The following is a 72,089-nucleotide window of genomic DNA, read 5'->3' as shown; positions in this document are numbered from 1 at the left end:
ATTTTAAATTATTACAACATTTTAACTTATTAATATTGTATTTTATTTATTATGTATTAATTGTTTGACTTATTCAATATTTATAAATTTTATCTATATGTACTTTTCTTTTTAGCAGCATTTTAATTACAATATATTTTTCTCTTTATGCAAATTTATTAAGATAATGCATTACATTTTAGAAATTATAAATCTTAATTTTATTAAAATAAATTATTTTTAATATATACATTTGGTATTTTTATTTATTTTTTTATATTTTATTTGTTGTTTTTTTTTATGATGTAAAAATATATGATTATCAATTTCAAGTATTGATTTATGTATAACTCGAATTTATTATGTAACATAAACAAAATAATTATTTTCTCTTTGGTTCTTAATTTTGTAATATTAAAAAAAAAATTATTAGTTGATTTTTTATATCGATCTCGTGACTATTGTTCTTTCCGACACTTATAAAAATAAAGTTTAATATTCACATTCAGACAAAAGTAATATTTCTCCTTTATCCTACCGGTTAGATAAATATTAGTTTTAATATTCATATTTATATTTGTACAGATATTTGTCAAGCGAGTATCCATATATTTTTTTTATACCCAGTAACAACACGAAGTTAACATCGGTACCACATTAATGAACAAGGTCAAACTGAAACACATTTTCAAAAATGATAACTTAATTGGAACGACTTAGAATTTGAATATCTATTTGAGATTTTAAAATAAGATCAATGATGTAACGAGGGTTTATACCTAAAAAACAATAAATGATGTAACTATTGTGAATTTTTAATTATGGGTAATTACTTACTCTTTCTATAATCACTTGCATTATTTTATGAAATTGTTATTTGATATTTTTTTTAAATTTATGCAATTATAATAATTTTTTTAATATTTGACATTAAAAAAATAAAATGTGTATTTTCTTTACATTGAATTATTGATAATATAATTTTTTATTTTGTAATTATTTTTTAAAAGAAAATTATTTTGTTGATGTTTAAAATAATGCAAGTGTAAGCTCGTGCATATATAAACTCGTTACTCAATGAATATGAAGATATAACATACATTTTATAGGGAGACCGTGATAGATATAAATGTTTGTTTTGGAAATGAATATATAGATAGTCAGAGTTGCATTCGGGCTATTATATCCCTACGTGATCAACTAAAAAATATACATTAATAGTTTTAAAAAAATATAGAGTGTTTTATATTAAAAAATAAACATAATTCCAGGTCCAATTGAAATTTATAATTTAAATAAAAAATCATTATAAAATTAAAAAAAAATTATAATAGCAAATCAAAGTTATTTCGCAAGATAAAATATTTAACATAATTTAAAATAAATAAATAAATTATCCTATTTTGGATTAAATGTTTTAATTTTATTATAAAATACTATTTTATTTAGTCAGATTTATTATAATTTATTCTTATTTTACTCATTTTTATTTATAAATACTAATTATTTGTACGTAAAAAAATATACGATGAGAGACTTTTATGTTCTATATTGTTTGAAGTGTTTATAACGTTTGAAGATCATTCACAATAGTTGATCAATCTGATATGTTAAAGTGAGTCGAACCCGTGAGTCAATCTAACTCACCATGAATTCTAATCGGGTTGGGTTAGAAAACAAAATTTACCGATTATGGATGAAAAGGGGTTCAACTCACTTTACCTACATGTTATGCAAGTTTGACCCGAATTAAAAGTTAACCTACAAAACCCCCTAAATTTTAAAAACCTCTAATTTGAATTTAAATAACTAATAACTTTAATTGAATTTGAAAAGTTATGTATCCAGACAAAGGAATTATTTATCCTCTTTGTATGATAAGAGCAAAATTAACATTAAAAGTGTCAAAAAGAAAGCTAAGAAAAACTAAATATTCAAAAATGACAAAAAAAATTATTTTTCAATTTTTATACGGATTGGCGAGTCAACTCATTTAATCCACCAACCTGTATTGAGTTGAGTCAGGTTGTAAAAATTTTAGCTTACCATAAAGTGAGTTGGGTTTGACTCATTCATTTTAAATCCACCCTATAAAATATATAATATTTTGTGTTGCCGTGTGCAATAATAATGTTTTCTATCTAATAATAATGTCATTCGTGTGTCAATTTATATTCTTTCTAATAATTTATTTATTTATAATTTTATCTTATATTAATATTATTTTAAAAATTATTGGGCTTTATCAATGTTGATATCTGTATTATTATTATTATTATTATTATATTTGATTATTTTATTCTAACAATACCAAATTTAAATGATTTTATTTATTAGTTTAATATTTTTTTAAGTATTTATTTTATTATAATAAAAACATATATCACTTAAATATTAACTATTATTAAAAAATTATACTTAACATACTCAATTATATTATATGAATTTACCCTGAAATGTATAATTCCGGTAGACAATATAATAATAACATGATAAGAGTAAAAGTGAAATTACATGTGACAAATGTCTTTTCTCCCAAAAATATACTGTTATGAAGATAATGTGAGCTCCATAAATCATTTAATTTATTTTCTCCTTATTAATAGTAAATCATCTTAAACAAACACGTGCATCACTTTCATATAAACATGAGTAATTTTTTCAGCACCAATAGAACGATTTTTAAGAAACTCTATACTAACAAATAAAAATTCCAACCACTTAGGTTGTTTCTCTATTCGTTGTAATTAATTTGATGAAAAATAAATCATCAACCTCTCTGTCTGATCTGATTTGCTGTGTTTATTTTGAAAATCATCTTCACTGTAATATGACTCAGTAACCTAATTAGTTTTACCAAAACAAAATAGAAATTAGTTTACTTATAGTTAGCTTAACCACCATTGCTCAACTAGCTGATAAATCAATTTAGGCCTTGAATCTTCATCTTTTTAATTAAACTAAATATAAACCAAGAAAATGGTAATTTTTTTTTTAAAATATTTCAATTTGAAATAAATCAGTTCGAGTGTTTTTGAAGGCTTAATATGACACAATTAGGTTTTGACAAAAGAGAATTATATCAACTTCTAACTAAATTTAATGATTCATTTTTTTTGTTTTACTTAAAAGTAACACAATTCAGCCAATGATAACTCGTACTTTTTCTTCTTCTCTGGACCACTTTAACTTTACAATAAAGTGTGTCATGAGTTACTTTTTTCCTTTTTATAAAAAATTATTTACTTTTACCTCGAGTCCTTTATTATTTAAATAAAATATAAAACTAATTACTTTTTATCTTTTTTTTTAATCTAAAAAAAATGAATACGACAAAGTCACCTGAAAAGACCACATAGTAAATATTCCAGTTAAGATTAGGAATTAGAAGGCCTTCCCATTAATGCAAGTGATTTAATTTTCTTTTCCAATGTTTTAACTTTAAGATAAGATTAAATTACGATATTGGTTTCAGTTTTTGGAAACAGGGGATACTAAACAGACCAACTCCAAGAATAAAATATTACAATGCTTGTATAATATATTTCGTTTAAATGATTTATAATAAAATATCACTTTTAAAATTTGATATATTTAAAATAATTGTAATCAGTAATAGAATATAAACTAAAATGGTTAATATAACATTTAATTGTTAACTATGAAAATTGTTTATTTAAACCAATTTTAATTAATTAATAATTTCATATCAAATACAAATAGTTCAATTCTTACAAGTTTATCTTAAAACCATGTTTTATTTTATAAAATTAAGTTAAATATAAATTTATTTACTAAAATGATATAAACGTATATTTTAATGAAATTCATTCATACTATTTGTTATCAGACTTCTTTTTAACTAGAGACAAAGCTAAATTATGAAATACATATTCTACTTTATAAATAATTTTTATGAAATTAAATTAAAACATATTTATTAAAAGCGAATAAGATTTTTGTTAAAAGTTTCACTTCAACTAAAAATAAAGATCTATTCATAATATATAAGTGAGTATAAATATCTGACAAATAGAGAGATCAAAATAAATTTCAACCCATGAGCCAACTCGGTTCATCATGGGTTTAAGCTGGGTTGAGTTGAGAAAAATTAAGTTTTTTCTAAAAGTAGGTTGAACTCAATCCGGCTAACTTAACCCACGGGTTAAACGGGTTCGAGTCGAGTTGAGGGTAGGTTGATCCATTTAACCCACCAACATTTTTATATAACGTTTTTAATTTTTCTTTAAAATAATTATTTATTACCCCTAATTATATAGGTTCACAATTTCATATTTTTAAATGCTAAAATGTTGTTAAATAATATTTGAATATTTTGAATGTTTAATTAATTTGATTGTCAAGTTATATACGTTGATACTTTAATATTTAACTATAATTTTTATAGTAAATTACTCAATCAACTCTCTTATAATTTTTTTTTTCTAAATTAGCATGACAAAAATGTGTAATTTTTTATTTATATTTTGTTGAATAACATGATAGAAAATGTGTAGTATTAGCCATATTTTCTTGGATTTTATGAACACTTTTTTAAAAATAATTCATTATATATTGGTGGTGAGCATGATGAAGACATTGGTTATTGATTCTACTGTGATTGTCATCTCATGAATTGCTTAAGAAATTATTTAAATAATACTTAAAAATAAATACATAAATAATTTTTTTGTGGGTTGATGAGCCAACCCACTTAATCCACCAACCCGTGATGGGTTGAGTCGGGTTATAAAATTTTTGACTCATAATAAAGTGAGTCGGGTTGAGTTCACTCATTTTTAACCTGATTCGTGGTGAACCAACCCGTGTGAATTGGGTTGACTCACTTTGACAAGTATGAGAATTATGAGTTAAAATATTTCTTAATAAAATTTGATGATCGTTAAATCTATTATTCTATCTTTTCTGGCACCGATTTGAAATATAAAGTCCAATACTTAACTATTTTAAAATTGATTTTTTATGATTAATTGGTAAGGAAAATCCTAACCTAGTTTCTGAAGACAGGGCAGGCCAAGCATATAGTGGTTAGTTATCTCAACAAACTTGCCTGTCCGTTAAAAGCTAAATTACAGTCCACAAATTGCAGAACTGTGTTTTGGAAGCAAATGGATGAGTGTTGTCTAACTACAAGGTAAAGAACAGTGGGAAAAAAGACTTTAATGCAGAGCATTGAAAAACAAGAGAGAGAATATTGTGGCTGAACTAAAAGTTGAAGACGTTATATAATATAAAGGGCCAAAGGAAAAAGATTGATGTGCCTCCTTAGACACGTTAGCTCCATGTATTTTTCACCCATTTTTTTCTTCAATTAAAGAGTTGAACAGGGGTTTAAAATATTAAATTAATTCGCACGTGGGTGAGACACGTGTCGGATGCATTGGCACGTATGGATCACTTTCCATGCATCTGGTTTGGGTTTACTTTTATGGATGAGAAACGCGTGTCGCTCTAAGTGGTGAATTTAAATATATTAAGAGAAAGTAGTTGTAGTGGTAGTACACGTAATTAAGGAGCACAAGAATTAAAGAAATATAATCAACAATAATTAATACTTTTGATAATGCAAGGGGCTGCGTGGTCGGTTCAGGATTAGGCTCATTTGAAGCCACTTTAAGTATACATAAACTGCCAAAAACTTTCATTATACAAAACACAACATTTAATATACATATATAACTTCATTATTTAACTTCATACTAAATATCTTTGCTGTTGACTCATTCTTTCTTTGTCTCTTATAATAACATAACAAAAGCCGAAAAGGTCTTTTGTAAAGATTGCATGTATGAATTATCCGTAACACCCTTCCTTCCAATTTCCGAACAAAACAAAATGATATGTTAATCGTTAGCAAGGGCTTGTCAAAAGTTGAAACTTGTGATTCATATATTGCTGGCCTTTTCTTTTGCTTTGTTCATGTGAGGAGTAACTAGAGTGCGTTTATATTGGATTATATTTTAAGATAATGTTTATATTAATATAAAAGTTTTAGAAATGACACCAATATTCATCTCCAAAACTTCAAAAAGGAGTTGAAGATTTGTAGCTTGTTTGTTACGAATAATTTCAAAAGTTTCAAAATCTCATATTCGATAGTTTAACCCATCTTTAATTAATTAATTAATATATATATATATATATATATATATATATATATAAGTGAATTAGACTAATCACATTTAAAATTGTTAAGTTGTTACGGTTTTTCTCCTTAATCATATAAGATGGGTTACTCACAAAGCTATTTATAATAATATAATCAAAGTGTAGTTGATTATGTTAAAATGAGTGTTTATTACTAAGTCAAAAACTATAAATATTAGTCAGGACATAACTACTTGTATTTAAGAATGTTACACAAGTCTAAACATCATGATTTGATTGTAATCCGGCTCACTTGATCTCTACCATGAGACAATTGATGTTTGGTATGAGAGCGTTTATCACTAGACCAAAAGTTATAATCATTAATCAGGCGTAACTCTTTCTACTTAAGAGTGTAACATAAGCCGCCCAAACGCTACGATTCGATAGTGACCTGACCCACTTGACCTCTGTCACAGGACAATTGATGTTACCTGTAATATATTCTTCCTCCACTACCAAAACGCTTTAAGATATATAATTCAAAATTTAAAATACAAATTTCATATTTTAAATTGTGCACTTTGAAATATAAAATAATTAAAAAAAATGTATATATGGGCTACACGTTTTGGAACACAATAATATTTACGTGGTCCGAAAGGTCTTCCAGATTGTTTAATCTAAAATATATGTTTACAAAGATGTTCCGTAATGTTTAATCCAAAACATGATTTTATATCTGGTAATACATTATGGATTATACAATCTGTAATCTACTTAAAAAGTTCAAACATTATCAAGGATGACAACAGATTGAGTCGAGTAAAAATAGACTCTATTTGCTACTCGACGCGCAATAGAAAATCTAACCCGTTATCCGTCGAATACTCGTTTAAAAAATACCCGCTATTTATAAAAAACTCATAGATATCCATAAATACTTGCAGATATTAAAAAATATATAACTTTTTGAAATAAAATCTAAATAAAGTTACAAAGAGATATAAAATCGATTGTAAATTAAGTTAAATTTAAACTAATAAAATATATTTTTTTTTTATTTTTGATTAATATATATATATATATATATATATATATATATATATATATATATATATATATAAATAGTATAATACCTGCATTCCACTTAATTATAAACAAATAATAAATTATCCGATATTTGTTAATTGCGATACTTGTTTGAAATATCATTTTTTAATTATAATGAATTTCTCCTGAGAAAACCCGTATACACGAATATTTTCGCATCCTAAACGTCACACACCCCACCGATCGGAAGGAGGTAATGAAGGTTTGAGAACAGCGATTCAACATTGAAGGTGACAAGGTAGACTTCTCATATTTTATTATAAATTTATAAGAGAAAAGTTAGAATATATGAATTTAGGAGGGTGTAAAAAGAAAAAATGCTGCAGGAATAAACAGCCGTATTATGTAAAGCAATCTTAACCAATTGTCCAAAAACCTATTAGGCCTTTCCCTATTTTTAAAAAAAAAAAAAGATCTTTCAATTCTAAATACTGTACATTAGATTAACCACATTTTCCGTTCGTCCAAAGAACCATAACTCCTTTACCCATTTTGAAGTGTAATTACAATAATAATATTGCTTCCTGCAACCCAATTTTGCTTAACACATCTTCCTGTCCCAATCTAGTCACATATTTTCAAATTGTTGTACTTTTAAAAAATAAATTAAAATGCTTTTCAATTTTTGAAATAAGGATTCCGGATAACATAAAAAATTTATATAATATAAAATTAATTTATAATAATTTCTTTTATCAAGAAATATGTGAGAATAAACATACTAAAATATAAATAGAAATTTTATAAACGAATTTTATTATTTGTAAACCTTTTATTTCCTTAAAAATCTCTCCTCTACAACCATTTTTGCTCTTTTCTCGTAAGTAGTTTAGATTTTTATGCATGTGAAAGAATTTCAACTTGCATGTGTCATCTGTATTTCTTTCATATTTTTTTCACTGATCAGTGGTTCTGATGATGTTCCATGATCATTTACTTGTTCCTAGGTTGAGTTGTGGACTCTGTTAGGTTTGAAAGAGGATTAGTACTCTCTTTGGGTGTTGGTGTTGTTTCACAGGTAAGGGAAACTAATTTCACTGTTTTAATTCATGAACATGTTAAGAATTGTAAACTTAATTGTACTGTGATTGATTTTTGGTATCGGAGATGAAAAATAGTACTTGATGTGTGAAAATTAATGAATCTAAATTCTAAATGATGCTGTGTGAAAATGTTGGTGTTTATTATTGTAATTGAAGTCAATTGGTATAAATGTTTGATATAAACTTGAGTGTGAGTTGTGTTTGGTATCCTGGAGGTCTTGAGGAAAGTTTTGAAATGTTCTTGGAGTGTAGAGTTATGCAGAATTTCTATTTTGTAGAATTATGATATTTACTAGGCGAGTTTCAAGTCAGGGGCTCATTGATTTGAAAGTTGTTGGGCAAGCCTTTACTCAATGGGCGATTAAATTAAAATATTTTTCTTTGGAGCCCCAGTGAAATACTCATTGGACGAGCAGTTTGTTGTTGGTCGAGAAGGTACTTTTCACCCAACGTGATGACTTGTTCGATGAGCGAGTGTATCAGTATCTGTTTTGGATATTGGCTGATTTTGGATTTGGAAGGTTTGAAATTTTGTATGAATTATTGATATATGATATGAGATTGAAAATGTGTTAATACTAATTCAAGGAGAATTAATTTTAAATTGTGGTAGTGTATGCATTGAAGTGGAGATTGTCTTGATAGTTATCACAATGCTCTGATAACCATTTAAATACTCAAATAGAGAGAAATGATTAATGTTTAGAGTTATGTTTTCTTTTGAAAACTCTTAGATAGTTTTATATATAAATTATATTTTAGTTTATCTTACTTTTTGGGATGATTGTGATATTATATTTATATGTTTGAGTTCTATGTTGTGAGTTATCAAATATAAAATGTTTTAATTTGATGGTTTAGATCGTTAAATGAGATGTTATAAAATATATGTTTTAAAATAATTTAAATTATTTTTCAGAATATTTCTTTTGAAAACATAAAATTTAGAATCACTCGAAATAATTTACCAATTATGTCTTTTATAACCTTCCGAAAATATTTTCCCAGAAATATGCTTTCTTCATACTATGTCTAGAATAGTGAAGAAATATCCGCATTATGAAATGCTTTGAGTTTATTTTGAAGGGTCATTGCACAACTCAAGTTTCTTTGTTTTTTTTTTCATGATTTTGGATATATTTATTTATCCATCCTTGCTTTATTCTTTATAGGGAAAACAACATTTAAACGCATGAGTGGTTTATCCGTGATAATGAAAGCAATAGTGTAGATATTCATGAACTAAATATAAAATAATCTAAACTTTAAGATAAAAATATGTAACTAAAAGTATACAAGCTGGATATTGATAATTAGGATGTGAAATAATTTTGAATTTGAGAAGAAGGAAGCAATTGCCCAATAAACAAGCCCACAACCCCATTATTAAAAGATTAAAACTATTGATTCCTGCACTTGACGAAGGGAGAGAGAACGCCACAAAGCAAGAAAAAAAAAAGTGAAAACTCGTTTCAAAATACTTTTTTCGAAATATATTTCATATGTTTCAAAAACAAGTATAAATGTTTTGGAAAACTATTTTTTGGAAAGTTTGTTTCATAATGTATTTTATGCGTTTTAAAAAATATTGTTTCAAGAATCTCATTTCCGAAGTCAGAAGTTTGTTTCGGAAAGTTTCTAGAATATATAATCTGAAAGTCACATTCTCGAAAGACAAAATGGTCATTTTGAAAATATGAAGGAGTGTACAAAGAAATTGTGGGAGTGCATGAAGTAAAAGCTGAAGCTTAAGTTCTTCATTGGGCCAAGGCCCATACCACTATTCTTTTTGTGAAGATGGAAGGAAAGTAATAGGAAAATAAAAATAAAAGAAGGAATGTTTCTTTTCTACTCCTTTTATCTCTCTTTAATATTATTTATGGCTGGTGATAGATTAATTTATTAAAAAATTATTTGGCTACTCACTAAAAGAAGAGCTTAGAAATCAACATTATAGTGTAAAACATTTATTTTGCTATTATTCCATGTAAAGTGTCAAGACATAATTTTCCCCCCCGAATATAACTCTAGGTACTCTTGATATTTTATTCATATTTGAAAACAAAGAACTAAGGTTGACATTTTTTTGGAAATTGTCGGAGAAAGCTAGCCAGAGAGGACAAAAGAAAAATCTAGCCAATAAACATTGTTTTAATTGATATAGTGTAAAGATTGAGTTTCTGATTTGTTTAAAGTTGACTAAAATTAATTTTACCTAAATTAATTAAAAAAGTTAATATGACTGCGATGTGTATATAGACTATTATCATGAACCATATATTATTTTTGGAATGTTTATTTTTAATTAAAATGTCAGAATTGATTTGTTCTTAGTTACAAATAAACTATAAGGTAAAGAATAGCTTGAAGTGTTTGTGAAGATCCTCCTAGAGCATGGAGACTAAATTCTTGATTATAACTGAATCACTCAACATAATCAAAGTTCCTTTATTCTATTTAAGCATATGTTAAGTTGTGTGAAGATGTACAATTCTCTCACAGTATGTTAGAATCTTTAGAGAAGAAAACTCACCCATGAAGTTATCGACAACATCAAGAAATGAAATGAATAAGTTGATAAAAATAGAATTTTTATAGCTTCAGTTTTTCTGTGTAGCAACAGAGGTTCTGTGGTCTACAGGTAGCAAAGTTGCTTGCCACTTCAGAGATTAGTGGAGAAAATTGTTCCCACTACCCTAGCAATAACACATGACTACCTTCTTCATTATGATGACTTCCACTCCCGGCAACACCAACCAATGTGCAACCACTGCTTTTTTACTCTTATGTTACACTTTGTCCACACAAAAACAATAGGGGTAATAAACCTCAAATTAACTCTAGAAGACACACAAATTGTTTATAATTCAGAAAACTTGCACCTGATACAGGGTCAACCTTTCTAAGAATTCATGTCATTCTTATCTATGTCTTTGTTTAAGGCCCTGCTTTATCTGAGTTTCAAACATCACATGTCACTTGTCTTTTACTTAATACATAAGGCTCAAATGTTTAAGTGGTGTTTTCCGTTGGGAGTTTATAGGGTGTACCTACCTGTTCTGTCTCTGTACAGTTCAATTAATCTGCCCTTTGCATTTCCCACTAGCCTTTGACTTCGATTAATCTACAGGTTTTACTTCTCCAACGTTTCTGTGTCATCTTTCCACTTCCATAGTGTGCTCCATTTTCACTTAAAATATAACTTTCATCTCCACCTAACAATTCTCTGCGCCTCAATACTAATTATAACATGATTCAGGATCATTATGCTTTATATTAATATCTGCTTAACACACATTATTCTTTTACTGTAAATTGAAAATTTTAAATATGTAGAAATTCATCAGAATCAGATACATGATGATTCTGGACCATTCAACAATTTCTCAAACGCCACAAGCTGATAAAAGCTCTACAAAGAGTGGAACGTGATTGCTCCTCCATAATGGGTTGCTGTCACCTTTTTGACTTTGGTAACATGATTGCTCCTCCATAATGGATTTTCCATGTTAAAATAACATCCAGAAAAAATATCGTGCACTAGTATATATTGAGAACTGGCAAATGGGAAGCCACACCAGAGTTTGCTGTTGACAAATGCAATACAAGATGGCAGGCACTTTCTTTCGTTTATTCGTGATTCTTCTCGGGCTTTCTCATCTTATGTGCTTGAAAGCAATACCCGTTACAAGTAAATTCTACTACATGACTTCTAATTTTGTTCTAGTAGAGTTGTAGTTCTCTCTCATCTTCTGACAAAGGGCTTGTTTATATAAGCAGGAATCGAAAACATTATGCAAAGCCCCAAAGTTCGTCTTACACCGGAGAACAGCCACAAGGTGGTGTGCACTTTGATATCTTATGCTTATTCCCATGTTGTTTAAGACACGTAAAGCATTTTTTTTAACCAGACATCATGCCAATGAGCTTATATTGTTCCTTTTATTCAAAAACAGGTTATGAATGAGAAATACTGGCACTTGGAGGAACCAACCATTACTGAGAGGATGGAGTTGGAACTCCTTGACTATTCCCCATCAGGGCCTAATGGTCGTCACACTCCAAAAGCACCATAGCGTGTTAAATGGTGTAGGTAGCTTTCTGTGTAGTACAATCTTATATAAGTAGCCATAATTGGTAAACTCTGGAGGCAATTATGTTATGTATGATGAGAGAATTAATGGATTAAAAAGACTTGCATCCCCACTCTTTGGTATGATTACAGCCAAGAATAAAGAATACACGCACTCACAATGCAGAAGTCGTGTATATTGTTACGTAATCACAAATTATCATATGTAGTAATTTCTATGTTGTTGAGTCATGACAAAGATTATTTCTGATTAACCGAGAATATGAACACTTTTATACTCGCGTGTCTGTTAAACTCGTTAAATTCTGCTTTTTTACCCATGTATACGAATTTCAGATTTATGTTATTCAACTGATAAGAGCATTAAGCTCATTTGTGCATTACAGTTACAAAATTTGTATTTCACCGGTTTTGTCTTCAAAATAGTGGCAAGTATTCTAAAGGGTTCTCACCCAAAGAATTCGTGTGGAAACAAAAACCAACCACTGATAAATCTATGCAGAAAGAAAACGTACATAGATTTTATTTTCTTATTTTGGTAATACCACACTACATGCATGCAATTAAAGTAATTCTCGGAAGCATAGCAACGGATCGTTCATGGTGCCAAAACCCTCCACCCCAATATTAAGTCGCCAAATAAACAATGGTTTATGTGAATAGTTGCTCACGAGTTAGCGATGCATTAAGCATTAAACAGACGTATAAGCTTTCTTTTTGGCCCTTCTTTTGTCCACAATAGAAATATGGAGATTTAAAAGTGAATAACCATTTGTCCACCGAGAGCAAGTTGATTGGGATTGCATAACCATGTTCTTGGAAAGTGAAATCGGAACTAATCCAAATTGTTTATTTAATTTTAGTAATGAAGTTAGTTGGCCACTAAGTACATTTGAACAGCGTAGAAAGCGATGAATAATGTTGATGGGGACATAGTTTTGTCTACCACTCCCCTATACGCCTTTTCTCGAGCATATCCTATAAAAGTTTAAGGCCAATTAATAATATTCATTGTGACATATGAAGTTAGTGGAAGAATTAAGTAGAAGCACATAAGATCAGAGACTCGTATCTGTACATTGCACGTAAGTATGGAGATTTGATTTTAATATACTTGATGTGCATAAAGTAATGCTACCAAAAAATTACAAGTCTTGGAGGTGTAAGCCTATAACAGGATGTTTCACAGAGACCATATTCTAATGAAGATACACAATCTCTCTGCAATAAAATATCACAGACATTAGTATGTGAAACAGGTCCACGTTAATGTTGTGTATTGATTCCTAGAATTATAAACTGAGTGCTGTATTTTTTATAATCCAGATAGGTTTTTCTTCTAAAGCAAAAGCTACAAGATTAATTTCCACACTAAAAGTTTCCAAATCTACAGAATCTTCTGTCATCCAAAGTGGTGCTCTTAATTTGCATGCTTTCAAAAGTAGGAGTTTTATGACGTTGTTCAGTTGTGTGCCGTGCCATGTGAGGAACGAGAAATGGAATAGGAGGCAATGAAAAATTATCTCGGTCTCAGAATACGTTTGGCACTTTGGTTGATCTGAGTTAATATATGGATTCTATCGTCTGCTTAAACGTCAGAGATGCACCCAAAGATACTAAACTAATGACATAGTCAACAAATTAACTGTGAAAGTTTCCTTGTTACTGACCAAATCAATTGGTAGCAATAGCTCATTATGCTAAGCATTAGCAGTCTGAATGGAAAGTAAATGAAGTCAACAGAACAGACACAATCTTTGCAAGCTAAAGCTTAATTTGGAGGATGCAATTAGCTAATCGTGATTAGTACTTAAATTTTGAGTAATATAAACTCGATTAGAGTGAAAGAGATTAATATACCTGAAGGTGCTAGTAAGTTTTCACTCGTAAATGCACACCTTAGTGCTAATGCTTTTCAGTCATTTGGGGTCTTTCACTCATAACAGTCGTTGAGAATTATCTGAGAACCCTCTTGATGTCAGGTCCGTGACAAAATTATTTCAATCTTCAACTGCCTCAGTATATTGTACTTTATCTCTCTATGTATGTTTCTTAAGATTGAAAGATATGAAACCTTTTACGATAGTAAAATAGAAAGCTTAAATGGCTGCAACAGAAGATACTAAAAACCTCAACTTAAAGAAGAGAATACAGAATTAAACACTTAACTAGTGGGTTACATGTGTGATGCAAAATGAAAGGACAAATTCAAAGTTTCGTTCTTATTTTCTAACAAGAAATTATGTGTGATTATTAAGACGCACTATTATGTTGGGACACTGGTATTCATTGGTCTTCTGGAGATGGAGCAACATCAGGAGCTGGTGAAGGTGCATCCCCTTGATCAGAATTCGTAAGTCCAAATTTCTTGATGAGTTCATCTGCAATAAGCTCATTAGCACTGTCTGTGGGGTGGTACTCATCCCAGAAGACATACTTGCTTCTATCTTTGCACAGACTTGATGCAGGTACACATGTAAGGGCGGGTCGAATATTCCAAAAGGAACAACATGGTGAGTCTGAGTTTTGAAATCCTACAAAGCAAACGTAGCTATGATGTAAATTACTCTCAGCAGTCATCACACAAGCTATGGCTCAATTTTCAATAATTTGATCATTGTGAAAGCTTTAGATGTTCGAAATCCCAATGATTTATGCACTGTGCTTTGATGTATGAATCCTGTTTGTCAGAAAAGTAACATATTTACTTACCATACTTGTTTGGATTGCTAATCACATCGTTGACAACATCATATGCATCTCCAAATCTATAGGTTGAATCAGGAAAATGCTTCCCCAAGTCATCTACTAACTCGCTTACACCTTTGTTGAAGCTAAGAGCCAGTTTGTTCGCTTTTTCTCGACAATTCCCAGTTGTACTGAGCACCCTTTGAAGGGGAATGCAGCCCATTGGACCCAACCCGAAAACCACCAGCTGTCGTGCTCCTAAACTATGAAGTAACTAAACACAAACATACCATAATTGAAAACATTTTAATCATTAGATGCAAAAAGACACAGAAAAAAGTTGTGTTAGGATATATATATAAACTAAGTAAACCTTTAGTTGTCTTTCCAATGTTCCTATTAAGTAGTCCAGGAATGTGTCATCATTGTATGTCCATGAATCTCTGTAAACTGGCATCAAGTAGTTGTTGATAAAGTCATTGCTCCCTAAAGCAACAACATAACGACCTTCCTTGAAAAACTTGTCAGCGGCGCTTTTTCCAATTTTACCTCTGATTAACTTTTGTGTCCCCTGAAATAGCTCAATTTGTTTGTCCAGGGAAAACTTTTGGATCTGCAAAAGAAGCACAATTTTCATCCGAATGTACTTGCATAAAGCCTGTAAGATACATAGTGTATGAATCATGACACTCACAAAATAGGCACCGGTTTCATTTAAAATGCCGCCACCACCAGAAGCATAGTTCACACCATTTTCTAGTATAACTTCTTCACTCACAGATGGATCCAGGAATGCAGGAGGCCTAGGGAGGCCAGTACGGTCACCTGAAATGTACAACATTAGTATTATTAGTATGGAAAATAATTTTTTCACTCCTAAATTTTGACAACTCTCTCTTGAAAGTTGTCAAAACTTAGTAGTCAAAAATCATTTTCTTTCTGAGAATTCAACAACCCAAATGCTGATACCAATTGGGTTAGGTTCTCGTATATTCAGTGATTGCAAAGTGCATGCATGCTAAAACTAAAAGGGTTACCTATTATGTCAGCTACTGTGCGACCATTAGTGAACCTTCCATTAGGTAACCCATTTCCCATGTCTATGCCATACCAAGGCAAGCTTGCTTGAGCAAGGCTTCTGGAGAGATGCATGTTATTACCAACATCAGAGAGTGAGTCTCCAAAAATGAACTGCACAACCTTGCTATGGCATCCATCAAGACCAATTCCAAAAAAGGTGATTAGCACAATAACTAATGCAAGATTGAAGTCCATGTTTGTGTAGCAAGTTATGCTTCTTTACGCTTTCTATGGCCATTAAGCATTTGGGTTGGTTTTTTATATCTGCTGGGAATTTTGAAATTTTAATTTGGAGCGATGAGATTGTTCAAAAGTTTGGCAGCAACATAGAGAAAATGTCATGAGCATGCAAAAACCCGGAGTAGATGGTTTGATACACCAACTTTTTTATTGATTCAAAGCAACTACAACTACCCATATGATTTTAGAGTAAAATCAGAAACGAATGGTGAAGTCAAGAGTTTGTTAATGTTGCAACCTGAAATCTGGGGTGAGATTTCACATTGAATTCTCAACAAACAAGGTGTTGTAAGTAACTTGTAATGGTAAGTTCACCGAACCGGAAAACAAATGTTGTCCCATAACGCAAGCAGGAACTCTAATTCCTACACCAATGTAAAAAGAATGATTCAAGGTTTCACCAAACATACTCACATAATTCGCAATTCACTTATGTACATGTACGGGTACAAGTACGCGCAGTATGCGAACTTACAAATATATACATAATTATTTTAAATTCATGACAAGACATGTATTCAAGAGGTAAAGCAACGATAAAAAAATTAAATTTAAGAACTTATTTTGTATTCCATGATTTTTTTAAATTTTAGAGACTAATACAATAATGTTTTCCACTTTAAAAACTAAAAGATTATTTTATCCTAAAAATTAAGGCCAGTTGAGTCATAATATTAGTTTTTAGGTTCTAAACTTAAATTGTTTTTAAAAACATTGTTTGTGTTAGGAGTAAAAAAGATATTTTAGCGAATTTAAAAATGATTTTCACATGATTTTAGAAATATAAAAAAATATTTTGTATCTTATTTTATTTGGAGATTGTTTTAGTGCTTTTGATATTATTTTTTCTCCATCTAATTTCTATTAAAATTTAAGTCCTACTGTATTGATTTCATTACGATTACCACTGCATACATGTCAATCATTCATTATAAATAAAATAAAAAAACATTTTTCATGCTTAAAATTAAAACGGCTCATCTTCCATTCCCCAAACTTCACCACCTTCACAATTTTTAGAGGAACTTGATAATTAATAACTCATACTCTCATATAATTACCCCATCCACCTGAGTTTATTTTTAATCACAATCAACAAGTTAATCAATACAATTTCCAAAAAATAAGCATTGATTGTAGGGCCATTTCTTCCTACACTTCTACAATTTTAGTATGTACCTTCTTGGCGGTGAAATGACCATTTTACCCTATATATAATATGAACATAAACTCCTCCTTTTCCCCGTTTCATCTTATTCTTCTTCCATAGCAGTAGTCATGCATCCCCTCTTCTTGACTCCTCTTTAATTTTTTATTTGATAGCTACTACTACCGGAACACTTTGTTTGTAGCAGGAACCGTCTTGGATTTTTGTAATTTTTTTCCGTTTTCACATGTTGTGTTATTTATTTAGGATTGGGTATTATAAGAAGATTTTAGATAGTAAAATCCAAAATACTTTTTCAAAACTTATATACATTATAGATTATATCATGTACTCCAAAACAAATTTTTGGATGATGAATTTTAAATTGTGCAATTTGAAAATATATTTTCAATAAACTAGAATGTAATTTCAATTTGAAAATAGGTTTTGGATTGTATACAATCCAAAATGCATTATCTTATTCAAAAGTATATTTTGAATTAATTTAAAATATAATTTTTTTTATTTTGAAAAAAAGTGTATTTAGTGGTATTTTTTATTAATATGTAATATGTAGAGTTATGACTACAACAAGTGGTGATACATTTTAAGGCAATGATAGACAAATAGCTATGATGTTAGTCCATACAAGATATCGTAAACAAGTTATTCATGATTAGGGGTGACAATGTGGACTTGGCTTAGCGGGCCGATCCATAGACCAGCTAAAAAAATGCAGGGCAGACCGAGATCTTGAGTCCACTAGCTCACAAAAGTCTAGCCTACAAGCCTACAACTTGCGTAGGCTGGCCCACATAAAAATTGTACTTGTGTACATCGGTTACTTCTCCTCTAGGCTTTTGCATGAACATTCCAACTTTTTGTACAACTAGAAAAGACAAGTATTATATATTTTTAAATGAGCTAAAATCTGAAAAATACATAGTATATGTCAAATAACGAATATGAATATGATGAAATGTTGAATTATCAATTTATTATCTAATTCTCCAAAGTCTTTGCTTAATTTTGTGAACTTGTTAAAGTTTTTCAATTTGTTGAACATTGAAAGTTTGTGCGATAACATTTCCCCCATGTTGTTTCAAAAGTTTTTGCGAGAACAAGACATAGATTTCGCCACAATAGAAGCGAGGAGGTTGTTTGGTGATGCCATGGTTGCAAAGCTCAATGGCAGAGCATTGTGGTAACTAGGGGGCATGGCCCCCCAAAAAATTTGAATTTTTTTGTTACATTATAGGTATTTTAATTTTTTTATATTATAGATATTAGGTAATATATTACAAATTAATGATGATTAAATCAAATATTTTATTTCTTTATTAAATATAATAATTAATTTTAATAATAAAATATAAAATCAAACATAATAAAAAATAAAAAATTTATCAAGAAATTTTTTTCCATTATGGCTTGACTTTCATTCTCACATATTTTCTTGGGTTGGGTTTTTGAAGAGAAAAAAAATCTATTATTTTTGTTTCTCATTAGTTTTATAATTCTTTTATATCTCAATTGATAGTTAAATATTAGTTTAATAATTTATTTAACGAACCTCTTGTATATTAATTCTTTATTTTATGAACATAGAAGAAAAAATATTATACTGTGTATTTTTTTTATAATTGGATTTATTTGTAGTTTTATTATCATTGAATTTTCTTCTAATATTTAAATCTCTTAATTTTTCATTAGATTATGATAAATTATTTTTTAGTCTTATTTGTTTGATAGGTATATTGATGAAGAATAAAAGAATAAATTTATTTTTTAAAATTGATAAAAGGGAAGCTATCCCGTGAAGATGGAAACATGACAGACAAATCTAACTCTTCCAGATATTGTGAAACATGATACTAATGATCCAATTGTTCAATCAGATGAGTCCTTCTTAAGGTTCAAAGAATTATAGGTGAATGGTTTTATATTAATTATTTGGAACGTGATCCAGAAAAACGTCTTCAAATACGAAAATATCTAATTAACCGCCAAAGAGATGAAATTCAAAAAAACTTATTTAAAATGGGTCCGTATCAAATATAACTTAAAATATATTCTTTTTCTAAAAATAAAACATCCAACAAAATAACAATTAAATATATAAATTTTAGATATATTATTTTGATTCCCGCATCAGTACCGGTCATGATCGTCCCTCACGGAATTTGTATAAGTTGTTCAATGATAAAACACAAAGAGGTCCTGTTTTGAGAGATAATGTGTTTGCCTGGAGAAAAGTACTAAAGATTTAGAGCAAAATTGAAAAGAAAAAAAACGTGTAATTTTGTAATTGGAGAGAAGAGAACAAGGGATTTAGAGCAAGAAGGGAAAAAATGATATAGGGAAATGAAACGGTTCTTTCAAATGAAACGTTTATTAAATATTTAATTTAAATACAAGATTAATGTACTCTTTGAGTTTGAGTGCGCGTTTAATTGTTTCTTATTTTAACAAACGTTTCTGTGGTTAAACATTTATATTTTTTAAAAAGGTATTGATAATAGTGTTGAGCCCATGATTTTAATCTAATATAATTTACTTTATTTTAAATTGTTGTAGAGTGGGTTGGGCCGACTTTAATGAAGTCCGTTGATGGACGCAAATTTAAATATGCTAAAAACACGCAATTCTTGTAGTGATCAGATGTGATTAGATTTCACTCTAACTTTAATAATGTTGGTTAAGCTACTATGGATAAATTTAGGTGATGTCAAGACAAAACAATAGAGATGGCAAATAAACTTGTCCTTGTGGGTATTGTCCAAACTTGTTCCTGTTTTGACTGGGTATGAGTATGGGTATAGGAAATCTCCGACTTTTTTCAGTTGGGTATGAGGATGTACATATTCCCGCCATAATACTCGTCCTCGCCATATCTGTATTTTCGTTTAAATTATTAAAATATTTACAATTAATTAAGTAACCATATATATATATATATATATATATATATATGTATATATATATATTCTATTTCTTTTAATTATTTGGTTTGTCATGAAGCTCATTCACATCTCCAATATATTTTTTATCTTATCATAACATTTATGTAATTATGTTAAAATGATGCATGTTAATTAAAAAAAAATTATGCCTCACATTTTAATATTTATATTATTTTTTAATATTTTTATTTATTATATATTTTTCTTTCACATGAAAATGTTTATACTCTCAATTTAAGGTAATATAACAAAAATTATTTACTTATTATTATTATTATTATTTGTTTAATTTGAAAAACTTTTGTTTCATTAAAATAATTTTCGTTATTTTTCAACCATTGAGTATATATGTTGATATTTTAAAAATTTTCTTAGTTTTCTAAGATATTTTTCATCTTATCATACCTTAATTATACATTTGATTTCCTTTGTGCGATTTCTTTCGATAGTCTCTCAAATTATTTCTAAAACACACATTTGTTAGTTTTTTAATATTTTTATTTATTGTTTATTTTCATCATGTAAAAAAATATTTCAATATATTCTATCTAATTATTTTTTATTTTATAATTCATTATTAATCATACTGTAATCTTTTTCACTTTAAATTATGTTTGATGTGGTTAAAGTTATATATATATATATATATATATATATATATATATATATATATATATATATATATGTATGTATATGTATGTATACATATATATACATACATACATATGTATACATACATATACATACATATACATACATACATATATATATATATGTATGTATGTATATATATACATATATATATATATATATATATATTATATATATATAATGATATTTATGAATAGTATATGATAATTCACTACAAGAAAAACATGAAATAGTGACTGATTTAGTCATTAAGTCATATCAGTCACTATTTTTTGTCATTGGTGGTAGTAATTGATTTATTGTCTGAATCAGTGATTAAATTAGTGATCGATTCAATGATCGAATCGGTACTTGATTTAGTGACCAATTTAATTACTAATTTATTTGTAATTTAATGACAAATTTTTTTGTCACTAATGATATTTCTATTTTATTTTAACCACTTCAAACATAATTTAATAATTAGTTCTTTAAGGTATTTTTCATCTTATCATACCTTAATTATACATTTGATTTTCTTTGTGCAATTTCTTTCAATAGTCTCTTAAATTATTTCTAAAACACATATTTGTTAGTTTTTTAATATTTTTATTTATTGTTTATTTTCATCATGTAGAATAATATTTCGATATATTCTATCTAATTATTTTTTATTTTATAACTCATTATTAATCATACTGTAATTTTTTTACTTTAATTGTATAAATAACTTTTACTTACTACAATATAAAAATTTAATGTAATTTCTATGAATATTTATTTGTCACTATCCAACATATATTGAAGTTCAAAATATACAAAATCTATGTCAAAATTTTATTATTATGTTTATTATTTGTTTTTTGTGTCATTTTGATCAAGTGATATATTATAACTTTTATTAGTGTATAAAAAAAGAGATTCATTAGAATTTAAAAAATTGAAGTAAACAAACATTTAAAATATATTTTAATTTGAATATTTGTTTTCCTTTTATATTTTTTTGAAATATTTTTTAATTTTATCAACTAAGTTTCATCAATGTTATAATTTGCAAATTTAATAAATGTTTTGGTTCTCATGAAATTTTATTTGGTTTTCTAATCTAATATGTAACAATTATAATTTATTTCAAAGTATTTGATATGGAAGAAACAACGAGCCTCATAATATTGAATATTTGATAATATTATGTTTTCTTTACCGTAATTTTTTTTCTTATAAAAATTAATATTAAAATAGTTAGAACACGGGTACGGGTATGGGTACGAGATTATACCCGTTACTCGGTGGAGATGGGGATGAGACAAAAATTTGATACCCGTTGGATTTGGATATTGGAATGATGATGAATTTTTTATGCGGAGATGAGTATGGGATAGCGAAACCCATCCCCACTCCGCCCGTTGCCATCCCTACAAGACAGAGATGAGACACTAATTAAGCACTGCTACCACACTAATCCACATGCATGACTAGTTAAGGATGTTTGTTTTGCTCATAAAAAAATTAAATTGTTGAACTATTTCATCTGGATAAATTTATATTTCGAATTAGATATTTTAGAACTAAAAAATTTCTGATTGACATTTATATTGTATAATAAAAAATATATTTAAATTGTACAACCCAAAATTAAAACTGAAAATCCTATACTATGAATTCATACATATACGCGAACGCCCAACGCCACCAACCACCACAACCCGCCTCCACCAAGCTACCACAAGAACCTTCACAAATATATAAAAAAAACTCCAACACCATTATACTAATTACCCAACATAATGAATTTATTTTCATGAGGATAAACTTGAAATTTTGAAATTTGTAGAGGTGCAAATTAGAATTATGGGGGTGTTGGAAGAAATGGCCTGATTATAAGTGTCATCATTCCAAGGAACGTGATCAGTATGAACTCTTCTTGACACCAAAAGGTGGTTTCGAAACTTCAGAGAACACCGTTGAATATACCTTCATTTTATAATAAAAACCTATTATCCTTCATTTTATTAAGTTAATTCTGAAAAATAGAGTTAATTTAAATTTTACAAATATATTTTTATTACAGCAATGTTTATATACTTGTCTGTAGGAAATCTTACGAACAGAGACCGATTAACATTTGCAACCGCCTCCGCGTCAGCTTCCACGTGTGTAATCATGATTATGTTAAAACGAGAGAGACCTGAACCTTCTCACGTGGAAACATCACAAAATTAGAATGAAATAGCAATGAGGCATATTTGTTTGTTACATAGCTATGCAGATGTGAGACTCAATAATTTACCTCTCATCCCAAAATTCTAATAACTACATCACAACTTTTACTACTACCATCATCATCACTTCCAATTCCAAAAAACCATGCTCACCAAATATTTCCTAAACCACCTGCTTCTTTTAATAAATCATATTCCTTTCCAATACAAATATATTCACTAATTTATGTAATTTGTCTCATATAGACAACTGATTTATATCCGAGTAGGGATAATTTTATTAAGTATTAATAATATCTTTCATAATCGGAGATTTCATCAACAAAAAATTCAAACTTGTAATTTGATCTAATTTTGATGTTAAACCATTATATTTGATTTAATTCAAATAAATATATACTACTTAGTAGAGAAAAAAAAAACTACAATAACGCTAATTTAACTTTGCAACAACATTTTATGCAACTTAGTAGAGGGAACAAAATTGAATATCTATTTATGCAAAAAGAATTTGCACCTGAATTTAGTATAACAATAATCAAATTTAATTAATAATAAAAATATTAAGTAAATGAAATTACGGAAAGAAAAAAAAAAATAACACACATACATATATAGTGTATGATTATTCCAAGTTATTCGTAAGTTCTTATATCATATCTTCAAATGCATCAATTTTTCTATGAGCAATTATTTTTAGACCTTCAAGAAGGTTTTAATATACGATATTCAAACTTAATTGAAGTCTTTTTACTGTTTAGTCCTGGGATATCATCTTATATTTGGTTTTAAGATATTACGATCAAGGTTATTAAATTCGTGTTCATATAATCATAAAAAATTGTGTTCATATAATTATAAATCGTAGGATTATAATAAGAATTGTAGACTTTAGCTTTTATTTAAACATAATATATATCACCAAACACAAACAATAAAATTAATCTTTGTCGATCCTTAATCAAAATTAAGCATGTAGGAGACAACAAGTACTTTTCGCATGTGGATGTATGTTTTCCGGTATATTGAGAGGATGAAAAAAAATGTTAGAGTTTTTCTTTACTCTACTAGTGGAAAAATAAGGAATGTTTACTAATAAAGTAGTGATTGATTTTTAGTAGAGGTAGAAATTAATCCAATTTTAATATTTAAAATATAAATAATAAAATACAGAGATATAAAGATGATTGAAATGAAATTATAAAGACAAAATAAAAATTTCTTGTGTATTTGTGTATTCAAAATTTGTGGTTAGAAAAGATTAATTATTTTAATTTTTAATTAGGTTGCACCTTTATATTAATTTTTAATTGAAAAATAAATTTTAATTACATTAATTATTCTACTTTTTAATTTGATGAAGTAGGATTATGGATGTCAAAAAAATTTGTATCTGTGGATATCCGTGGATAAAACCCGCAACGGATAAGAAACGAATATTAAAAATGGATACCCGTTATCCATAGGTACGAGTATTTTTGATACCCGCATGTTAATGGGGCGGGTACGGGTATCATAGTATTCGTACCTGTGGCTACCCGTACCCGTGAAACTTTTGTCTTCATCCTTCCAGCTTCAAGTATTGGTATGTTGTCTTCTTCCAAGTACATCCATTGACATTCTTTTCTCTCCTTTCTTTGAAATTTGGCATATACATCAAACCCTATATAAACAATGACGTTTATGATATGCTTGTTTTCAAATGATGGAATCAAAGTAAGAATATTTGGCACGTGACAGTTGAGGGTTATTATTTGTTTATTTTGTTTATTTTTCATGAATCAATCGGAGAAAGTGAGTTTGTTGATCAAATCACTAATTAAAGAATTTCCATTGTATTGAACATCATCTTATATTTACTTTTATAATTATTTGGACTTGTATGAACTTGAGTTTATTTGAACGAACTTTATTTAAAATTTATGACAATGATGTATTTTATTTTATTTTTGTCGCAACTGAAATCGCGACGGGACAATAAACCAAAAATTAAAATTTGTAAAAATAGAGTTTGGAGTTGCCACCATAGTTATTATAGGAAACTATGGAAAACCATACAAAAAAAGCTAAGATCTACGAAAAACCAGAATTTAAGTCCGGGAGTCAGTTACGCGTAGGGAAGGTATTAAACGTATCTCCATGTCAATGGAGAATGAATCAGGGTTACGTAGTTTTTTATGAAAAACTATTTGGAAAAATATTTGAAAAATGATTTAATTTTTTTAACAATTTTGAAAACCTTTTTATTTAAATTTTTAGTATTATGTTAATATTGGTGTCACACAACGCCAAAGGCCAAACAGACATTAAAAATAATTTTTTTTTAATCTTTGATTCTTTTAATCTTTTATAATTTTTCATATTTTTTTCAAAATTATTTAAAAGTGAACGTGAATGTCACTGCGACGTGAGCACCCAGATAAATATTAAAGAGTAAACAAAGAAAACTATCTTTGATTCTTAGTTTGATATATATTTAAAAAAAAAATAAGGAACGAAAGTCTAGAATGGGTATCATGCGACGCGAGCAGTCGAACATACATCAAAGAAATGAGAAAAAATATTTTTAATGATTCAAAAGTATTAATAAAAATTGATAAAAATAAATCAAAAGAAAAAAAAAAGCAACTAGCAGTGACCTACCTCAAAAAATGTTCAATATTTCCTCACCTTTTCTCTATTTTTATTCTTTGTCTCATTTGCTAATATTTTTGTGTTTTCTGTTTTTCAGAGAGATAAAAATGAGATGGATATGTATAGGTGGTAATGAGAGAGAAAGAGAGAGTGTACAAATTATTTTTTTTTTCTACCTCCTTCGATATGTTTTTTTTTTAAAGAGAGATAAAAAATGAGGTGTGTATGTGAGAGTGATGATGGGAAAGAATTAGAGAAGTGTAGAGAATATTTTTCTTCGGTCATGACAAAGAGTGCGTACCTTGCAATATCAACACAATCTCAGCCTTAACTGTAACGGACAATATAAGGAAGAAATTTTGGTCATGATAGTAGCAAATTATGAGTATCAACTCGCAGCAAATCAGAGCACAAAATCCATCATCATCAATAACATATCAGAGTACAAAATTAATCCTAATTAATAATATTGATTCTTACTATTTGAAGAGATATTGCTTCTAATTATTATTATATTATTATTATTATATTATTATTAATTAGAACAAAGGTAGACAATATTTGAGTTATTGGGCTCATAAAAATTAATAACAAATTAGGCTCTTCCTCCTTTTTTTTTTCTCTTTTTTTTCTTTCTTTTTTTCTAAAATTAAAGTTTGAAAATATTTAAAGAAAATTTTGTTTCACCTTATTTTTTACTTTTATTTTTATTTTTTGAAAATAAATTTATTCACTCATACGAAATTGGGTATTGACAATTTTATTTTAATTTATGAAAAAAATAGGCGGATACCCCTATAACGGATACCCGATGAATATAGATATGAATATGGGACGAATATTTATTCAACTGATAAAACATGGAAGAGTTACTATCCGTCCCTTACCCGCCCTGTTAACTTCCATGAGTAGACGATAACATACATATCAATAACAATGAAATTTTAATTACAATAACGTAACCCAATGCATCAAAAAATAAATATAAATAATAGAGTGAAATATAGATAGTAAAATATAAAACCGAGTTTAGATTGCGAGACAATTATCAAGCACAAACATAACTTTATACAAACACGTTTGCCTGTGCATAAAAGAGTATGAAATTGAATATACAACTAAGCAAATTCATTATGATTTGACAGGAGCGGACATGAACCAAATTTGAATGTGCAATTAAAGACCATAAAATAAATTCTCAAAACATATGAATAAAAAAGGTTAAAATAAAAGAATAAAAATAGAAAATTTTGTCGTGATGAAAAAAAGAAAGAAAAGATGAAAGTAAAGAAGTACAAAAACCAAAAACGCAACCTTTCTGGGCACTTCATAAAACTCCAAGTAGTTGGCCACACCTAGTATAAATTCCCCACAAAAACTAATGGCTGAGTTATGATAAATAAATAACATAATTTGTAAATAAAATATATGAAGAGAAAAAGACCAACAGTAAATAAACAAATAATAGAAAATAAAACTCGACGGTGAAATTCCTGTTATACTCGCAATTCATATAAACTCCAGAAAGAATTGTCAAAACCAAAGAAATTCCCTAAAATTTTGGGGAAATAGAAAAATTAGCTCAAAAGAACATCAAAGAGTAAAGCAAGACAAACCAAAACCACTCACCACAAGATATTGTGAGTTATAAATAGAAAATGAAAATCACAAAAAAAAAAAAGAAAAAGGAAACGGTACCCAAACTAGGGTGTTGTGTTGCTTAACCAGGCGAAAATGGGGTAGGAGAGAAGAAGAGTCAAAAAGTTCCTTTCCATTTTATAGATCACAGCACATTTGTGAAATGAGGAAAAGAATGGTAAGAGAAAAAAAAATGGGAAAAGAAGTTTCTTTTATTATAAAGCGTATTATAAAATGTTTTTTTTTTTTTTTTTTTAATTTCCATACTTGTAAGTAACCGGAGCAAAATTAAGTGGGAACACAGATACTCACACAAACTCTGCTTCTCGCACGTGACACGTTTAGCTAGCTTTGAAGGACGAATAGTGAGGTGAGGATGACGTGTCAAAACAGGAGCAAGTTAATGAAGTGCGAAGCACAGTACGAAATGTTTTAAGAGAGCATTAAAGATCAACCACTCTCCCCTATAACGTGGCACCATGACAGCCACTCAAAATAAAAACCAATACCCAACACCAAGACAAGAACACTTCCCACAAACCATCATCTTAAAATCTATCCACATCAAATCGCCACCGTCAATTCCATCCATCCAACGCTCACAAATCACCTCAAATCCCAAACGTATCCCCTCAAACAAACACACATACATAAAAAAAAAAAATCAAACCCCTCTCACTGTCTCACTCTCACTCACCACTCTTTCACCATGAATTCTATTGCTCTCAAAACCTTCGTCGGGCTCCGGCAAACCTCGCCGGATGCACCGCATTTCGCCGCCCAGCCAAGACTCCCGCCATCTCACCGAAAGTTAAGGATTGTGGCCGGGAAATTCAGCCCGAAGCTGCAGGGGCGGAACCTACGAGTAGCGGTGGTGGGTGGTGGTCCCGCTGGCGGCGCGGCGGCGGAGACCCTGGCGAAGGGCGGCGTGGAGACTTTCCTTTTCGAGCGGAAGCTGGACAACTGCAAGCCGTGCGGGGGAGCCATTCCGCTGTGCATGGTGGGGGAGTTCGACCTGCCGCTGGACATCATTGACCGGCGCGTGACGAAGATGAAGATGATATCGCCGTCGAACGTGGCGGTGGACATCGGGAGAACGCTTAAGCCGCACGAGTACATAGGCATGGTCCGGCGCGAGGTGCTGGACGCTTACCTGAGAGAGCGGGCGAAGGAGAATGGGGCAAATATCATCAACGGGCTGTTCATGAAAATGGATATTCCGAAGGATAACAGCAGCCCTTACGTTCTTCATTACTCTTCCTACGATAACAAAACCGGCGGGGCTGGTGAGAAGCGTACCTTGGAAGTTGACGCCGTCATTGGTGCTGATGGCGCTAATTCTAAAGTCGCCAAGTCTATTGATGCTGGTGAATACGAGTACGCCATCGCCTTTCAGGTACTGCTATATTTTTTCTTCATCTTTTACACATTTTTTTACCATCATTGCATAGAGTTGTAGAATTATAAGGGACTTTATAACTTCTTGTGATGAATTTATAACTTCTTGGTTCTTGTCATTACCAAAATGAATCTCATGTTGTAAACTGTCAATTGGTTTCTAAAATTGGCACCATTATAGTCAATTTGGTCTTGACATTGTCAAGTTAATCAATTTTGTCCAGAAGCATAGTAAATCTGCTCTCCAGTGCTAATGATCTTATTGAACCACGCCAAAGCTACTCATCGAGTTGTCTAGTAGATGCCAAAGTAATGGATTCAGTTGTTGTGAAAGAAAAACTCAAGAAACTAAATAGATGTTTACTTGTTGTGAAAGAACAGAACAAATAACAATAAAGAAACTACATTAAAGTTTTTTCCTTACATATGAATGCTGTTTTTCTTTTCTGGGATGTAGGGAATTTTCTTCAGAGTTGGTAATTTCCTTTTTTTTAATAAAAAAAAAAGAATGTAGTTGCTTCTGATTTATGCATTACGATGGCGGAAGATGCACTGTATATGTGTTGCAACCTTGTAATTAATGTTATGTGTGGTTTTGATTGCATGATTTATCAGGAGAGGGTGAAAATTCCGGATGATAAGATGGCGTATTACGAGGACCTGGCGGAGATGTACGTGGGCGATGATGTTTCTCCGGATTTCTACGGGTGGGTATTTCCAAAATGTGACCATGTGGCCGTTGGCACCGGTACTGTGACACACAAGGCAGACATCAAGAAGTTCCAGCTAGCAACAAGGAAGAGAGCAGAAGACAAGATTTTGGGAGGCAAGATCATCAGAGTGGAGGCCCACCCTATCCCGGAACATCCGCGGCCGCGAAGGTTGTTGGGGAGAGTGGCTCTGGTTGGCGATGCTGCTGGGTACGTAACGAAATGCTCCGGAGAGGGAATCTATTTTGCGGCGAAGAGTGGTAGAATGTGTGCAGAGGCAATTGTTGAAGGTTCAGAGAATGGGAAGAGGATGGTGGAAGAAGGGGACTTGAGGAAGTACTTGGAGAAGTGGGATAAGACTTATTGGCCCACTTACAAGGTGTTGGATGTGCTTCAGAAGGTGTTTTACAGGTCCAACCCTGCGAGGGAAGCGTTTGTGGAGATGTGTGCTGATGAGTATGTGCAGAAGATGACCTTTGATAGCTATTTGTACAAGACAGTGGTGCCTGGGAATCCTCTGGAAGATCTCAAATTGGCCATTAACACCATTGGGAGCTTAGTTAGGGCCAGTGCCATAAGGAGGGAGATGAACAAACTTAATGCATGAGTCATCATCTCTCTCTCTCTCTCTATCTCTCTATCTCCGATACATTTATAATTCTTTTTTTGCATTATGTATTTCCTAGCGAACATCGTCTCCTTATGATTAAGTCATATCATAACTATATATGTACGTTTAAGCAAAAAGGGTTGAATTTTCACGCAACTCCGATAACAGAACGTTTGCACCTAATTAATAATCCAAAATCGGAGAGATCCAAAGAGGCAAAGGAGCGTTGTGATTATCAAGCTTTGATTCCTAGGAAAATGATTTGAGGCTAAATTTAATGATATGTCCATGCCAGTGATGTAACCATAAGCGCAACATGTCTCAAATTTTTCTTATTTTGATTATATATACTTTTAACCATGTGTGGCCTTTACCTCTTGGTTGTATTCAAGCGTCGAAGTTTGTACTCTAATACATGAGATTTCGTGTATTTGATACCAATCACCAAGCAATGCATTTTTGAAACTTTTACCAATAATGTGATTAAATAAAACAAAACAAATAAACATAGTATAAATATATAATTGAGCCTTAATTTTTTCTTATCAACTTTGGATTTAGTTATATAATTAATATACTCTCGGAAGAGTTTATACCCACAACTTATACGTAATTTCTATTTAGGAATTTAATTAATTACATGACCTTTTAAAACAATTTCACAAATAAATTCAGAAATTTAGTACCTTGAAACATCTTTAATAGAAATTAATTTCAAAAGTATTTATTAATTAAGACATTATCTTAATATAAATTTTGAGTATTAATTTTTTAAAGTTAAGGATAGTTATGAATTTACCCATTATGTTATGCATACGATAATATCTATTAGCTCTTAAATGGAAACTACCATTTCCTAGCACGAAATCAAACATTGTTGAGTGGGATTTATTAATGCTTTGTTTGAATAATAGGTAAAAAACAATTTTATCTTAGGTGATACCGTGAAAAAATATAAGCAATTATTTATCAAAACGAATCCATTGTTGATTTCTTAAGCTTTAAATCTTTTTTCTTCTTCAAAAATTCAATTGAACCAAATAAAAATTAAGACTGTAATTCAATTTCCGAAAAGAATTAGAAATAGACAAAAAAAAAAAGATTTTAGCCGTTTCTTAAATAATGAAATATTTTTGTGTTTTAGAATTAAAAATACAATTTGAATGTCAGTTAAACTAAAAAGAGTTTTAAAAATACATTTTAATTTTTGAATCTATAAACTGAACTGATAAGATTAAAATAATAATTAATACATAAATAATTGATATAAAAGAAATAAAAAAATTGGTAAAATAAGAAGAGTGATGCAAGGACGTGGCAGCAGAGTGAAGAAGCGTTTTGTGAGTAGAGTAATTTTCTCTTTAGCGTTTGGTGAGGTAAAGGGTAGAGTGTGTATATATATTCGGCATTCGGCTGGTGTTTGCATTCCTCCACCATCCATACCAATCCAATCCCTCAGGCGGAGATTTCAAACCCAACTTTGCTTCTTAAATCTCTTCGTCTTTCTCATCACCGTTCATTCCCAGGTACGTTTTTCTCTTTTTCTCCGCCAGATCTCAATCCTTCACCCCCATCCCAGATCTGTTCATGCGTGATTCTCTTCTATTTCCCCTTTTCTGCTTTTCATTTCTCGCTTCTGTTATCAATGTGGAATTTCTTTCCAAATTATGCTCTCATTAACTAATCTCGACCATGCATGCTACTTTTCAGCTCTTTCCTTGCTGCATGTCGTTTCATTGAGCTTTTAGGTTCCAACCTGCTTTCTTTTTGCTTATATTGAATAATTTGTTGGGCTAGGGTTTAGCTTACAGAAATCTGTTGGAAAATAAATCTTGTGCTTTATTATTTCTTTGGGTGTTTTTTAGTTTTCAAACAGGTTTCTGTGGGTTAATGGAACGGACCTCGTGCCGTTTTTTTGTATCGCAGGTTGAGATGGCAGCGGCACCTGCAGCTACTTTCACTGTTGGATCCACCGGTTCCCTTGGCCAAAGAGGAAGCTCTCTTCCTCAATCAAGGTCTTTTGGGATGAAATTCAACTCGCAAAATCCTTTGAAGAGTTTCTGTGGCCTCAAGGCTATGTCCTCTGTGAGATGTGAGTCAGAATTTTCTTTCTTAGGTAACAAAAGTGGTTCTGCTCTGCGGGCATCTTTTACATCCAAGGCTCAGAAGGAAAACAACCAGAATTTCAACTACAAGTTGCAGCCTCAAGCTTCGTACAAAGTTGCAGTTCTTGGGGCTGCCGGAGGGATTGGGCAGCCGCTCTCGCTTCTTATCAAGATGTCCCCTTTAGTTTCCGACCTGCATCTCTATGATATTGCGAATGTCAAGGGAGTGGCTGCTGATATCAGTCACTGCAACACACCCTCACAAGTCAGGGATTTCACTGGAGCTTCTGACTTGGCAAATTGTTTGAATGGTGTGGATGTTGTTGTCATTCCTGCCGGTGTTCCCAGGAAGCCCGGCATGACTCGTGATGACCTATTCAACATCAATGCTGGAATAGTCAGGGACTTGGTTTCGGCTGTTGCGGATAATTGCCCAGATGCTTTTATTCAAATTATCAGTAACCCTGTGAACTCTACTGTGCCTATTGCTGCAGAAGTTTTGAAACAGAAGGGTGTCTATGACCCTAAAAAGCTCTTTGGTGTTACCACACTGGATGTTGTGAGGGCAAACACATTTGTGGCTCAGAGGAAAAACCTGAAGCTGATTGATGTTGATGTCCCTGTTGTTGGGGGCCATGCCGGGATTACCATTCTTCCACTCTTGTCAAAGACAAGACCCTCAGCGAGTTTCACTGATGAAGAGGTTGAGGAGCTGACGGTGAGGATTCAAAACGCTGGTACTGAAGTTGTGGAAGCAAAGGCAGGTGCTGGGTCTGCTACCTTGTCAATGGCATATGCAGCTGCTAGATTTGTCGAATCGTCTTTGCGTGCACTTGATGGAGATGGGGATGTGTACGAGTGCTCATTTGTGCAATCAGATTTGACTGACCTTCCATTCTTTGCTTCCAGGGTGAAGCTTGGTAGGAAAGGTATCGAGGCTTTAATTCCATCTGACCTCCAAGGGTTGTCTGACTATGAGCAGAAGGCTTTGGAAGCACTTAAGCCAGAACTCCAGGCCAGCATAGAGAAGGGGATTGCTTTCGCTCAGAAGCAAGCTGTTACTGCTTAACTTCATTTTGTCAACGGTGATTTCTTGGGTTATGAATTTATTTGAGCATAAATATAACGAGAAATTAGGTTGCGGATTTGTTGTAGCATCTTTTCTGCTTCCAGAACTTAGGATTCAAATTTTCCGTAGTGTCAATTCTACTTCCAGTTTTGTTAGTAGAACGGGAGGGAGCTTCCATCTCTGTTCTCTATAGCAAGCTTAGGTTTTGATAAAAATCTCCCAAGATGTCACCATTATAATGTAGAATCGGAGAAATATAAATGTTTGAATAATACGGCATTGGACCAGCTTTTGGTTTTTCATTGAATCATTTAGAATCCAGGCAAGCTCTGGCCTAGTTGAACATGCAGTTTACTTTTCGGTCATCGATACCGGATAAATGGGCCCTTTAGTTGAGGGATATAAATAGTCTGGCTTATAGAAGATTGCAGTTTGAAAATAATTGCATGACGAGGTGTTTTTTTAATCCCTGGACTCGTGAATTTTGAGTTGCATTGTAATTTCTTTTTATTAAAATAGTTTTCATGATCAAGATTGTCCGCGGTTAGTTATCTTACCTGGTTAGAATCAAGTAAATTCTTTATGATATTCTTTCTCAAGTCACTAGCCAGAAGTACGAGAGCAATTTTAACTAAAAAAAATGAGAAAAAACTGTCAGATGCTGTTATCTAAATGGAGTGCATATAAAATTGTTATTTGACATTAACAGGTTGCTTTGATATATATTTTTTGAATGGACAAAAGCTGTATCGTCAGAGTTGATCCAGTTAGCAGGGATTGTAACCTTGTCAGCACTTCGAGGAATGCCAATGTCAAGAAAAATCTTCATGTTATACAGGATGAACCTACCATAGTATTAGGTCAAATGACTGTAGCTCAGTGTACTATATCAATTGACCTTCATTATAAGCAAAAAGTTCTCCAAAAGCTTAAAAACAAAAATTCTCATGCCAACAAACAACAAATTTGCAGGATAGCAGATTTGATGTTTTGCAGGCCCCTGGTGTTTGGTAGGTCCACTTGTATTTAATGGTTGCATTTCAATTAAGCCAATATTTCACCAAGTTTCTACAAATAACCAGCAGCAAAGTTAGCCATTCTACATTTTAGTTGCCTTTTGCGATCATTTCTGTAACACTCGGCGGATTTTATCATCTGTATATAATTTCCCTACCAATGGTCGTTACATGAGCAGTGCCCTCCCCTGAAGTGGTGAAATCGATTATGGTCCCTAAGAAATACATCACGGTTGTAAACCCCGGAAAAAAGTTTTAGAAAATTGTGGCAGTCAACACATATACGGATATTACTGGCTACTCTCAGTGTTGTGGCAGGTGGAGTTGCAAGAACCCCAAAAGCAACAGCCAATTTTTCACTGTGATGTGAGAGCACATACCCCTTTTCTTTGTCATTCATCTTGTGTAACTCAGATGAAAGTTCAACAACATAACCAGCAATCCTCAGCTGATGATTAATCTCATCCAGTTTCTCATAAATCAAACGATTTTTTGAATGTGAACTGTCGTCCACAACAAACTCGTGTACTACTCCTTTCAATTCGATTGTGCTACAACCTGGCGTTGTTTGGATGGCTTTATCTTTCATCAATTTCCTCACCTCTGCTACCTTTTCCCAGTGTCCAGCTGAAGAATAAATATTCAAAAGTAAAACGTAATCCCCAGCTTCTTGAGCTTTCAATTCAATCAAATGCCCAATTACTTGTTCACCAAGTGTAACATGGCCATGAATCCTACAAGCCCCAAGCAAAGTCCTCCATATTGTGGAATCTGGCTTCACTACCATTGACATAATAAGCTGATAAGCCTTATCAAGCAGGCCAACACGGCCCAAGAGATCAACCATGCACCCATAGTGATGAACGTTGGGAGTTATTCCAAACTCTCTGTTCATACGGTCAAAAACTGACATTCCCTCATCAACCATTCCAGAATGACTGCAAGCTGAAAGGACACCCGTGAATGTCTGATCATCCGGTTGAATGCCAATTCTCAACATCTCTTCGAATGCCTCAAGAGCTTCCCTCCCATATCCATTCATTGCCAAACCAGATATCATAGCACTCCATGAAACCACACTTTTATTTCCTGTTCTCTTAAAAATCTCATAAGCCTTTTCTAGACAACCACAACGTGAATACATAGAGATGAGTGCATTAGATAAGTTGGGAGCATCACCATAACCACGCTCTGTTATATAGCCATGAATTCGTTCACCAAATTCCAAGGCATTCAAATGAGCACAAGCCTGAAGAAGAAGCAAACAAGTAACATCATCAGGCTCACATTTATCGCTCGAACGCTGCATAACATCAAACAAACTCAAAGCGTCCCGAGTCCTATTATTTCGAACACAGCAAGAGATCATGACATTCCAAGCAACAGTGTCCCTTTGAGGCATCTCATCGAACACCTTGCACGCATCACCTCCGCTCTGGCATTGCGAATACAGGTCCATGAGAGCGGTGAGCAAAAGGGTATCCCATTGGTGCCCATCTTTGAATATGTTGCAATGAACCTGAACCCCTCCAAGAAGATACAGAAGCCTAATACAAGACTTAACAGCAAAGGAAGCCGATAAAGGGTCTGCAGCAATGCCTCTTCTTCTCATATCTCGATATAAAAGGAGACCCTTTCGTGGGGAATCACTCATGGAACAGGCCCTGATCATGGTGTTGTAATGAGAAACCAAGGGGTGGGCGAGTTGCTCAAAAAAACGGCGGGAATAGTTCGCATCTTGCAATGGACCAGAGAGAGCTATACGGGACAAGAACTGAGTAGAAACTGGGGAGTATTGAATGAGGTTTGTGCGTATAATGTGAGCGTGGATTTGGAGCAATTGGATCTTTTGGGAAACAAATTTTATGGCAGAAATCACGGGTTCTAGAGCCATTTCATGCTCAACGTTTGAGTTTTACGCTGAATCAATAGAGTGGCCTCCGATTACATGGATTTGAGATAATTTCAGTGATCATCACCAACAAACTACAACACCAACGGCCAAAAGAACTGGGAAAAAGAAACGATATTGAAATGAAATTTCAGGGTGGAAGAGTGAAACAGGCGATATCTATGGAAAATATTATTAAAATTAGGGTTAAATATGAATTTGCACCTTAAATTTTAATAAATTTTAAATATATTTTATGATAATATTTAAGTTAGCATTGAAGTGAAAGTGTGACAAATGGTGTAAACAATTCAAATACTATCATGGAACACATATCTAAAGATGAAAGACTAGATCAGTATCAAGTTTCGAAGAATGATTAATTTTAAAATTTACTGAAACTTGAGAGACAAAAACATATTTAACCCTTCAAATTATAAAGGGGGAAGTTCAATTTTTTTTTTCCTTCTATAAAAGACTATTTTTTTGGATAGATTTTAAACCTTAATTATATTTATATTAAAACTTTTAATATTGTATTAATATATATATATATATATATATATATATATAATTATTTATTTGAGTAATAATCAATGTGGTCCCTGTGATGAGGAATTGATCCTTACATTCTTTATCAACCCTTGAATCATTGAAAAAAAAAATCCACTTAACATGGTAGTCTTTCCATTTGTGAAAAAAATATATATACAAGTTTACCTTACCATTTAATTGTCACAATGTTATAAATAGACTTTCATTTGAGTATGGAAAAACAATCATTGGTTAACATCTAAATTACTTTGCAAAATATAGACTAATTATCTTTTGTTGTTAATGATCAATTAAATATATTTAGAAAATTTGGTTTATCCTGTAAAAATTATATTAGAATTGAATACGAGTATGAGCAGTGGTGGCAGTGGCGGAACTTGGACAAAAATTGTAAGAGTGCCAAATTAGATTTGTTAAATATAATTTATTTTAGTTAAAAAAAAAGCTCTTCATCTTTTTTCTTCATTTTCTCTATTTAAAACAAACACATATAATATTGGAATTCAAAAAAAAAGATATTACTATATTCACTATTATATCGTGATACCGAACCATGAATACCATTTTAGATCGTACCTCATCAATTTGATTTGGTGATATTGTCAAATTTGAGACAGTTTTGCTCGAATCGCGTTCTAATGAATTTTTAAATTCATTATATGTAATTCTAAGAACTTTAGATATTTGTTTTTTATTGTCTTGAATTCTTGGTTGTCATGAAATTTCTCAAGTTTAGTTAATGTAAATGCATTTTTTTCATCTTTATCACAAACCCTCCTCTTTAAAAAAAAGAATCAATTTTTTTATTTTTATCATAATCTTTCTAATATAAATTCATCACGTCTCGCCTATCTAGAAAAAATAAAATTTATATTCACAAATCACAATTATCACATTGCAAAACATAACAAAACTCATACCACTTTAATTAAATAAGCAACACTGTATAAATTCAAAACTTAAAAAAAAATTTACCATAGGCAGCGAAAAACACAAAATCCCTAAATTTTATAATTAAGGGTTATAATAATTTGGGAAAAATTATAATTAGGGTTCCTACCAATTTCATAAAAGAATCCCTAGAATCATAATTTGGGTTTATATTAATTTGGAATAAACTTAATTTGGGAAAAACATCCTAAAAAGAATCATAAATTTAACATATATTACTCATAAAAAGATATTAACCTTGATATGTGAGAGATCATGGAAGAATGTATACTTCAATTCCAATCTATGTGTTTCTCAACCTCTATTTCCCACTCTATCTATTTGTATTTATTTCTCTTCAGACACTTTCATGACAATTTATATGGTGGGAAGATCTTATAGCCAGAAAAAAAAAACCTAATATCTTTTATAAATCAATGTCTCCATTAATTTTTTTTATTTTCTCTCTCTTTTATTATAATTTTTCATAATATAAATTTAATATAAATAATATATAAATATAATTTAAAATATATATATATATATATATATATATATATATATATATATATATATATATAAATTTAAAAAAAAAATGGGGGAGCCGTGGCTCCCCTAAGTCATAATGTAGTTCCGCCCCTGACTGGTGGATCTTCAGACCAAACTTAAGGGGTGCCAAGATAAAATGTTAAATATGTTTTTAGTATATGAACTTTGACGCAAAATTAAACTTTGTCACTATATAAAATTTTGATATATTTTAGTCTTCAAACTTTAAAAATGAATAGATATAATCCTTTTATCCAATTACGTTAATTTTTTTTATGTGTTAAACATACTTTTCATCAGATATTGGAACCTGTGAGACAGTATAAACAACTCAAATATATACTTTAAAAAAAAACTTTGTAATTGGGTTAAAAGAACTATATCCGTTCATTTCTAACATTTAGAGATCAAACTATATTAAAATTTCAGATAAAGACGAATTTTAATTTTACGTTAAAACTCAGAAATTAAAAACATATTTAACACGAAAAATATATAAAAATTTTAAAAGTAGCAATTGCATTAAAATTAATATATATATATATATATATATATATATATATATATATATATATATATATATATATATATTTACATGCATAGAAAAAAAAATGGGGGAGAGCCCCCTAAACCTATACTAAGATCTGTCTCTAAGTATGAGTCTTTTTGGTTTGTCTTTTACTTTGTTTATAACTAAACTAACTACATTCATTTCCTAGTAACGGGTGTGGAGTGTAAGATACTCAATGTGTGACACTTGTATATTATGTTCAAATATTTGGAAGTATAATATATGTTATGTGGTCTTCTTTTACATAATATTTTCTGAGATGTTTGTTGTACTTGATTTGATTTCCTTCCTCATTTTTATTTTTATTATGATCGGAAGAATATCGTAATTCTAAAAGGATTTTGATATTAGAGTGATCTTGAAAGAAGAGAGTCACTTGTCAAGCCTTAATTATTGTGGGAGTCATTATGGTTAATTTATCCTTTCAAATTTTTTTTAAGAGTCTTGCTAACCAGTGCCTTAAGAGCACTGATTAAGGATAATTAATATACATTGGATTCTATAAAAGTACACAAGTAAGTGTGATATTAAATAAAATCTGACGTAATAATTATTAGGCTTAATACCAAATTTGGTCCTCTAATTTTATTCGAGTTTTTAAAAAGATCCCTAATTTTTCATTTGTTCAATTTAATCCTCAATTTCTTAAAAATGTTCAATTTAGTCATTTTTATTAAATTGATGTTAACACAGTGTCCGTACAGTGCCATGTGTCATATCATTGTCACATGACAGTGCTTGTTTTCAATTTAGTCCCTTATTTATAATTTTGATCCAATTTGGTCATTCTCCAATTTGAGACTAAATTAGTAATTAAACTTAATTATAACTTATATAAACATGATAAAATATTTTTTAAACATTTATATATCAAATTTTTCACCTAAATATTCAAATTATTTTTTTTTTACATTTTTACGTAAAAAAAAATTTCTATTTAAACTTATAATTTTTTTTAAATATTAAAAATGTAAATGTAAAGTGACACTTGTAATTTTTAGATGTTAAATGTGACAAATATTTGTAGCGTTACAAGTGTCACTTTATATTTACATTTTTTTATATTTTTTAAATATTATAAGTTTAAATAGGGATTATTTTTATGTAAAATGTAAAAATAAAATAATTTGAATATTTAGATGGAGTGATTTGATATATAAATTTTTCTAAAAAAATTTAACATGTATATATAAATGTACATATAAGTTGTAATTAAGTTTAATTAGTAGTTTTGTCTCAAATTTGAGAGGGACCAAATTGCTTCATTTTAAGAAAAAAGAAGACCAAATTGGATAAAATTATAAATAAGGAGACAAAATTGGAAACAAGCACAGTCAACAATAACATGACACGTGGCACTGTACGGATACGGCGTTAACGTCAGTTTAACGGAAATGACTAAATTGAATATATTTTAAAATTTGAAGGACTAAATTGAACAAATGAAAAATTAGGGGTCTTTTCAAAAATTTGAATAGAATTAGAGGACCAAATTTGGTATTAAGCCTAATTATTAATGCAACTTTATTTTCTTTAAAGGACAAAAATGCTCATAAATATTGTACATTGTATTTAATATTTTATTAAATATTCACAAATAAAAGTTAAAAACTAATTAAATAATAAAATAACTATATTTTAATGTTGCTAAAAATTAAATATAATTAAATATAAGAAATTTTAAATTAACAGAAAAATCAACAAAAAAATAGTGTTAAACATCTAAAAAAAACAACATAAGAAAGTATAAATTATCAGAAAAACCAACAAAAAAATTAGTGTTAAACATCTAAAAATGTTACAAAAAAGAAAGAACAGTAAAAGTGTCAATTTGAGATTTAATTGAATTTTTTTTCTTTTTAGTAGAGACTTTAAAAATTTCAAAGTCCTTGTTTTGTAACAGTATGTTATTGTCTCAAAATTTAAAAGGGTATTTTTATCTTTATTAAATATAGGATTAAATATGTTTTTGGTTCCTTAACTTTCAGTGAATTTTGAAATTAGTTCATTTCAAAACTTTGAACTAATTTAGTTCTTCATCTTTCAAAATACATGGATTTAGTCATTTTAATCAAATTTTGTTAGGTTTATTTGATGTTCCATACGCATTTTATGTTTATATTTGAGTTGTTTATACTATTTGACACATTTTTGTTTTAATGTTAAATCAAATACTATTATGAAATGCGTTTGAAATATCAAATAAACTTAACAAAATTTGATTAAAAGGACTATATCCACGTGTTTCAAAAGATGAAAGACTAAATTAGTTAAAAGTTTCGAAATTGACTAATTTTAAGATTTACTAAAAGTTTAAGGGACAAAAACATATTTAATCCTAAACTTTATTATGTACATTTATACTATTTTAATTACTGTATTTAATTATTTTGGTTTTAAAAAAGATGATATCAAATAAATGTAAAAATATACTTAGTTAACATATAAAAGTTCACTTAATAAAAATTATTTTAAAACAATGTTACTTCCTTGTTGAATTAAACTAATGTAAGAAGTAATATATATATATATATATATATATATATATATATATATATATATATATATATATATAATTGGAATTAATATAATATTTTTTATAAGATTAAATATATTTTTAATTTCACTATTTTTTTCTAATCTTCTATCTTCTAACCTGTCATCACACAATTCTTCTTAATCTTCTAATCCGTTATCTTTTAGTAACCTTTTGATACTTTTTATGTGTTATAATAAGTGTAGATGATCTAAAAATATTAAATACCTTATTTACATGCTTTATTTACATGTCCTTAGTGAGTTTTTACCTTTCAGGATGTCTAATTGTAGCCTAATGACATTTTAACCTAGGAGGTTAAGTTTCAAATTATGTCGCTAATCTTATTCTCCTAATCTTTTGGTTATAGTGTTCAGCACAACGTTGTACCAGTAACAACAGCACCACCGGTCAACTGCAATAGTGTTAAATTTTGTTAAATTTTTATAAATTAACAATTGCTTTTAGATGTGTTTTATAAAACTATTTATCTTCTTTCCTTATTTTTTTATTTATCAAAAGTTATTTTTTTATTTTTTTCTATATCTATTTCACTTTATTTTTAATAAATATAAATTTATCTTGTATATTAATTTAGTAATATTATAATATCATCACCTACTACTATAATATCGTAAATATTCACAAATAATTTATGTCTTTACCATTGATTATTTTTTATATATAGATTATTTTTTCTAATTAAAAAAAAAGTTTTCATATTATATATATATATATATATATATATATATATATATAAATATAATGTGAAAGCGTAACATAAATTTTATCATCAATAATAATATATTAAAAAAAAAACAAAAGGTGCCTCTGATGAGAGTGTTCCTCTACGTTTTTCAATAACTTAAAATCTTCAATAATTTAATCAGAACTAAAACTTGTTGCAATATTTATATAGATTATCATAGTGTTTGCTAAAAATTCAACCTCCGTCTTATGTAGGAAAAGATAAAATTATGAATATTTCAAATTAAATATCAAAATCAAGAATCAATATTTTAAGAAAATTAACAACTTCTAAATGATTAGCTTTCTTTACTTTAAAATATATATTCTTAATATTGTTCTTCCTTTACTCAACTTCAAAATCTAAAATAGCTCTATTTATACAATAAAGAGTTTGATAAATAACTAGAGCATGATTTTATAATCTCTAACAAATAGAGATATGCCTAGAGAATAGAAAAACTACATACAAAAAATAAAACATATAGCTTCGAAAGAAAAAAAATAAAAAATGAACTTAATCAAAAGAAAAAATGATTTAGTTCAAAATATTGTTTAACTCCTTAATCTCGTCATAGTGCAATTTGCTTTTAAAAATAATAAAAAGTTAATGATGAAAATTAAGATAAAAAAAGAAAGAAAATAGGAGATGGAAATACAAAAGAAAAAAATCAAATAAAAAAGTAAAAAAAAAATTACAAACAAAAGTCAAAACTTCATTTTTAAATTTTAAAAAAGTTTTTTAAACTAAATTTATATAAATATAAAAATATTTTCTTAAAATATATATATAAAAAAAGGAAAAAATATTGGGAGAGCCCCTATCATAACAGAGGTCCGTCTTTACGCTAATATATATACAAAATATATGTTTTTATTGTGTACATAATTTATTTCCATTTTACCTTTTATAACATAATTATTAACTGTTTTTAAAAAAAAAAATATTTGTTAACTGATTTTGTTGTAAATAACTGTATTTATCAAAGAAAAATAAGATGATAGATTTTAACCTTCTATAAATTTAAAATTAAAGGATAATATCAGATTATGTGTTTCTATATTTTATAAGTTAAGGAAAAAATATATAATAAATAATAAACATTTTATCATGAAGTTGAGAAGCTCTATTCAATTTGTCGTATGAAAAAACCTTATGGATTAAGGACAAAAGCATCATTATCATGCAATTTTTAAAAAAATTATTGAAATAGGGATTTGAAAATAAATTACAAAAGTAAATAAATTGAATCGTGTTACCCTAACACGCTTTCTCAATAAAATCGATGAAGATGACACAACTTATCCAGTCATAATTTGTTTTCAAATCTATCGATTTCCTAATCTAAAAAAAAAAAAAATTGCATGCACGGGGAGCTTTTGCCTTGGATCAAGTACAATCATATCTATATAGGAAACGGATACAATTTATATTATGATATTTCATCATCCTTATTTTTTTCGTAACAAATTACATTCCTTGCTTAAGGAAATCACGATTTCAGGAAAAAGGAAAAAAGAAAGAGACTTTTATACCTTCATGAACCAGTTCCTATTTCTATTTGTTTTTTTTTTTCGGAAGAAAAATCTTACTTCCGTTTACTTATAGTTGAGCGTTTTCATTAATTAAAATCAATTACAAACTCAATGAAATTGAATTAATTTTTTTTATTATAAAAATTAAGTATTCAAATTGATTTTAAATTTGACATAAACATAATTCATTTTATTTTTATTCTATTCTTAGAAGAAATCGTCATATACTTACTTCCAAAGGAGTATTATTGCGAGTAAATGCACAAGCAGTGTGAAAATAACTCCCTCGAAAATAACCAAGCATATACTACTATAACGGTGATTTATTATTTATTGACACATTATTTCAACTCTTATGATTGTATTGGGTAATAATCTCATACCATTTATCATAAACAGTGTATTTATACCATTTCTCTCTTTCTCTCGTAAACATTCAAATGAATCTTTTCAATGGACAGAAGAATCAAGAATATCCACACATGCATTCATACACTGTAGGTACTGGTGGACATAGAAAACAACATCTATATATGTTGCTCTCTGTGCCCTTCTTAATTCTATCAGAGCAACGTCATACTCCAAATTAAGACCACACAAAATAACTCACTACTTTCGACAATGCCATTACTAAACATTATCCAAACACATTACCCACAGAAAGATCTAAATATTCTCATCACAGTTTTAAATATACGTTTGCAATGAGTTGTATGAAGCGCAATACTCACATCTGCATGCCACTCCACAAACAAAAAAAACGAAACCAACCACACTCCATTCATAACATTGTTGAAACTTACACATACTTAAGCTAACTGAGAAATGAGATACTTTATATCCAGTTCTTCTTCACTTTCGTTATTATATTCTGACATGGCGCCACTCCAAGAAGAACACTGTGGTTCCCTCTGCCCTAGCTTCCTTTTCTTGTAGTTGGCCTTGAAACATGCCTGTCTAAGTCTTTTTGTATTATCTTCCAGTTCAATATCTGGCATTTCCTCCAAAAGTTTCTTCTCATTTTCCAATGTCTCAATGGCAAATCTTAACTTCTCTTCACTCTCCGGCCCCTCCTCTTTCAGTAGCTCCTGCACCTCACACCCCATTCCCCAAAATTAGGAAATAGCTATACCCTCTTTTTATCACCATAAAGTGTAGTAAATAATCAAACACAACGTACACATCACAAACACAACGTACGTACCTGTACATTATTTATCAGAGTTTGCAAGCTCATCAGCTTTCTGTGGGGCCATCTTCTGATACCCAACTCTCTGCACCTTTTCTTCAAAAGTGTCAGCCCGACATTAAGTTCTCTGGCCGCTTGTGTTATTGGCATGTAAAAGTACTCAGATATGGTCTTCCGAGATAACTTTCTGCCATTGCTAGGGTTCCTTCTCTCTTCTCTCTCTTCGTTAACATTCCCACCATCCACCATCATCTCCTTCAAACTTCCTCCACTTTCATCCTTCTTACGAAATAAAATATCGACTTCCGAATCAAACACAGCGTTCACTTCTTTCCAAACCGAAAGCCCCTTATCGATATCATAAAAATCACAGTCTGCTGTAACAACACAACCAACATCTAAATAAGGACAAGTAATATAGTAGTAGTAGCATCATCGTAAAATATAAAAACTATGATGTTGATGTCGACGTGTATATAATAACCTCGCAGGGTTGGTGTGGGTTCGATGGCGAGTGTTTCGTATAAAGGATCCGAAGGGTAGAACTCCATAAGAGGAACGGCATCAACGGGGTAGTCTTGTATGGGTAAATCGTGTAGTGGAGGAGGAGGATACACTTCGCTGTTTTCGCTGAGAAAAAGGTATTCCAATAAGTACAATTGAAAAGGTGAACGAACATGCTAACATTTCGTCATGGGAAGGTGTATAGAAGAGAATGGTTTACCTGTAAGAAAACTGACACGTAAATGGAAGTGGATTTTCTTCTATCTGATAATAAGAGCTCCAACTCATAAGAGGCTGAGAATCCATGATCATGGTGAAGTAACAAAGGGATGTAATGTAACAGTGTGGGAATATGAAAGGAAGTTAGCAATATATATAAGAAATATGGATATGAATTTACGACGTCGTTGATGACGATGATAATGATGATGATAGTGTATCATTTGTAACAAATGGAAGCAATTAAGTGCTTGGAGAATGTGCGCCGTCTTGTGTGCATGAATGCATTTTAATGGTAAAGAGTGTGCCTGTGAGAGTTACAAGATCAATTTAATTATCAGCATAAATATCCAAGGGTTCTAAATGCTCAATATCTCAACCTTTGGATCAGATGAAAAATTAAATTTTGTTGCCTTCTTTTTTCTTTTTTTAGCAGCATTATATGAATATTGTTTGTTCTCTATGCACAAATCGAAAAGATATTATAGCTATATAGTAGATAGTGGCTGCATGAAGGGTTTCTTAACATAGACTCTCATAATTAATCAAGTTCTGGAAATGTTTGTATCAATTATCAATTCGCAGTCAGTTTCAACAAAATTTGGTTGGGAATGAGCGATTAGGCATGCTGAGTTTGCAGTAATTGATATGATGTTGAATTAAATCATGAGTATGATGGTGATTGGGCCATATTCATGGTTGCATGCTGCACGTTTTCCCGTTTTCTTCCAAGCAATAGAAGGACCTGAAAGTTTAACAAATTACTATGAAGCAATAATCATAATCATTTGCCTCTCTGCAACTCCATCTACCAATAATCATTACTAATAATATTTGATTTGAGGCCATAATTAATGATACAAAGCTGCTTATATATTTTTACCTTTTGAATGCCCTAATTCATTTATTCATTGATTTATTCTACAGTTTTAATTAATTTCTAACTGAAGGCTAACGAATTTAACTCACCAGTTATATCATATTCATTGAGCTGTAACGGACAGAAGAAAAACACTAATTATTTTCCCCCAACTGTTACGAAGTAGACAACTACTTAATATAGCTGCTTTCATATAATTCTTTTTTCTTTTTTATATTTGTAGTTAATTATATATGATAGCCAATAATTTTATAACATTATGAACCATTTGTCTGCGTAACATGTTTATTTATTTTTAATCATTTTTGTAAATAAAATTAATCATATTTATATACACGGTTAATCACGTAAATGAAAGAAATTTAGGTGTAAAAACTTCGAATTTACGATACCTTTTTTTCGTTATGATTCAATAACAATTTATCACATTTATCATATACAGTAAATACAATTATTTTTATATTAATTATCTTGAAAATGGTGTTGAACACAACTTTTGTTTGATTGGCATGTAAAAAATATTTCACTATGCTTTCTTCAATTCTAACTTAAATATAGAAGCTTGAATTTTATTACCTCAAATTTATTATATAGTTAATTAATTAAACTAATTTATTACCAAAGTATTATAATATTTTTCACGAAAAAGTGGATAGAAAGTTCCTCAAATGAAAATTATATTTCAATCTCAAATTATCGTCAAATTAAATGCGGAATTCAAGTTAGTATTTAGCTTTCTTTAAATATTAACACGTTACATATTAATTTCATCAACAATTAGATCAATTTATTAGAAATGATTACATTATCAAATAAATTTCAATTAATTCTTAAAATATTCATTCTGTATTATTTTATTTTTTTATAAATGAAAAATGTTTATGGTTAGCATAAGAAAAAAACTGGCATAATTAACTGGTGATAAAAATATTAAGAAAGTATAATTTGAGAGAGAGGGGTTCAACTTTACAGGGTCGAACAAATAAATTTATTACTGTTATTTTATTCACTCGTATCAATCTTATAAATTCTATTATAAGATATTTTTCTTCTTTTTTTTTAGGTGCTTATTTGATGAAAAATATTAAATATTTTTTATATGTTTAAGACATACATCTATTATTATTTTTTTCATTTGTTCCTTTACGAAATATTACGATAGTGCATACTAGTCAAATCCTATATATCTCTTTTATGTTTTACATTTAAAATGATAAATATTGTAGTTGGTGAAGGAGAAAAAAGGATAAAACCAATAGAATATGAAACTTTTCATAGTATCGTATTGTAAAAAAGAAATAATAATAAAAAACTTGATTAAATGGTGTACTTTATGTAAAATCATTATTTTTTTTTTATAAAAGATATATATGGTGTTACACATGGACTTTGAAAAAAAAAGTAATCAAATGTGTAAACCATACATGTAAAGATCGAGATACATTTTGTATTTAATAAATATGTATAATATGTAATCAAGTGAAATAGGCTCATCAAATATATAGAAACCATTTTAGAATATCAAGGGACAAATATCTTTAGTCCCCAATGAACAAAGATTTTCCTTTTATTTCCTTCTTTCCTTGCCTTTTCCAATTTCCCTTTTACTGCAAATATAAATGACCTAAGAATACAACTAGGACTTGCATTGTTGGCTTAATTATGCAAAATATAACTAGGAATCATTAAATAAGCTGGTAATTTATATGAATTCTGAAGTATACAGTTAATGTAGGAATCATGAAATAAGGTGGTAAAGGATACAAAGAACATTTAGATCCTAAAATACAACAAAGACCAACATTCACATTGCACTCAATGTCTAGATCCTCCTTTTTTCCCATGGCCATGCCCACCTTTCCCACCACCACTCTTTCCTCTGTGATTTTTTGCTCCTCCTCCTAATGCCCTGTTTGCATCAGCTTTCACTTGCATCTCTTCTGGCAAGGGAAGAATATGATCTACACACTTGCGGAAGCTAAAATCATCAACAGATTCATCATCCCTTATGAGGAAGAAGCACCTACTTTTCCACCTAGGATGGTTGCGGACTTGGAAAACTCGGATTCCCCCACCAATCTTTTCATCGGGCTCTGTATGGCCCTTCTTCAGCAATTCCAGTAACATTGCATGTTCATACTGCCACCAAAAACAACCATAGTTTATTCAAGGTTGTTTCCACTGCTTATCAACAAACATAGCTGAGGCAACATTCTATTTTAAGATTGACAATGCATTTGCATGCAGTTCTATCTTGAAATGGCCATGCATTATTTAAAATAACTGTTTTCAGTGCATTGCTGAAACTATTTGACTTCGATCAGCCAAACATGATAAATAAACAGAACAAAGGCCTTAACCAAATCTGAAGAAACAATGTCTTGCGTAATCTCTTTCTCCCTTGGCACTCAGCTAAAAATCATCCAATATAGTAACTTTTTGTGTAGCCACACCACCTTCTTAGCATAAAGATGTTTCATATATAAACACTCATCTATTCATTAAAACTTGTTAGGATAAATCTGATGGATTGGACAACTTCAATAGGTTTTAAATGGATTACTTGTTTGTATTTAACAATGCACCACAATCTAATTCAATTCAAATATATTTGCCATTTGATGTGCTAGAGACTAAAATGTATGAAGCCACATCTTTCGAGGAAAGCAAGGAACAGAGTGCTCACTCATATTATATTGAGTCATATGAATCAAAACCCATATAAGACAAAGTAAGAGCACAGTATGTTTGAAATGCAGTAGTCACTGAAAAATTAAAAATTCGATTTTTTTTATCCAAGAAAAATAGGAAACATAAAAAAGCGAATTCTGTCACGAGTGTTGGATTACCTGGTTAAGATTGAGATAAGAGGGCCAAGTATGAAGGAGATTGTTGAAGTAATCGAACATTTCAACGGAAGAGGCGAAATTTATGAAACCCAGTTTCACGGGACCCGAGGGTTTCTTCTCTTCTTCATCCTCTCCGTTCAAATGTTCCCTTTCCTCTTCTGCCTCCACCTTCTGCTTCTTCGAAATACCGTCTACTTCGTCATCGTGGTTCTCCCTACTCCGCTTCTGGTTGGGCTCACCGTTCGATGCTGAGTCAACGGCGGCGGGTTCAGAACTATCGACAGCCATATCTACGGCGGCGTCAGTGGCTATGGGGTCGACAACTTCCGGTTCCGCCATGGTGTGCGAACGTGGCTGTTGGTCTTGTTAGTTTGAAAACTTCATAAAAGCAAAATTGGGAGCGGGAGGAATGACCTAATTTTTCTTTGTTCACAGGCCAACCAATTGGGCCTCACTGTTGTTTTCTGGGCCTAAGTTTGTTTAAATTCGGTCCTCTGGCCATTCCACAAAATTAAATGGTTATATTCACCCTCTTTTTTTTTTTTTTTTTTCATTTTTCTACCCAAAATTTATTCCTCTAAAATTCTATCTCTGTGCTGCTTTAATCCACAACTTAAGACTAATACCTCTTTATACTCATAAAATATGATTCACTGTAGTGAATTGGCCTCCTTGAACATTTTTTTTTTTGCATTACTAAAAATCTGGTTTCCATTACGTTAAACTTCATTCTTTTACTGGTTTCACCCAAATTTAGTTCGAATAATAAATAACCAATGTTTCTCGTCAAAATATTTAATCAACAACATAAATAAAAAATATTTGTCTCGTATTATCTGAATAAATTTCATTTTAATAACATATTTTTTAATATATTCAAACATCAATCGTATTATTTTAAACATTTTTTCTATCAAACTTAAGGTTATGAGATAGTTTTAATTCATGTTATGTTTGAAAAACGTGCAATTAGTATTTTGTAATTATTGATGGATTTTTGTGGGTGAAAACGTTGGGAAATCAAGGTGATGAATATTGCTAAAGTTAGAATGAGGAGAACAATTAGAGTCCTAAAAGGTATGGATGTATCAAGTTTATTTCATATACTTAGTAATTGTCGGTGATGAATTAGAGTATGTATCTTCTAATATATTCTCTACACTTACAATTAAGGAGAAAATTGGATTCGAATATGGAGAAGAAGTCAATTTATCTTTATTTTATCTTAACAATATAAAATCTAGTTTGTAGACACGTGGATTCTAAGTTGATATGTTGCAATAGGATTTTTAAACGTAAAGATAGTATTTCAAATACTTGTCAATCAAAATTCAAGGTGAGATTGTTGACTAAGGGTGTATTTATTTATGAAGATTAATTTGAGAGAGAAAGATAATGAATTTGAGTAAATTTGAGGGTGAAGTTTGTGTTGTTCACTTAAAGGATCCGAGATGGAAGTGAGTAATTTTAAGGTGAAAGTTACTCAAGTTACAAGCAAAAGTTGGTGAGTGATTTAATTAATGTGATAGATTAAAAAATTAAGTTTAATTGAAAGAAAAACAAGATTATCAAATTGTCCGTGATATTAGAAGTAATCTAAAATTATATTTATATGAGTTAGATTTATTTTATAAAAATATTTAATAAATAAATTGGAAAAAAAATTATTTTAATAAAAATATAATAAAATACAACATATTAACATGTTGAGATTTTTTTTATAAATAGTGTAGAATTTTGGGTATTAATTATTGTTATAAGCCTAATTTTAAAAGTCATATTTTTACATTATTATTATCATAATTATGTAACATTATTAGTGATGATTTGTGTCATTAATTTATATAAATTAAGAAAACATGTGTGTGAATTAATTTGAATTAAGAAAATGAAATAAATAAATAATGGAGGACATTAGAGTTATCTTATACAAATCATCTCCAAATCTTTGCATATGAGAGATGATGGGAAAATAATGGAATCCTTCAATTCCTTCTTTTCCCTCTCCCTTAAATCCCTACAAATGAACACTTCAATTACCAAATCATTTATCCTCACCCCTCTAAAAAGTAGATACCCTCAAGTGAACATAGTGTAAATAATTAATTAGAGAGAAGGAATTGATTATAATGACTTTCCTCGCTTGTATTAAAATACATATCTATACATATATTGCTAGTCATACTATATATATATATATATATATATATATATATATATATATATATATATATATATATGAGACAAGAAGGCAATGAAATAAGAGAGGATTAAGTTTTTAAAAAAATATCATTTTACTACTATCAAATTCACAAGTGTTTAATGGAAGTTAGTTACAATAGTTACATGATGAGTCTTTTTGAGGGAATTCACCTAAGAGATACAAGAAGGAGACATGGATCCAACACACATAAGTGATTAACACCATCTCTAACCCAAAACCTTAACAAAACATAGGAGATATCATAACAATAAGACAAGAGAGAATTCAAGTTTCCAACGAAATATCATTTTATTAGTACCAAATTCATAAGTGTTTCATGGAAGTTAGTTAAAATAGTCATGTGATGGATCCTTTCGAGGGAATTCACCTAGGAGATAAGTTAAAGAGACATAAATCTAACACACATAAAAGATCATCATCACTTTTAACCCAAAACCTTAACAGAACATAAGAGATACAACAATAATGAGACAAATAACAAAAGATTCAAGTTTTTAGCAAAATATCATTTTATTGTTATCAAGTTCACAGGTGTTTAATGGAAATTAGTTACGTGCTAAGTCTTTTTAAGAGAATTTACCTAAGGATACATGAATTTAACACATATAAACATCATCTCTAACTTAAATCTTAACAAAAGATAGAAGGTACAACAAACACACCCGAAAAATCTTTAAATAATGAATTTATAAAACTTTTTTATTTATATGATATTCAATGTGAAACTTAGAATAATTGGATTGTCAACGTTATGTCGAATAAAAATAAACATGTAAAATGAATTATTTTTAACTGAGAATTGTAATTCAATTATAATAATAACAATACTAAAAATCCGAAGAGTTGAGCAAGAGTTGCCTGAAATGAAAAATTTGAGTTGTAATTTCTATTCACTTTGTATTGGAGACAGATTGAAGTTTATTATCACTTTCATGTTATTTCTTTGTGTAATTCTTTCTTCCGTTATCTTTCATCTGTTTTGTTTGTGAAGTCTTTCATGTAATTTGAGTTTAAGTGTTGTTTGCGCATTCTCCATTGTTGTTTACAGTTCGTGGTAGAAGCTTCTATACTAAGTTTGTTTATAGCTATTACACAACAATCATGTCAAACTTGGTTGGAAGTGCGTAATCTACTTCGATATTGCTATGCAAAATGCGAGTATTATTTTACACTCCTCCCGTTACCATTAAGTATCAATGTCTTTTGTCTACTGCGGACATCCTCTGGTCTCAAAGCAGCTAAGGGAAATTAAGTAATACTCTGACACTTTCCATTTTCCATCTTTTAAGAAAATTATTTAAATCTGCCACTATAGCAAAGTTCTCAAGACTTCATAACGAGGAAAACTAGGTAGTCGATGGTGCTTCTAACTTCAAAATATCTTCGTAGCAGTAGCATCTGTCTAATTTTTTTGTTTTCTTCTGCATCACTGTTTCTGTTAGTTTTTCATGTTCTAATGTCTGTTTCCCTAGGTTGCACTTCTACTCTATTCCTCTGTCATACTTTAAGACCATCTGCCCCAGAAGAAGGTCTATCTTCTTTTATGTGTAGCAGTTTAGCTTTCGAGTATTTACCAATTCCTTAACATTTAAGATATATATCTAAGAATTAGTACAAATGGAGCACTGCGAAAGATCTTTATCCTTTTGTTGATCAAGCATTGTAGTCAATGTTGTAGTAATAGGAGACAACCATGGGGACAGGGACCACTATTGACAGATTTATACAACATTAATAAGATGTTTTTCCTTACCAATTTCAGTTTGCTTTTGCCTACTTTGTGCTTTCATTTCTGGTTATTTACTTATTTTGGGTCACTGCATTGAGTCCTTAGGGACCACGTGTCTGTTGCATTGTAGCCAAGACTCGACAGAAGCATTTTTTCATACAAGTTTCAGGCGATATATAGAAGCTCCATGTCTGGTTTTCAAAATGGTTTCTTAAAATAGAAGTGGTGATTACAGTCTATTCTCTTCAGCACAGGGTTAAGATAAACTACAGTATAATGAACCCATGAAAAGATGAAACATAGAGAAGCATATGCATGGTTATAAGGTGTATAGCAATTATATTAGCAGTGATGATGGAACTGAAAAGCTGTTACTGACGACGGTGAAGGATTATTTTGTAAAGCAAAAACTCATTTATTTCTTTTTCTCTTTTCCTTAAACAATGGTCAGTTACTTCTTTTACTTTAATACATTGCTCTAAAGTGGTGGGTCAACAAGAGGATCTAAGTAATTGACCATGTTCTTAGAACAAGATCCTATTCTTCCCTCACTGATTCCTTTTTCCTCTTAGGGTGGTGAAACATGTGAATTATCCTGTTTATTGGAAGCATAAATTTGTAATATATAAAAGAAAAAACGAGGGTGATGATCGGTGATATTTGGAAGTTAACAAAGGTTTTGTTTAAACTCCCTATGAATGGAGAGTTTTGGTGAGAAAAAAGCATAAAGGAATATTCCATTGGGCTGCAATATATTTGTGCATGGAGAGAAGAGCTTGGAATTCTAAAGATAGTGGTGGGAACACAAAAAGACAGTTATTGGTTATGTTTATTTGGAATGGTTGGTATTCCTCACCTTCTCCCAAAATGCTCTACTTTTAATGCCTTTCTTGTCTACGTTGCATTACCATTCTAGATCACTCACTCAACTTCTTCTACCTGCTATTTCTAGTGCTCATGTCATCTTCTAATTCGCTTCACCTCTCTTAACATAACAAACAAACCAAATACAAATAATTTCTTCAATTTAGGTGATTCCTAATTTAAGGTCATTTGAATAAATGAAAAAAAAAATCATTAAGTGTCTTTGTTTCTATAAATTTCCTATATAGTATGTGCCTATCGTGTTCGTGGGGGAGAAAGTAATCTTCTTTGCAGTGACGATATTTAAACGAAAAATCAATTCACTCTCCATACAATTATCATTTAGTCTTTTTTTTTTTTTACTTTTTTACTTTTCACTTTTATAACAAATTTAATTAATTATATTTTAATTTAAAGTATTGAAACTGTAACTTGCTAGTGCTCTACTAATTATAGATTAATAAATTTTTAATTAGTTAAAAGTTACATTTATGTTTAGGTTAAATTTGTTAATACAATTTTTGTTAAAATATTATAAATTTGTAAATCTAGTATGTGCTTGGAGTGTTATTTGAACATCACACAAAAGATGTTGTTATCAATTCTCAATGTGGACAGTTTTATTTAAACTATTCTCATCTAAATAAAAATGTTTATAACAAAACTACCCGGTTGAATTTATATTAATTTTAAACAACCACCTCCCAATTTAAAATAATTTTATAATGTGAAATTATTACTTAATTTTATTTAAACTAATCCCCAAATTTTATTTCATCTTAAATTCTAAAAATTATATTATATTTTAATTTAATGTATTTTTATCATTATTGATTTCTTTCAGTTTAAATAATCACTCATATTTCATTATAGTATAATTTACATTATTTATAATTTAACTGAAATTACTTTTATATGTAAAGGTAAACTGATAATATTATATTTTTATCAATTAAATTGTTATTTTTAATCTATTATATCTATCACATTACCCATTGATTTTCATAAACTTTTAAATTGACAACAGGTCGGGTCGAGTACAGATAGTGGCTATCCACATCAAAAAAATTCACATGCAACCTGTCCTGCTACCTATGGGGGTATCCGTTTAAGAAATACCCATGAATTTTGTAAAACTCGCGGGTACATGTGGATACCCGCGAATATTTAAAAAAAAAAATTAAAATTTTTAAAATAAAATTTTTAAGAAATTACCAAAAACATATGAAATAAAATATAAATTAAATTTTAATTTTAGTTAAATTTAACTTAATAAAATAAAAATTAATGTTAATTTTAATTTTTTGCGAGTAACGAATATTCGCAGGTACGGATAGTGTGATACTTGCACTCGACCCGTTTATAACGAGTATTAGAATACCCACTATCCACCACCCATGGATAATAAATACCCGCGGATACCATCTATTCGTTGCAGATACCCATGAATACGAGTATTTTTGTCATTCATGGTCTCATTTTTTTTTTCAAATCTCACAATCTTTCCCTTAATCCAAACAATCAAACTTTCACCTCTTTTTCTTTTCAAATTTACTTAAATCCACTCCTAGAAACAAACACAAGCTAAGCTAAAGTAGTTTAAATATACTTTTAGTCCTATAAGTATTACTCAGTATCATTTTTCTCCACCTACAAATAATTATCTTTTTTTAATGACCACGTTAACTTTAAAAACATGTTATCAAATGGTTGTATATAACATTGAGAATGTGATGTCGTAGAGATGAAATCATGTGTCAGTGTATTATAAATTCAAATAAAAAACTATATTAAAGTATAATGTAATTAAACATCAATACAAATAAATGTAAAATTTTAAAACAAAATTTAAATAAAGTTCAATATAAAATATAAATTTAAATAAATTTAATTTTGTTAAAAATACTTTTAAATAGAGCTAGTTTAAAAGTAATTCTAGAAATATTTAACAAAAAAATCAATTTTAATAAAAATATCAATATAGACCTGTTGGGAATTCATGTGAGTCTAAGTTCCACATTAAGTAAAAAATAATAAAGTTGAGCATGATGAAGACCCATAAGCCCTTTGTCTTAAGGTTTTGGGTTGAAGGTGGTATCAATCCCTTGTGTGTGGGTTAACCTCATGTCTATTGATGTTATATGTCTCAGGTGATCTTTTCACGGAATACCTATCAAAACCTAATTTAGATAACTAAAAATTGGGGAACCAATTTGAGATTTTCATACAAAAATGAGGATCAAAGGAATAATTAAATCTTTTTATTAATAGCTATTATTACAAAATAAATTTTTTATTTTATAATTATATAGTTATTATTTTGTACGGGGTTAAATATGTTTTTAACCGTGAACTTTGACGTTAAATTATAATTTGTCAATGTATAAAACTTTGATACATTTTGATTCTCAAATTTTAAAAATGAATGAACATAGTGAGATTAAAATTTGTCAATATATGAAACGTGAATATATTTTGATCCTTAAACTTTAAAAATGAATAGACATAATTCTTTTAACCTAATTATGTTAATTTTTTTGTTTACATGTCAAAATTTAGAAAATAAAACATATAAAATTTTTTGGTTTGTGACAAGGCCGAACACTTAATATAATCTTAAATTATAAAAAGAATCTTGTTTAACTTTCAATGACATCTTTATTGCAAAGCTAATCATACAAAGGATATCTTAAGTAAAAATTTGATAAAAGTCAGACTCTAATTAATATTCTACTACATATTTTCAAATATATTTTTTTTTATTTTTAGAATTTAAGGTTCTGTATTTTAAATTTTATAATAAAAAATTATATAACCAGAATGTTAAACTTATGATTGGACAAGAAATGTTTTCATGGACACATCAGCAGGTGGAGGTGATGTGGCCGATTAGTAAAGTAGAGTGTTGAAGAGACTTAGTTGGTAAAAAAGAGAATGGCAAATGATAGGAATGCTGGGAAACTGAAGGAAAAGATTCTTGGCTTCCCAAGGCTATTGTCCGTTTAACTTTCATTCAAAACCTGTCAGTGTCTTCTTAAACACCCTTATATATTACCTTCTATTGCCATGCTTATCATTGGGCTCAATCTAAAACTTCCTTCAACCCTTCTCATGCTTTATGCTTTTACTCTCCCAACTCTCATACAACATTACTTCCTTCAATCACTAACATCAAATAGAGGACTTCCTGTGCCAAAACATTACCTAGCTATCTCCTCTTTGCTTCTAATACAAGTTTCTTCTATCCCACATTCCCATACCACACTACCTAGACTCGAACAAACATGAGCCTTTTGAGTTTCAGAGGCTTCTTTGTTTTGCTTTGTGTTTGGATTTTAGCTTCTCAGCCATTTAAGGTTTCTGGCTTGAGAAGCAAAGATCTTGCTCTCAGATGGGACCAGGGACTTTTGCCATTTGTTAGAAGTTTTCGTGTCTTGAAGGGTGTTTATGCTGTGGAGGATTTGCAATCAAAGGTGGAGTTGGCACCTGCTCCTTCCATCACCTTTGATCCTTATCACTCCAACAAAAGGACAGTTAGAAAAGGACCAGACCCAATTCACAACAGAAGTTGACCTGCTTCAGCTCTGTCCTTTGCTATGTTGAGAAATGACAAGAGAATTCCCAATGCAAAGACAAAACAATCTTCTTTGCGTTCTTAACCGTTTCTACAAAGGTTGGTTGGTTTACTACGTTTTCTTTTTGTATTTGTTCTCAGTTCTACCTTGTGTCTGTCTACATGACAGCTGAAAAGTCGCAGCTGAAATGCTGAACAAATCTCTGAGCCAGCTTTGTTTCTGATAGAGTAGAGCAATCGTAGGAATTGACCAATAGCTGGATAGCTAATGATCTTGTTAGTCCTCAAATACTGAATATAGTGCATCTTTATCTTGCCCCCTTGGGAAGAAGAATATATATATGCTTTCTTACATTCTACTGATGTTTATCCTTTTTTTCTTCCACTTATTTAGGAGACATCATTATATGCACAATCAATCAAAACACGAGCACGTGGCACACAGATTAAATAAGTAACATCGGATATGTACATAAAAACATTTATTTGTTATGTTGATTGTTTGCAATGTACATGAGAATTTATCTTAATTTGGAGACTTTCTTTCCTGCATAATCAGGTGCTACTGCATATGACCTATGCATATTCCATACTTGCATCAAATAAATAAAATTAAGATGAAGTTCCAATTGAAAATTATATTGTACCCTTTAACTTTTTTGCACATCAGGAAAAAAAGTACGTGGTAAGTGAATGAAATTAAGACTTACCTCTTTGCTGTGATACTTGACAGTTAGATCATTGTTTCTGAGTCTTTTTACAAAATCTGAAGGAAGAAAGAGCTTGGTACCTTATCTCGTTTCAGTTATCCCATAAAATTTAAAAGAAAAACAACAATCATGAAGAAGATAAAAAATGATTCCGTGAAAATTTGTGACAAGGGAAGGAGGGAGCTAAGCATGTTAGTTGCAAATAAGTAAAACTAAGTGCTTGAGTCTCCTATTCATAGGTTCTTGATTGGCATTCAGAGGTCATGACAGGAAGCTAAGATCTTTGGTATCTATTTTTCCTATGCAAATTCAACTGTAGGGAAGGTATCTTATGTGCAACTTCCTCCCAAATCATATTCACTGCATCTCTAGGCTGGCTTGGATATTGATATTCGAAGTGTTGTGTGATATTCTTTAACCGTTCCCACATCTTGGTCCATTTCTCCTGCTTGATTGAACGAAGAAGATTCAGCAGGTAGCCTTTCCTCACAGCATCTGAGGCACGGATAAATAAGCTAAATTCTGAGTAATCCAAAACATCTTCAAATGGTAGCTCAATTTTGTCACTAATGATCACAGGTACACAGTGGCTCACAATGGCGTCAAAGAGGCGATTAGAGGAGGGGGTATCTCCAGCAATGTTTAGGCAAAATTTGGATAAGGCCATGCCCTGGCTTGCTTGCTGAATCCCATTTCTTCTTGTGCTTCCAAACGTAAAATGCACATCTTTCTCATCTTTGAGGAGGTAATATAGTTCATGACGAACAGCTCCTCCCTAAAGAGTTTCACCATGATAATCAAATGCATTACAATGAATAAACACTCATCTGGTAGATTTATATCAGTTACAAGAATATTTATAATACGATGAAAGGTAGTATAAATCACATCATTACTCGCTGCTACGATTCTAAGAAAAAGCTTAACGTAGCAGATGAGTTTTAACACAAGCAGCCTCTTGATCCTACCTGTGCCTGGAATTTCTATTTGAATGCGACTGATTAACTAATTCACATTAGTATCACTGGATTTTATTCAACTCAGTAGTATCAGTTAATGTGAATGTGAATGTTTCTATGCATTTTAATGAAAAAACAATAAACTAATGGACCAAAGTGCATAGCCATTTTCAAATCAGCTTATAAGCTGTCCTTTGCATCACACAATGGATCAATTACCAAATTAAGCATAAACTGCCATCCAACAAAAATCTATACAACTCAATACTAAAACTTTTTTTTTTTACATTAAAGCATTAATCATGCATTAAATAGATAATATTAGAGTAAGAGAAACTCACAGCTTTCCTATATATTGTTCCCTGGAAATATAGAAGTGTAGAACGTTCCTCATATGAAGCTGACTCAGCTCTCGGTGTAGTGTTTACTAGATGCCTGTATGGAGCTATTATATCCTTCTGAATATTTGCTATTTTAGAAGGGTATCTACCAAAATCTGCAAGCACGAGTATGGAAGAACCCAACTTTCTTCTTGCATGAACCATACTGTTAGGATGGTGGGCCACAATCACGTGATCCCTCCCTCCAGAACGTTTCCATTCTTCCCTCCCCATTAGAAACTGTACCAATCTCTCTTGCAGCATTTTGTTGATACTAACTTTTTCCTTTCCATGGATTTTGGAATGTTGATTGTAACTCAAAGATGAGAAAAAGGGCACAAAAACCACATTGGCTTGACTTGCATTCTGCACTCTAATAGCACTACAAGGCCTAAAAACTTTCGCAATGTTTGATGACAAAAGATCAAGAGTGAGCCAGTACTCCACACTATGCTGTAAATTAAGCCCACCTGGATATGGAGGGACAAGTTTTGGATTATTCACATCAGGCCATGTTTGGTTCGCGGTTTCCTTCCAATTCAATAACCCAAAGTGAAACTCTGGAGGTAAGTCATACATAAACACCCTTAAGAGAGCAAGGGTTGTGTCACACGCCATCTTCCCCATCTGTGTTGGAGAATTTGATTTCTGGCTTGAATTAGAAAGTTGACACCTTTGTGGCTGAACTTTTGAACCTTGAGAATTTAAGGGAGGGGGTGTAATTTGTTCCCTCTTGAAACTGGGTTTGAAATCATGTGATGTGTTGTTGACAAAAACAAGCTCCAAGACTGATCTGGGAATGAATGAATGGTCGCTGAGGTGGAGGAGGAAAGAGGAATATAGAACCAAAAGTAACGTAGCAATAACCACGACACAAAACATAAAGAATCTTGGGGGAACAATGTTCCTGTCTGACATTGTTGAAGAACAGGGTCAGAGGAACGGAAAGTCTTAGGAAAATCAGCAAATAAAACAAGATGGCAACAGAGTAATGTGGTAGCAGATTTTCCTCACTAAAGACTAAAGCATACTAATCAGTGTGTTATAACTATCATTTGCAATTTTGCATGCACTGATGAAGTCTCACAGAATTAGGAAAGGGCATAAGAAGATTATGGTAAAAATGGAAAGAGAATTGGAATTGTAATGTGTGCAAGGGTTCAGTTGGGCAACAAAGAGTACCTGATCACCTTCACAGGTTTGGACAAGAGAAACCTCAAGGTTTTTGGTTGAAGCAAGTTTGTTGTGATGAAAATTCACCAATCACATTCATGGTTACCTTTCATTCAAATTCTGAAGCATCAATCCAAACACTGCTCTAACATTTATTTATATATTACACCTATATTCAATAAATATACCTCCCTAATTTAGAAATAATTTTCTTAAATAACCTTCTAATTATCCTTAATTTTGTATTACTTTTATTGCTTTCTAAACTTAATTTTTTTCTTTCTTATTATTATCTTTTCTAGATCGTTCACTTCCTCTCTCTGACTTCCCTTTTGAGATTGATAAATATATGAACACAATTTTATATTATTATTATTATTTAATGGTATATTATTATATATTAAAATAGTCTTCATAAGAGCAACATATATGATGAAACAAGAGTTTCGACATGTATTGTAAAGTCCTAGGGAAAAGTTTTAGGTTAGAATATCAGTGTGCACAAATTTTAGCTTTCCTTGAATTGAAATGTTCTCAGGTGCCGAATTATAGAATTTGAAATAAGGCAATGAAAAAGAATCACATATATCTCTGTCATTTTCTACTATGTAAATTATATTTCAAATTAACATTATTAATTAAACTATAACTATTATTGTTCGAAAAAAAAAGACTAAAAATAAATGAGTAACAAAAGTAAAGACAACAGAGATTATAAGATATAGACATTTAAGATGGTAAACAATAACTCAGCGGGAACCGAGAATATCTTGGCTCAACCAAGACAAAAACACATTGGCGGGTAAGTGTGTATGGACTCAGGTATAGATGCATACATCTCGACCTTAGTCATGGGTAAGTACATATGGGTCCAGGTATATAAATGTACATCCATTAAGCATATAAATATACATCTCTCATACATATAGACTTACATCCCAGCCTAAGTTATGAGAAAGTATCAGGCATTCAAATGTACATCCCTCAAGCATACATACCTACATCCCATACGGGATAAGAGTGTAAGAGTGCATTTAAGAATATTGGCAAATGAGGGGCCAAAGTAAGTGTAGTGGCAGTTACGATAGGTACTCATGAGGTTTATTCGTATTTATGAAAGAATAAAAACAATTATAAAGGTAATAAAGTCAAAGTTAGAATTAGGTAATATAATAGGAGGTTCAGTGACCAAAGAAGGTAATGAGGGGTTATCTTTGTATTCATTCTTTACACAAACCTTAACTTAAAGTATTATTAACTTGAGCGACAAAGTATCTGCAGGTAATGAGGGGTTATCTTTGTATTCATTCTTTACACAAACCTTAACTTAAAGTATTATTAACTTGAGCGACAAAGTATCTGCAGGTACCCACCCTCCAGAAGCATGGCTAAGTAGCAGTTTAAGCAGAGCTATGCGAAGAAAAGACGCAAAGGATTAAAGACTCTTGTGGCAATTCGGTTCCATACAAGAACAATAACAATAAGGATAAAAGAAAAAAAAACACATTTCACTACAAGAAAATGTTATAAAAATTATTACTCAAATAATAATAATAATAATAAATTAAATAATATAATAATTATTATTACAGCAATAATAGTACTAAGACATATATATAAATTAATAAATATTAATCAGTTCTCTATCAAAAATCATATGCGTTCCTCTTCCAAGATACAACAACCCATCAGATCAATCGAGTGCAGAGAAGGATCTCCGAACCTTATGAACACAATTGTTTTAAAAGATAATATAGAGAAGAAAATAGGAACACTTTTGAAGAAAACTCTAGTGTTTTTTTGTTATCTCTGTTGTGTCTTTTCCCATGCACATAAGTGGGATTCATACCTAGTAAAGGGAGACACAAGAGTAAATTGTAATAAAAAAAATATAGTATTTAACCATAAATAACATTAACCCTTCAAATTAAAAGTTCATGAAAACTTAAGTAACAATATATTTTTTATTTTAATTATTTATTTTTTAAATTATATTAAAATATTTCTAAACAGAAAACTAACAACCAATTTTAATGACCGAAAGTTGTTAGTCACTGCAATGATCAATTTAAATACTAATTTATAAAATAAAAAATTACTAGTTATTAAAATAGTCACTATTATGAATAAAAAATTATAATTGGTCACTAAAATTGTTACTAATTAATTAGAAATTAAGTTAGAAACAAATTCTCTTGATAGTAAAATATTTTGAGACTAATGTCTAGTGACTAATTTCTTTTGATAGTTAAAATCTTGGTTTCTAAATTTTTTAAAAACCAAAATTTAGAAATCAATTTTAATGTTTTATTCATAATAATGATTATTTTAATAATTAATAATTTTTACAAAATTTATTGTTAATGAGATATTTTTTTCTAGTGTTTTGATATAATTAAAAAGATTTTCTTTATCAATTAAGTGGATAATTTGTGAAAACATAACTGGTGAACGGAATGAGACAAGAAAAGAAAAATTAAAAATGATTACTTGAAAAAGTAATAATATTTTACTATAAAATATGTATTTTAATTTATAATAAAAAGTATACTCAATAATCTTATGTTATCGTAACTCACATTGGAAAAAGAAAAAAAAAAAAAAATTGGGCCTCCAAGAGTTACAATGAGAGATTTTCTTTTTTTTCTGCTCGGTTTCTTTTGGTCTATCTATTCGGAGTTTCTTCCTGTGTCTCCAACTTTTCTTTTGCACCCTCAAATTTTATTGTGATACCAAATATATTCTTGAGTAATTATTATTACCGTTATGTTATATGTATTGATCTTCGTATCTTAAATCATTATTTATTGTATGTATCAAAATTTCAAGTCTGATTAATCAATTTTTCAAATTTTGACATCTGAAACATAAATTACTAAATTTTAAAATTTGAAACATTTTTTTAAATCAATTAAAAATTCCGATTCAAAAATATTTTTAAGAAAATATGTTAACCTGTTTTTAAAATCTAATTATATTAATTAAAATATTTAACAAATTTTGGTTTTTTTTTTTTAAATTTAAATTTTAAAAGATAAAATATATTATACTTTTTCTTATTTAAAATAAATATCTTAAAAATTTAATATAAAATAAATTATTTCTTAATTTTAGTTTAATAGTTTATTTTAAAACAAAATATGTTAACCGGATTTAGAAATTCAATCAACATATATTAAATTATATAAATTAACATATATTAAATCATATGAAAATTTGAAATTATATTAATTAAAATATTGAATAAATTTTATTTAAATTTTAATAGATTTAAAATTAAAAAAAAATAAAATATATTTTATTTAATATTAATTTGAATAAATATTTTAAAGATAATTTTGTTTACTAAAATATCTACTAAATTTTAACTTAAAGAAAATATTTTAAAAAATCATGTTATTCGAATTTCCAAATATAATGAACATATATTAAATTATATTAAAAATTTTAATTACATTATTTAAAATATTTAATTAATTTTATTCAAATTTTTATTAAATTAAAAATTTATATAATAAAATACATTTTAATTTATATTAGTTAAAATAAATTTTTAAAAAATAATTATATATTTTAAAAATTTTCATATATTTAAATTTAAAAGTAAATTTTCCGTATATTTAAGTTTGAAGTATATTTTTAAAAGAATTATATAAGATTTTTAAATTATATTAATTAGAATATTTAATAAATTTTATTTAAGTTTTTATTAAATTAAAATTTAACGTAATAAAGTCTATTTTATTTTATATTAATTTAAGTAAATATTTAAAACATAGTTATGTTAACTAAAATATTTATTAAATTTTAACTTAAAATAAACATTTTAAAAAAATATGTTAACCGGATACATTAAATTATATTATAAATTTTACTTATATTATTTAAAATATTTAATAAATTATTTTTGAGTTTTTATTAAAATAAAATTTAAAAGAATAAAATTTATTTTATTTTATTTTAAATAAATATTTAAAAAGTAATTATATTAATTAAAATAATTCTTAAATTTTATTTAAAATTATATTTTAAAAAACTATGTTAACTGGATTTTGATTTTCAATTAACATATATTAAATTATATTATATATTTAAATTATATTAAATTGAAAACTTAAATCCGAAACAAATACAAAAAATTTTAAAAAATTAAACATACTTAAAAATAATAAATTAAAAACGTAACAAAAATATAATTAAACCATAATAACAAAAAGATAAAAATATAACAAAAATATAATTAAGTAAAACCATAAATAAGTTCAAAATATAATTAAACCAAAAATATTATTAAAAAAATATAATTGGTAAAAGATAATAAATATATAAAAAATGTAAAACAAAATTTTAAAAAAATAAATGTAAACCTGATTGGTAATATGAGAATCATATAAAACGAATTTCAAGATGCGTTGGGTTTTTCGATCGGTTCTCCGAATCCGATTCTTGTGAAATGTGTTTTGAATTGGGTGAGTTTTTGAAATAAGTAAAAGAGACGAGGGTAGAGATTAAATTAAATTTGGAGGTGTGGAGAACCTGTAAATACATTAGAGATGAGAAAAAGTGTTGTAATTAATTTTTACCTAATGGATAGTGTATAAATTTGAAAGATTTCGGAGTGCACAGAAAATCCTTGGAAGCTGAGGGAAAAGCCTCCAAATTATGCTTGCTCTCTTTTGTACATGTTTAAATATTCAATTTTAATATTTATTTATTTTTACTCATTTTAGTTCTTAATATAGTTTTTCTAATTTATTATGTACATCATATCTTGTTTCGATCTATGTAGAATTTCATTTACAAAATTTTTATTTTACTCTTTATTATTAAGAAAAATTATACATATTCTTAAATATTTCTTAATAAAATCTTCATTTAACATAAACATAGACTAAAGTTAAATAAAATTAGCGGCCATTAAATTTCTTAATTTTTCTAAGAGATCGTAATTAAATTTATCTCTTTTCTGTCTAATTTTATATTTTTAATAAAATATTGCTAATCTGTTTTTAGTTTTAATTAAATAAACATTCAAATGTATTATATTTTTAATAAATATATATATATATATATATATATATATATATATATATATTAAGTAACATCCATTTACTTTATTTGAGAGCGTTGTATTGATTAAAAATTAAATAAAAAAAATTCAAAAATTAGACTTAAAAATTTTAAAATATAAAAATGAATTGTTTAATTATTATAAATTACAAATATAAAAAAACTTTATAAATTTATAAACTTTCTTATAAAAACATTTAAAAAGTATATTTTAAAGAAATTATGATTTTAACATTAAAATAAATAAATTGCACTAAATACATGGTTAATTTATTAACTTATTATTATACTTATGTATGATTTTAATATAATTAAAAATGTAAATAAAATAAAATGTTTTTTTTTATTCTGTTACTAATATAATGAGGTGAATTTCTATTTTAAAATTTGAATATAATGTAATTTTATAAAGGTCTTTTTTTTCGGTCCTAAAGTTACTTTAAAAGTATCAAATATTTACATAAATAATATTTTTTTAAAATCAAAATTTAGTTTTTAGTTGTAATTAAGAAGAAATTGATTGAAAAAAAGTCAAATCAAATTCTAAACTAACTTCTTAATTTTTTTCCTTTTTATATAAAAATAAAGAGAATTAAAAAAACAATTAATTAAAAAAAATAATAGTTTAAAATTGAATTATCTGTTAACCAAATTTTAATATTAAAAAATATATTATTTATTGTTTGAGATTTAATCTCGATCAATTTCCTATTCCTTTTAATAACTAAATTACTTTGATCCGAGTTCTTCTTCGTAGAGTTAGCAAACACTACTTTTTCAATTTTAACTAGGGTGTATTTATGTCTCAATGTATAAAGCACTAATTTGATGTAAAAATTATTAACTTCATGCACCAATTTCACTCAGACACTTAATGAACTTAATTGTTTTCTTTTGTGGACTTCCACAAATACCAAATACAACACTCAACGTTTTTGTCTGTTTGGAATTTTTAGTAGATATGAAGAACAAAATGTAACAATAATGAATGAAGTGAGAAATAAAGGTGATTAAATTCAAAAGGTGGATGTGATGATAGGTGGAAATGTGGTCAAATAATGTAGAATAATAAAGTAACTTGTAAAAAAATAAATTATCATGGAGAGTAAGAAAAAATTATAACAGAAATCAACGAAAGTGGTATTATAACAATCAACACTATTTAATCATTATTTTTTTTTGTGACATTTTAAAATGTATAATATATTACTCAATTTGTCATATTTGTAAAATATAAAATTAAACTATTAATATTTTCTTACCATTTTTGAAAAAACGACAAGATTTAAATTAAAACTATGGATAACTATCTTAGAACTTTAACGATTTTACACTATGTTCTTTCTCACATATTTATTGTGCAAGAGGATTAAGAAGTGAGAAATAAGAGGTGTTTCACAAGTTCCTTTCACGATGATGGAGGGGAATGACAATAAAAGATTAATAAGATTCTTACGAAATGTTATATTGCTATACATGATGAGATTAGAGGGTGATGTAGGAAAAAAATACCAACTTATCTCTGTTACTATTAAAAGAAAATAAAATCTCCATCTAAATAAATTAATTCGTACATATATATTCAATATGTAAATGTTAAATTTATTTTTGTACCAAATATATTGTATTGTTCATTTTTTTATAATTTAAATCGTTTAATAAAATTTATAAAAATAATTCTAAATCCTTTATATATCATTTTATATTAATTTTTAATATCACATCGATCAATTCAATCACAAATTTTCACAAACTTCACTTTCTAATCAATTCTAAAATCACCTCCAATTCTCCTAAATGAAACAATACCAATTTTACTCTTTAATTTTTTCCATATCTTCTTCTCTCTTTTCCTAAATTAATTTATAAAAAAAAAAAAACACACAACCTTAAAATTGACATGACATAAATATTTCTAGATAAGTTGCTATTTTGTTATTCTCGTTTTTCTTCTTAGTATTGACAACAAATAGTCATAGATTCTCATCAAATTTGATTTTCGATGAATCGGCCGTTCTAAAATTTGACTTAATTACCATTGATTGTTTAAACATGTAATTTACCTTATTAACTTGTACAATGACTCGGTCTTTTAAATATTTTTTTTCCGGTACCCTCAATATTTATATAAATGTTAGAAATAATATACTATCTAATTACTTTTAAACGAAAATATGATCTTGAAGTTAAAAAAAAAAAAAAAAACATTGATAACATCAATCAAATCCCCAGCATGCACAAGCAAACTGTCACAGAAAAAAAAAAAAAGTTGTCCTTTTGATAGAATTTAGGAAGTGAGTTGAATCCATCTTAGGGTGAGCTTGCAGGTACCGTAAACAGCGTTTGGTCTAACAGGGCTTTTAGTTGATACAAAACTGTTGCTTCTTACAAAAGGCTACATCTGATGTATAGTGCCTATTTGGCTCCACCGCTCCACGCCTACTCGTGCTATTTGTCACCCCTACCACCCTCTGCACACTTTTTTAGGTCAAAAATATCATAAAAAACTTGTCTCTACTGTCATCACCACTGTACCACAACTTCAGCCCCATGCTTGCTTATACCAGACACACTCCAATTCTGCACTATCTTTGTTTGTACTATTTATTCAATCACATCCTTTTGCAGTTCTGTTATGTTGGATCATTGTAACAAACAAACAAACAATGAGAGGGAAGCTTTTCTTTGGAGTTGGTTTAACAACCTTATGGAGTAAGCTCAGACTATGTCTGTGATTGTAATTTGTGGAACTAATTTTTGTAGAGATACAAAACAGTTGGCACTCCTTATGTTCGTCATTAATTTTGTTACCAATGTACTGTTTTTTTTTTTTTTTATCAAATTTAAGTTGAAAGACATAATTCAATAATTTATTAAAATTAATTTTAATCAACTCATAGGCCACAGACCGCAAAGTTGAGCCAAATTCAATTGGACCATATAATACAATTATTTGGCATCATTAATGGCGCAGCTAAATAATCATCATAAATGCCTTCTTAAATGCAGCATGTGCAGATGTGTAATCAAAATTGCTGCTTCATGCTTTCCTTTTAATCTTTCCTATTTATGTTTTTTAAAGATGAATTTTTGAAGAGTGAATTTAAGAAAATAGAGATACATGAGTGGAATTATTTGAATTAAAGGATGGATAATAAGAAACAAAAATATAAGATATTAAAGTTAGTAAATAATGTGATTAGTTTTTCAAACTAAAAAAGAAAATTAAAAAAAATATTTTAATTGATAAAAATAAAAGATTAATATTTTACTTTTAGTTACAAAAATGATTTAAAATAAAATGTATAATAATAATAATAAATAGAGACACTTGCTTCATCTACTTTTCTATGTTTTTGGTAGAGGCGACGCTTTGTCCACTTAGAATCGATTCTACTGTTAAAGAAATTACTAAGAATACATTTTTTATAAGTCATACAATTTATTTTTCTCTACAAAAATTCGCCTTTCTTTCACAAATTTATTCAAATTACCGAAAACAAATGTAATACTGCATGTTCTAATATTAAGTATGATGATAGAATTGTCGATAAAAAACACCTCAAAGGATGAAATAAGGAAGGGAGCAAGAAAAGTAGGATTTTTAGATGTGGATAAAAGAATGAATTTTCTTAGTTATACTATCTTCAAGCAAGGAATTTTGTTCTTTAGTATGACATTTCTAAAGTGACAAACTAAGTTTAAGTCTAATTTAAATAATATTAAGAAATTTGCCTTCACTTATATATATTTTAATTTGACATTATCAACTTCTCACCTTTCTTTCCAAACCATTCAAACCAATATTATATATCTCCTAAATATTAATGTAGAGAATTGCACCCAAAATTTCTTTCACTCTCTTTTAACTTTTACCACTAGACCAACCTTATAATTTCATTTTATATCTTTATGTGAATTTGTTACAATAATAATACTAATAATATGTTAAATTAAATATCACGTTAGAACTAGATATTTACAGATAATCCAATTCCCTACCGAATGAAAATAATTGTCGAAGACAAATGATAGCAATGATAAGATGCTGAAGTTTAAAAATGAAAAATAGAATAGAAGTCTCAAAATTTGAAAGTTATTTCTTTTTAGTTATTGTGTGTGTTGGACAAGAAAAAGTGATGAAACATACGGGACAAAAAGACATACTAGATTATATTTATATAAAGTTGACCAACTAACATCTTTGTTATAACTATTATAAGGAATGACTTAAGAGTTTGGTAGACCTACAATAAATTTAAAAAATATGTCTTTTATTTAAAATTTATTTTTCAAGTTTTTTTATGTAAAATTATTTATTAAATTTTCATAATTGATTTTCTATAATATTTCATTTTCAATAGATAATAAAGCTAATATATTTAATATTTGTTGAGACATTGACGATGTTAAATAAGCTTTTATTATCTTTAACTTTGAAAAATTTGGATGGAAGTAACTAAAATATGCATTTGGAAAAGAATCTATTATTCTACATAATTTAGAATGTCATTTTTCAAATCTATAATTTCTCTTAAGATATTTAATTCTAAAAATAAATCAAATCCATCAATATCTAACAAATTATAATGTTTTAAAGATTTTTAAAGCTTTAAGCATTTTTCTTTAAAAAAATATACAATGTAGTGACTTTAACTTTTTAACACTAAATAGAAAACAAAAAATATATTCATATATATTTTTGTCAAGAGAACAATCATCATATAGTCTCAATCTCCGAAAAGTTGAAAAAAATTAATTTTTTTTATACATGTGTGTATTTTTATAACATGTTATAAATATAAGATATTTAATAAATATTTTTACAATATTTGTATATTTGAAGTTTAGATGAACGTAATAAATATGATAAATGTGATTAAAAGAAAAGAAAGAAAAATCCAAAATATAATAATGAAACAGTGTTAATTTATTTATATATGATAAATAAATTTCCAAAAATGAATAAGGTATGAAGTAGAGGAATGATATAGCTTCACTGAGAAGTTGCATCAACAGTAGAGACCCATGTGGTTCAAAAGGAAAGGTCAAGCACCAATGGCCATGCGTTGTTTTCTTGCTCTATTCCATTTAAAATGATAGTGATATATATATATATATGGTTGTCTAAGAATAAATTGTTTTAATAATTTATTATTTATGTAATTTCTAATCATGATAAACCATCTAGTTCTCATTTCAATAAGGTGTTTAAATATTTTTAAATAATTATTTTTTCCTCTAATATAATAAAAGACTAAGAGAAAAAACTATATTAGCAATCGACACAACTTTCAAATTTCAGTTACATGAGAATAATTCACTTTAAACTATAGTGTTTTTTTTAAGACTAATGAAGTATCTACTAAATTATTATTAACTTGAAATTGATTTATTTTTCTTTTAGTATTTCTTTTATATGCTAATTTAATTTTTATTGTTTTTCATTTTTAGTCTATTATCATTTATTTCAATTTTATGCTCATTATATATATATATATATATATATATATATATTATATTAATTTATTTTTTAATGTCTAACAATTTAAATTAAAAAAAAATATTTAGCGTTGCAAGTTCAACTAAGAAACGATAATACAAATAAAAATTGACATAAAAATTAAAAAATTAATGTAACAGTAATTCAATTTGTGAAATAAAAAATGTAAATTTTTAAAAAATATATAAAAATTAAATTTGATAAATATTTATTAGAGCATGGTTTGTCTAAATAATAAAACATATATACAACTTTTAGAGAAATAATTAAAGGTCCTACACAATTTAATAAGAATTCAATTTTTTATTTTATTTTATAGTTATAAATGACATATTTTTTTTAAAATAAAAATGTTTATTTCTATATCAAACCTACACAATTTAATAAGAATTCAATTTTTTATTTTATTTTATAGTTATAAATGACATATATTTTTTTTTAAATAAAAATGTTTATTTCTA

At 29.1% G+C, this 72,089-nt stretch overlaps 8 protein-coding genes across 8 annotated transcripts; 3 read left to right on the top strand and 5 right to left on the bottom strand.

Moving 5' to 3' along the window:
* Positions 1–11,775: 11,775 nt before the first annotated feature.
* LOC114179250 lies at positions 11,776–12,613 on the top strand. The gene is made up of 3 exons (XM_028065517.1): positions 11,776–11,934; positions 12,024–12,082; positions 12,200–12,613. Exons 1-3 carry the CDS (start codon positions 11,841–11,843, stop codon positions 12,317–12,319), a joined length of 273 nt encoding a protein of 90 aa, XP_027921318.1. The 5' UTR covers positions 11,776–11,840; the 3' UTR covers positions 12,320–12,613.
* Positions 12,614–14,456: 1,843 nt separating this feature from the next.
* Positions 14,457–16,349, bottom strand: LOC114176907 (GDSL esterase/lipase At1g74460-like). The gene is made up of 5 exons (XM_028062102.1): positions 16,062–16,349; positions 15,719–15,849; positions 15,398–15,637; positions 15,049–15,298; positions 14,457–14,870 (listed from the first exon to the last, which is right to left on the bottom strand). Exons 1-5 carry the CDS (start codon positions 16,297–16,299, stop codon positions 14,623–14,625), a joined length of 1,107 nt encoding a protein of 368 aa, XP_027917903.1. The 5' UTR covers positions 16,300–16,349; the 3' UTR covers positions 14,457–14,622.
* An 11,889-nt stretch (positions 16,350–28,238) lies between these two features.
* On the top strand, positions 28,239–30,605 carry LOC114178019 (geranylgeranyl diphosphate reductase, chloroplastic). The gene is made up of 2 exons (XM_028063692.1): positions 28,239–28,974; positions 29,592–30,605. Exons 1-2 carry the CDS (start codon positions 28,288–28,290, stop codon positions 30,291–30,293), a joined length of 1,389 nt encoding a protein of 462 aa, XP_027919493.1. The 5' UTR covers positions 28,239–28,287; the 3' UTR covers positions 30,294–30,605.
* A 1,022-nt stretch (positions 30,606–31,627) lies between these two features.
* Positions 31,628–33,780, top strand: LOC114175986 (malate dehydrogenase, chloroplastic). Its single transcript, XM_028060858.1, has 2 exons — positions 31,628–31,822; positions 32,223–33,780. The coding sequence occupies exon 2, from the start codon at positions 32,229–32,231 to the stop codon at positions 33,468–33,470; it is 1,242 nt and encodes a 413-aa protein (XP_027916659.1). The 5' UTR covers positions 31,628–31,822; positions 32,223–32,228; the 3' UTR covers positions 33,471–33,780.
* Positions 33,781–33,883: 103 nt separating this feature from the next.
* On the bottom strand, positions 33,884–36,536 carry LOC114175984 (pentatricopeptide repeat-containing protein At3g47530). Its single transcript, XM_028060856.1, has one exon. The coding sequence runs from the start codon at positions 36,378–36,380 to the stop codon at positions 34,641–34,643; it is 1,740 nt and encodes a 579-aa protein (XP_027916657.1). The 5' UTR covers positions 36,381–36,536; the 3' UTR covers positions 33,884–34,640.
* An 8,074-nt stretch (positions 36,537–44,610) lies between these two features.
* On the bottom strand, positions 44,611–45,800 carry LOC114175527 (protein RKD1-like). Its single transcript, XM_028060282.1, has 4 exons — positions 45,715–45,800; positions 45,475–45,620; positions 45,006–45,367; positions 44,611–44,889 (listed from the first exon to the last, which is right to left on the bottom strand). Exons 1-4 carry the CDS (start codon positions 45,798–45,800, stop codon positions 44,611–44,613), a joined length of 873 nt encoding a protein of 290 aa, XP_027916083.1.
* A 2,453-nt stretch (positions 45,801–48,253) lies between these two features.
* LOC114175989 (protein EMBRYO DEFECTIVE 514) lies at positions 48,254–49,842 on the bottom strand. Its single transcript, XM_028060862.1, has 2 exons — positions 49,443–49,842; positions 48,254–48,732 (listed from the first exon to the last, which is right to left on the bottom strand). The coding sequence occupies exons 1-2, from the start codon at positions 49,779–49,781 to the stop codon at positions 48,409–48,411; spliced, it is 663 nt and encodes a 220-aa protein (XP_027916663.1). The 5' UTR covers positions 49,782–49,842; the 3' UTR covers positions 48,254–48,408.
* An 8,803-nt stretch (positions 49,843–58,645) lies between these two features.
* On the bottom strand, positions 58,646–60,876 carry LOC114175985 (probable arabinosyltransferase ARAD1). Its single transcript, XM_028060857.1, has 2 exons — positions 59,844–60,876; positions 58,646–59,318 (listed from the first exon to the last, which is right to left on the bottom strand). Exons 1-2 carry the CDS (start codon positions 60,798–60,800, stop codon positions 58,818–58,820), a joined length of 1,458 nt encoding a protein of 485 aa, XP_027916658.1. The 5' UTR covers positions 60,801–60,876; the 3' UTR covers positions 58,646–58,817.
* Between the last annotated feature and the right edge of the window lie 11,213 nt (positions 60,877–72,089).

Source organism: Vigna unguiculata, chromosome 3 (genome assembly GCF_004118075.2).
Source record: "Vigna unguiculata cultivar IT97K-499-35 chromosome 3, ASM411807v1, whole genome shotgun sequence".
Lineage (NCBI taxonomy): Eukaryota > Viridiplantae > Streptophyta > Magnoliopsida > Fabales > Fabaceae > Vigna > Vigna unguiculata.
Note: the sequence above shows the minus strand (reverse complement) of the source record. Positions and strands in the feature narration are given on the sequence as shown.

Bases quoted from the DNA above. Each gene is read 5' to 3' on its own strand.
- LOC114179250 (XM_028065517.1), top strand. From the start codon at position 11,841: ATGCAATACAAGATGGCAGGCACTTTCTTTCGTTTATTCGTGATTCTT. The intron at 11,935-12,023 runs GTAAATTCTACT...TTATATAAGCAG, and splicing joins GAAAGCAATACCCGTTACAA to GAATCGAAAACATTATGCAA. The intron at 12,083-12,199 runs GTGGTGTGCACT...ATTCAAAAACAG, and splicing joins CACCGGAGAACAGCCACAAG to GTTATGAATGAGAAATACTG.
- LOC114176907 (XM_028062102.1), bottom strand. From the start codon at position 16,299: ATGGACTTCAATCTTGCATTAGTTATTGTGCTAATCACCTTTTTTGGA. The intron at 15,299-15,397 runs GTTTACTTAGTT...GTTTGTGTTTAG, and splicing joins CATTGGAAAGACAACTAAAG to TTACTTCATAGTTTAGGAGC. The intron at 14,871-15,048 runs GTAAGTAAATAT...TTTGCTTTGTAG, and splicing joins TAGCAATCCAAACAAGTATG to GATTTCAAAACTCAGACTCA.
- LOC114178019 (XM_028063692.1), top strand. From the start codon at position 28,288: ATGAATTCTATTGCTCTCAAAACCTTCGTCGGGCTCCGGCAAACCTCG. The intron at 28,975-29,591 runs GTACTGCTATAT...ATGATTTATCAG, and splicing joins AGTACGCCATCGCCTTTCAG to GAGAGGGTGAAAATTCCGGA.
- LOC114175986 (XM_028060858.1), top strand. From the start codon at position 32,229: ATGGCAGCGGCACCTGCAGCTACTTTCACTGTTGGATCCACCGGTTCC.
- LOC114175984 (XM_028060856.1), bottom strand. From the start codon at position 36,380: ATGGCTCTAGAACCCGTGATTTCTGCCATAAAATTTGTTTCCCAAAAG.
- LOC114175527 (XM_028060282.1), bottom strand. From the start codon at position 45,800: ATGGATTCTCAGCCTCTTATGAGTTGGAGCTCTTATTATCAGATAGAA. The intron at 45,368-45,474 runs GTTATTATATAC...GTGTTGTTACAG, and splicing joins ACCCACACCAACCCTGCGAG to CAGACTGTGATTTTTATGAT. The intron at 44,890-45,005 runs GTACGTACGTTG...TGTGAGGTGCAG, and splicing joins CTCTGATAAATAATGTACAG to GAGCTACTGAAAGAGGAGGG.
- LOC114175989 (XM_028060862.1), bottom strand. From the start codon at position 49,781: ATGGCGGAACCGGAAGTTGTCGACCCCATAGCCACTGACGCCGCCGTA. The intron at 48,733-49,442 runs GTAATCCAACAC...TTTTGGTGGCAG, and splicing joins CTTATCTCAATCTTAACCAG to TATGAACATGCAATGTTACT.
- LOC114175985 (XM_028060857.1), bottom strand. From the start codon at position 60,800: ATGTCAGACAGGAACATTGTTCCCCCAAGATTCTTTATGTTTTGTGTC. The intron at 59,319-59,843 runs GTGAGTTTCTCT...GAAACTCTTTAG, and splicing joins GAACAATATATAGGAAAGCT to GGAGGAGCTGTTCGTCATGA.